Source organism: Melospiza georgiana, chromosome 2 (genome assembly GCF_028018845.1).
Source record: "Melospiza georgiana isolate bMelGeo1 chromosome 2, bMelGeo1.pri, whole genome shotgun sequence".
Taxonomy (NCBI): domain Eukaryota; kingdom Metazoa; phylum Chordata; class Aves; order Passeriformes; family Passerellidae; genus Melospiza; species Melospiza georgiana.
The window spans coordinates 56794530-56866618 of record NC_080431.1 but is presented as its reverse complement, the minus strand read 5'-3'; the positions used below and the strand labels follow the sequence as shown (position 1 = coordinate 56866618).

Here is a 72089-nt window from a genome sequence, read left to right as displayed (position 1 = left end):
AGATGTAGTAATATAGAGAATTTGCTTTTTCTTAATGGCATGTACTTTTTAATAAGGAATTCTTTTGCTTTATAGTTAGGCAAAAAAAAAAGAATGCTCTAGAAAATAGTTAGCAACAAAGATGTTCAAAGGTATAGCACAACAAAGCATGGAAGCCATTTTGCCTGGGGGAAATTAAGCTCCCAATGGAATATGAGGAACAGGCCTCCAGAGCTGTCATGCTGTGCCTATCATTATCTGAGCATTGCCATGAGACACATCCAGCTGCCTCATCTGTCCCTCCTCTTCCCAAGATTGTTCACATATCACACACATTTGGAGCAGTGTAAGTGCCTTTTTCCCACTTGGTTGACCTACTTTGTTCAATATTTTTTTTCCAAGGTGACATGTCAAAAGACTGAAGAGATTGTTAATTGTTAAATTTTTCTTCACCATTATTGCAATCTTTTTCATGCTAAAGAAATAGCACTTTATTAGAAGAAGGCTGCTATAGATTCCCTGAATATGAATTGATTGGAAGTGAGAATGCAGTGTTACTGCTGCACTACAATTCCACTCTCATGCAGACAACGGCAGACTTCAGAATCCCAGAGGAATTCCCAAACAAAGAAAGGAAGTCCAACTAAACAAGCACCTTCCCTGAATTAAGGATAACTCCACCACATCTTCCACAGTTTTTGGTTTGGCAATTTAACCACTCAATTAAATTAATCCTTTCAAGTGGCAAGGGCTAATCCCACTGCCTCTGGGTTGCCTGTTATAACTTCCTTCTCTTCCATATTGCTGTTTCTTCTACCATGTGCCTTTTAAAATCTTTTAAGCACTTCAGGATAGAAACCGATGCTGCTGTGAGACCCTGGGTCTACTTAGCTGACCTACTTAGTACAATCACTGTTAGCAACTAAATGTTGCTCCCATGAAAAATTCAGCACTGAAGATTATCAAAGCAGATTTACTTCTCCTCATATAGTAAACCCACATTTTCCTATAACATGCCTGGTCCCTCACAGATGGTACACATGCCATTTCCAATGTATTTTAAAAGGCTTTTTTTCTGTGCAAGCCTTAGGGTGCAATTAAATAAAACCCATACCACCAAGACTAGTGTATGAAAGCAATGCATTAAGCACTTTCTATCCCAGAGCTGTACTACATATGAATACTTCTTTTCAAAATTCCCATATTTGCCATAAATATAAGTGGTTTTGACAGGAGGTAAATGCTTGAGCCTGTCCTTTTTTTGACCTGAGCATCTCTTGTTGTACAGAATATTCTTGCTGTGCAGAAATAAAGATAACTAATAATGCACAAGAGAAAAGAGAAATTCTAGAAACTGTTCCTTATACAACTCAGAGAGGAAAAAATCTCTTGAAAAATTAAGGCCGAACTACCCATCCCAAAGTTATGAGCTTCTCCTTGAACACAATTATTTTTGCTCTTTTCTTCTGCTTGGGCTTGGGAGATTCTCATGCCATCAACTCAGTAAATGTCCTGTAACTGTCAATGATTTTATTTACCCCAAGATGTTTTAAAGAGCAATGAGTTCTGCAAGAGGAAAAAAAATCCTTTCCATGTTCTTTTCAGCATCCCACTGGTTTGACAGACAAAGTATGAAAGGTATGTATATTAACTAAAAGTTGCAGAATGACAGAATATTTTGAGATAGTAGTGAGAAATGCTGCTGAAAATTAGTAGGGTCTGGAAACAGAAACATTGTGCTTGGAGCTCTTCTCAACAAATTTCTAGTCTAGTGTAACATTATCATCACACAAAAAGTAGCATCTTCCTTATATTCTTTGACTGCTGAGGGTATGCCACCAGAGTAAAAAATCTAACAGTCAGTTAAAATCCAAGACTTGGATTGACGTGGAACTGCTCAAGCTCTAGTGTGACCTACAAGTTACACTGTGCCTGGACATCGTTCCTCTGGCTCTATTCTCCGCCAGTTAACATCGGTGTGCTCTGCAGTGACCATGGGAGACCCCTGGATGTATCACTGTGACCCTCCTCACTCCCACTCACCTGTAGACTCCAGGTAGAACAGGAGCAAGAAAAACCTGGGATGGCCAAGGTTTTCTTCCAGATAGCTATAGAACACACAATAAACATAATTTACCTCTTCAGAGGGTAGGGTGAGAAAGGCACTAAAAGACTACAGGGACTGAGTGTGTTTCCTAGTGTCCTTTCCCTGGAGGAGGCCTATTTGAAGACTGTTTGCCTTAGCAACTAGGATTAAGGATTTCTGAAATCCTTGTCAACGTTTCTCCAGTGTAAAAGACAGATGAAGAGCAAAGCCTAAGTATTGAGCAAAGCCTAAGTAAAAATTAGAGTTGACTGCACAACGCCTATACAAGTGCTAAATTGATTCACTTCAGTAAGGAACAAAATGGTTCCAGCTCAATAGACTGACTCACATTTAAGACTGAAAGTCCATGACTAGTCTAATTAAGCCCCAAATAAATACTTCTCCAGCTGACTTGATTCACTTTAATGAAGGAGAGAAATTCTCTCAGGTGTGAAAGTTGTCCTGTCCTGCTTTGTGTGACTTTGGTGAAAAAAATAGTGTGGCCAGTTCCAGCTGAACCAATTGCATGAGCTAACTTATGGTATTTCATTAGGACACAAAACAAGGGCTGACCTGAGTTTTCCTGAAGTTTTCTCATAAGTCAGTTTTTGTTTTGAAAGTATGAAACACACTATAAATATATAAATTCATCTTCACCCAAAATTTTAAGGAAGAAAAGGAATCCTCTCTAATGTATTCAGCAAAAGAGCAAGCAGTTTCACCCTCGAAACATTTTCACTTGAAGGTAAGGCAGAGACCTTGTCTAGTATAAATCAGAGACTATGCCTTGTAGCTACTAGAAGATCAGATGAGTTATTAGGGCCACATGGCAAAAAAAAAAGTGATCATGAAAGAGATTACTATGGTTTTACTAAGGAAATGTGTAACTTTATGTTATAACCTTCAAAGCAGCAAAGCTGCTCCCAGCCCCTCTTCCTCCGAATTCACCTGCTATTTGTTGTGGAGTAGTTCTGTGTTTTACACTTTGGATTTTCTGGTAGAGAAATAAATCTCCTGTATCGATTCCTCATATAAACCCATTTTCTTTGTGGGAAATTACTCTATTTGCAGAGGAAAAATGAGGATGATTTTTCCTTTCTTGCTTGCTTCTTTTTCTGTTCAATAGTTCATTAATTTTCAGGGAAGATCAAAAGCTTGCTCAGTGTGCTGAAAAAAACCTGATGGGCACTGTCAAAACATCCATGAAATGACTTTTTTTCACATGGGTATAAAAAGAGCTCATCATGCTAAATTATGAAGAAATATGACTCTGCCACTTACTCTAAGGTAAGCATCTTGCAATTGCCTGGTTTTAAAAGCTGAAGGACACAAGATGCTGCTCTATAGATGAAATATTACAAACAACAGAAATGGAAGCAGAGTGTACAAGACTTCTAACACAAAATAAATCTGTTCAGGTCAGGTATGACTTCAGGAATTTTTTAATAACTGCATGAAAAAACTTTTAAAGGAATGAGAAATGAAGGTTACCACATTCATATTCTGGTTTTGTTATACATAATTGAACTTCTTTAATTCTCTTTTTGATTGCCATAATTCTAGAGAACACATCAGATGAACTAGCCTTTACTTTCAGAGACACTTTGTCCCTTTTTAGGTTGTCATAAAGAAAGTCAAGAGGTGACTTAATCACACTTTATCTGGGTGTTATTCACCTCATCCAGTTTTAAATATTGCTAATGTATATGCTTAAAGAAAGCTGTTAAGGTGCTATTCATTTGTGTTGCTCATCTGTGCCCTTCAGCTATGTGCTGTGCCAGCAGCTCTCCCTTTCCAGAGGACTGGCCACTACACAGACAAAAAAAGCAGTAAAAGTAGGATGTGGGCAGCTAGCAAACCTGCCCAAGAGTCTTTGAGAGTAGGCAGGTAAATACTAATTTTCATCATCTGCTTCACAGCCACGGGTAACCATGTGATCACTAAGATTCAGCTACCTGCTAACACCTTAAAACAAACTCTGTGGAGATGCTCTTAAACAGTGTATGTGTTGAAGGGAAAAATATTGTCTTTAATACACTGAGTTATATCAGCAGATAGAATAGTTTTCAGATAAGCAAGGACTTTTCAGGCTTCATACACAAAAAGTCCATGCAAAATGTAAGAGAAAAAACAATTGCTATAATTTGAATTTAATTATGTCCAATTTGCTTTTATATTTTAGCATAAGCATTTGACAGCTTCTGAGGTGATAGGTGAGGGCTGAGGAGGCTGAGAAACAGGTATTGCCTTTACACGTTGGCAGGAGAGCTGAGAAAATTCACAGGCAAAGCAGTCTCAAGGGTCCCAAAGCACGGGTGTGTGATGTAGAACAGCCTCTGGTTACCACACTGTAGCTTGCTTTACATGTCAAACCCTGGTAGACTCAGCTGCCAAGCTCAGCTCACATTACAGGTTTTGAACTCCAAGGGTGCATTTCACCCTGGGTTTGGGTTTTGAGCTGTCAGTAGCAAGTGCATGAAAGCTCCAGACCTCCAGACTAGGCTTGTCATCAATATCTAGTCACCATACATTGCACTTGCCTCCCAGCAAAGGCTGAGTGTACACACTCAGACAGAAAAAAAGGTAGGGATTGCACCTTTAAGAGCAGCAGTGTATTTAAAGAAATTAGATAAGTCAGAACTGTGATCCATTTTCATTTGGCATTTCAATCAGACATGGATAATTTACTCCCCCAAATAAATAAGTACTTTCATGTATCTTACTCTAGAGTGTTTGAAGCATACAGTTCTATCAGTGAAATGTAGTAGTTATTTATTCTGAACTGGTATAACATAAATAGATAATGACTAGTGACCCACTTAAACATATGGGTGAAAAGTAACCAAGAAATAATATTCAGCTCTAAAAAAGCAACACACATGAAAACATACTCCTGCTCTGAAAAATCACTGCTAATTTAAAGTAAAATGTTCTATGACCCATAGAGGTGCTTGCGTACATATTTGTGTTTCATACACTAGGAAATATTTCCTTTGCACAGCAATTCATATGGCAGGCAATTCAGCCTTCTCTGCTGACAACAATAGAAAACCATTCTGGAAATGCATCTATCTGCATGGTGGTCTTTTGTTTATTTAGGAAAAAATTAATTTTATAAAGTTGACATACCACAAATTTAACCTTTGAAAATTAAATGTGTCAAGATGAGAGCTACAACAGGGCACAGTGTCTGTGCTTCAATATATTACCATGTTTGCTTTCAATGAGTCAAGGGAGTCCAGATAATTCTTAGAATTTAATCACTCAACTTTGTAATCATAAATGCACAACTCTACAGCAGAAAGCATTAAAAAGACAAACCATCTTCTGGGTAAGTGTTATGAAATAGTGGAAGAAAACCACAATGTCCCTAATTGATACCAGAATGGAAAAGCTTTTAAGAAATGTAATTACCCCTGTACTGATACAAATCTATCTTGTCATGACAGAATTTCTAAAACATGTTTTTCAAGGCTATTTTTCTTTATAGAAAGACAGTTATCATAATTTGAAATGGATTGCACAGAAAGCTAATAGCTTAGATTTAATACACTAAATCAAAGAAAAGTACTACAACATTGGGATATTTAATGAATATTTGCCACAACTGAGGTTATTGGTAAGCTTAAAAATAGATATCATATATTTGTGGCATATGTAGAGCTATTATTACTGAGAAATAAACCACACCTATGCTTTTTTGGTTGATTTATTTTCAAAGCTTTCAGGTGAAGAAAAGATTTTGACTTGTGGTGTCCAGGAAGGGGATTGCAGCATCTTTTCAAAAGCTTACATAGTCATAGACAGAATCTCATTAATGGAGTAAGGATATTTTTATGGTTTGTCTGAATTTAGGAATTCCTGGAGGAAGCAATATTAGGGAGCCAATAGGGCATATATAAGGCAAAGCAAACATGTAGTATAAAAATGAGAAAAACACTCAAGAAAATAAAATTTCAATGAAACTAAGATCAAGATAACTGCCTCACTGTGTTACATGGATTGGATAAGAAGAATTCATCACACCTGCCTAGAGAGACATACGTAATACAGGTCTTCAGAGCCGAATTACTTTTTTATGTGGAGATATTGGCACCTCTGAGGAATTTGTCTCATCCTAAGGTAAAAATGTAACTAGATCTGAGGAATCCTGTTCTGAAAACTCCTGCTTTTCCCCTCTGGCAATGAGAACGCCTGGTTTGGATGGAGCATCTACACTTAGGCAAGACAGAACACACCGAAGCTGCCCAGCCTCGGAGCACTGACCTGCAGGAGAGCTCTCCCCCGGGTAGGAGGGCAAGCTGCAGCACTTCTGATGAGCATCCATCAGGCTTTTGCTGTGCAGTGTTGAGATCCCACTTTGGTCCAGAAATAAATTATGCTTTTCAAGTATCACTGTCAGGTAAGTGAAAGGTCTACAACTCCCAAAGATTTTGTCCAATTCTCTTTCTTTAAACAGTTAAAGCATGGCTGTAGGCTATTGACATAAGTGATGTGCCTATCCTCTAGACTTCCAAATGTGAGGTATCAACAATCCCCCTGACAGACAAGGGAGAGAAATAAGTTTTTTAATGGCATACCTTATTTCTTTGTAATATGGTCTTCTGAGACAGGCCAGATTTGGCTTAGGAAATTGTTTTAATTGTCCTTTGACAACATTGTCCTCAAACTTGGAGTTTGAGACAGTAGCTCAGATGTTTGTCTCTAGTCTGTAGACTTGATTGGATGAGACAGATGTCAACCCAAGCTTGAGTGAAAAAAAATCACTAAAATCAAAGGAGGAGAGGATTTATAAGGGCACGGATACAGATATGTTGGAGACAATTTGAACCCTTCGTTGTGAGAATCTCCTTTTTCTAATTCATACATATTCCTCCAGATAAAATGTACAGAATGATGTGACTAGTTACTTCAACTGACAATTATGTGAATGTATACAAGGCTAAGAAAAATAAAAGTGAGTATATCAACAAGAGCCAGAAATGTGCAATTACTGAATTGGAGAATTTCTATGTTGTTTATTTATAGTACTGGTTGGAAAAAAAAGGAAGCTGTATCTCTAGTAATCCCCACAGCCAATCCACCAAAATAAGGTTTGGCTCCATATATCAGTTTTACAGCCTCCACCATTATGAACACAATGAACTTCATTAAAAACTCAATAAATGTACTCAGTAAATGCATGACTGAGAACTACTAGAAACTATTTAATCAATATGAAAGACAGAGAAAAACTAACTTCAGATCTTGATATCATGGCAGGTATCATACTATTTTAATATCATTTCCTTGTCTGCATGACCAGGGATGTGACTTCTTAAATCCAAAAAAGGGGTTTAACCCAATAATTTTTTTTTCTAAAATCCTACTTTAATTTCAGACTTCACAAAATTCCAGCAAATATTTTCAGGATGACACAGAATCACAAAGATTTGGATAGATCTCACAAAGTGGCCTCCATTCCAGCCTCGTGGTGTTACAGAGGAAAATAAAAATAAAATACAGGTAATAAATACAATTAAAAATCAAGTACAGATGTAGCAAATGCAGTAAAAGAAAAAGTTGCAGAATTCCTATTTCAGCACCTAGCTGAAGCCTGATGAAATGTGAAAGAAAGGTGAAGATACTTTGAGATGGACCACAGAGGAAAGAGACTAGCAATGTGAAGACAGAAATCTACAGCTTTTTTAAAACTATGCTGTATGTCAAAAGAAGGCTATCTTATTAAGAACAAACATTCTAACTTTGCCTTTTTCACACCAAGAAAGATAAATCTGATTTGGGAGGCATTTCTGCAGGTATGGTCTTAGTGACACTTAAAATCAATTACAAAGGTATGAATAAGACTAACGCTACTGAAAAGGCCGAGAGAAACAAAATGGATTTTACTAAAACCTCACTTTTCTAGCAATTTTTTGGTGGGTTAGCAGTAATATAATTCTCTGACATCACTGACATTATCTAGATGTACCATGTTTGAGGATGTGGCATTTCAATCCACTGATGTTTCTTCAAAGCAGAAAAAACACATCAGTTTGTTTAATGAATGCACTCAGGGGAATGTGTCAACACTTGTTTTGCTTTGGGGCCATGTTCACAGCAATAATGAAGTGCAAAGTAGTCGGCTTGTTTACATTCTTATTATACATCCTCTGAATGAGAACTGCTATTAAGAATGAAAAATTTTTCTTTTTCCACAGAGATAGAAACTTCAAAAACTTTTTTAGTCATTTAAGTATTTGTCACCTAAATTTTATTCAGCACACTTTACTTCTATTTAATTATAAATAGTCAGTTAAACTTCAATACTGGATTTCTTTTTTAGCATGTAAATGGATAAGATTATTTCAAATATTTTTATATTACCATAAGAATATTACAAGGTTTTCAGGGAATTACATTAACTAGACTTCTACACTTCTGTATTTAGTACCATAATTCTACTTGAAATTAATCTGGAATAATCATTGAATGAATGGGAATCCTTCATATGGATTGTAAAGCAGTGTTTATAAAGTTACAAAACTTGTCAAGAGTCAACTCAAGGACATTAAATAAGTAATTATTTACTTAATTACTGATAATTGCAAATTTTTTTCCAGAAAGCTAGCAAGCTGCTTTGCACACTAGCCAATCCTTTTTGGGGCTGCAGTAATTTGCAATTGTTTTAGTAATAGCAAGAGGAAAGTGACTGGATTCAAGGAAGATGCAAAGTCATTGCAGTGAAAATATTCCAAGGAGGCATATGCAGTTTCTGGCATACCATTGAGGACGAGCTTTGAAAACAGCCAGTCCATGCTCTGCTGTATCTCACACCTCAGCTGCCCCAGCTTCAGGCTGTTGCGCACAAGAAAAGTGGGGAAATAAGAGATTGAAACCAGAATTCCTGATAGTTCTTACTTCACTTTTTTTAAGTATCAAACATCTTGAGACAGCTAATGAATGAGCTGGTGCCTCAACATAAAAATCAAACAAAGTTTTCCACCAGTAGAAACAAATTCAGTAACTCTTCACCTCCAGAAATGCAAGCTGGCACATGGCAGTGATTGAAACAGCAGTTCTTTCAGAAGGAAAAATTAACTGATGCTTGAATTCTGTATCACAGCTCAAGGGAGAAGTTTTAGCAGAAAATGGCAAGCATCAGTAATCACCAGCATAAAATTATGAATCCTTCTGCCACCAGTGCTGCTAACTGCCCTTCAGCTGTCAATGTGATGTGCTTGGGTAAGGAAGGAAGATTCTCCAGATCACCAATGCCAGCAGATCAGCAGCTGCACTGTGCACAGACCATCCACTGTCACTGTATGCAGAACCTGTAGGATGCCTGAGCTCATTACTGTTCTTAATTGCTTGTTTGTCCCTCTATCATCTCCTGTCTTCTACACTGTCTGGAAATTTCGTTTCCTACAGTGATAGGGAATTTTGTTTCTGAAAATACAGGAACTTTAAATGTTTTATTTTTTATACAGAAATGTAGGGGAAATTCCAGTAGCAAAGTTGAAAAGTCCTTTCCATCAAGGCCTCAAACACAAAGACACCTCTGTGGCCTTCGGAGAAATTTAGTTGAAAAAGGATTAATTTCAGTGAGAATCAGTTCTAGTGCTGATCAGTCTCAGACCAAAGATCAAGTTCAACAATTCATGACCACTTTCTCCTGGATTAAGAATACTCAGCAATTCAAACAAAATGCTAATTAGCGCTGTTACTTATCATAATGACCCTAGATTTAGAATCTGGTCACCAAAGACATGTTTTGTTGGTTTTTCCTTCCTTCTTATACCTTGTACATATTTCTCCAATTCACATATAACATAGATAGGATATAGATGTCCCCTGATGATGTTGCTCTTCCATTAACCACGGGAAAATAATAATTCTGAGAAATAAAATTAAAAATGCAAATTTCAGGGAATTTCAGGGAACATTTCCTAGCAGATGGAAATAATATGTCTTTGCTATGCACTAGAGAACATTGCTATATACTGCTAGATCATATTTCACCTTTGTTGAAAGGGACAGAGATCCACTGCAGAATAATTGTAAAATTAAATTCCTTGTCTACAGTGTTTTTAGTCTGACAAAAATGCCATTTTCTTTCTTGGTGGGATTTGTCCAGGCCTACAGTTCATTACTGACTGCATAGATTGGTGCCTGTTTTTGCAACTTTTGCCAAAATGTTTCTTTTGCTCAAAGTGTGTTACAAGCACAGAGTTTCTCGGATTTATCGTCCACTCAGTATCTAATTGAGATACAAAAAGTACCATAGTAGCAACTTTTTGGTGGTAGGTCAGCCAATTTTATTTCTTTTACTGTAATGTTAGGAATTTTAGAGTATGTGATGATCTCTAGCACCAGAAGAAACCACTCATTAGCTTAACACTATTAGATATGCAATATCTTGACTAGTTTCTTCTTGGATGGAAACATGGATCAGACTTATTTCTTGGTTTGATTAGGAAGTTCTCTAGCACAGAAACTGCACAAAAACTCACAAATTAAATGAGTTTATAATAACCAGATGCTCACTTTAAAAATTTTTTATCTACTTTAAGGAAACACATTGATACTGATGCTTGTCTTTCATAAAATGTAAGCATGAATAAATAATATTGAATAATGAATAAATAATTTATTCTAAGTTAATTCCTGCACAATTCCAAGGGATTCCATTATGTGAATCAGTTTTTAATTTCATTTCATGATACAAATAACTGTGTCATGCTTAGGTTAGATTTTATTTTGATAACCTGTTCTACAATAGCAGTTTACTCAATTCAGCAAGTGATGGAGCAGCACTTGCTCTGCTGTATTTAAATTGCCATTTACATTACACTCTGGACTAGGAACTTATTCCTTCTTCACTGAGTATGCACATGCATTTGACATTTACCAAGTGTACATTAACTGAATTATATTAATTAAAATACAGACTGATTCTTACGTGCCACCTTGTGGAAAATCAATGAAATTTTCTTACCCAGCAGCTGATGCTAAGAATTCTGAACTTACAAAGAGATGTTGGAAATTATAAAAATAGCTATTACAAAGAAGAATAGAATATTGCTGCAACAAGATATATGTACTGATAATTCATGTGTATAGCATATCTCAGCTATGACAAATAACTGAATCAAAAAAATAGGGCATATTTCTGTGTGAGGCTTCCTACCATCATGTTTTCACCATGGATTTCTCTAAATGTTGACAAAGCATGCTTCAGAGCTGAAAGAGCTGTCATTCTTAAGCAATTACCATAAAGCAAATGGGTTAATTTTGTTAATAAGAGGTCAATTTCAAGCAAAATTAGGCTTCAAATACAGTATTTTAAAGTCATAATTGTAGTACCATTGTTCTAATATCTTTCCAATATCTTACTGTATTTCTATAGCACCTCTGCAATGGCTCAAACATAATGTGCTGGTAAAACATTGAACATCCACAGTTTACATGTTAAACACTCAGTACTAAATTTAGAAAATCCAGTTTCCACAAGAGAAATCAGAATTATTTCCGCAGACATAATCTCACCTATTACATGTAAAATTTAAAGTGTTTCCAATTTTACTTTCTCCACAGATTTCCGGCACCTTTTCCAAGTCAAATGTATGGCCTTCAAAGAGGTATCTGGAAGGGAGTATTTTGCAAAAAAAAAAAAAAAAAAAAAAAATTGTCCTTAGATTAATGCACAGAAATGGAAATAGGGATACTTTAAAGGGTCTTCCTTAAAGGTCTGTGGGATAATGATGACATATTAAGAGGTGTAGGAAAAATGCAAGGAAGATTATTATCCTCTTTTCAGAGGTTTTGATTGGAGACTTTAGAACTCCATATTTCAAAAGCTGTTTAAAAAACTGTTGAGTACAATATGGATGGTATTGTTGGTCACACAGTTAATCCCCATCACCTTTGGTGCCATCCCTGACAGTAGGTAAGAAGATGGTAGCTTAGGTAATCAAATGGGCATCTTGTAGGTCTTTTAAAAAACATTAGGTAAATGTTGTAAAGCATCACAGCAGTGACTCAGGCTGAACCTGGAAAACAATGTACTACCATATAAACAAGAAAGACCAGAAAGTTCTTGTTTTACACTAGAGGTACCTCCAATGAAACTAATGGAATAGTTCTGTGGTAATCAGAAGAATTTACTGGTTCAAACAGTGTATTTTTTAAACTACTTTCTAAACAAAAAATGCATTATTTCTCTCAGCCTATAAGTATTTTTTTCCTAATTACATATATTTAAAAGTCTTTGTGTGCGCCCTATGTACTGACTACTAACTAAGCAGACAAATCATGGAAAATTATGGGGAAAATTTTATATTCTTCACAAAAATCATGCAAATATAGAATGAAACATATCTGATGCTCATGTAATTTCACACTCTTCATGGTATGGTATGAGAAAAGATTCAAATTTCTCTTTGACCGCTGCACTTTCTGGGAAGGGGGAAGTTATGTGGGTTTTTAACTTGTATTTTTCATAACAGTACATTGCCAAAAATATTCCAGTCTCCCTAGGGCTCTAATGAAAGGCTATGAGTAGGTTAATGGATTATAATGAAAATCCAGCATGTTCAAATGTGAAAGAAGGGGGGGGGGTGGTTTTTCTCTTTTATTCCCTCACATCTTTTATTTTCTCTGAACCAAATGGCTCACTAATGCATTTAGAGCTCTCTCCTGTTGGAAAAAGCTGTTGCTCTAGCTGTGAAACAGCCCAACCCACTCAACAGCAGGTCTGCCCCTCTCCCACCTCCTACACCTACCACTCTTTCCTTCCCAGAGAGCCTGCTTCACCCAGCTGGCTGGGCACAGAAGAATGGAAGAGTTTGGGCCTCTTTTTATTGGTCTTCCTGGAAAGAAAGTTTTATCATAATCTTCAGCCCCCCAACCCCTGAAAACACAGAGGAAAAAATCCTCCTTGTTTCATTTTGCTCATATGTCTTAGCAAAGATAAAGAAGAAAGCCAAACAAGACAGGAGGATTTGTGAGGAAACCTAGAAGGGAACAGACAGTATTTAAAAGCCAGGAAAATACAGAGAAAGACACAGAAATCCTCCTTTGGAAGACTAACACACCAGTCCAAATGCAGACAGCCTCTCCACATCCTATTGGAGGTGGTCCAACACATCCTGTTGGACCTATTGCAAAGGGAAATCATTCCTTCCAAAGCAGCTACACATTATTGTGCAAGTGGTTTTAGGCAGGTTCAGCCCCAGTGCTACTGAAGGGTCTTTCCTGAGGCGGCAGCTGAAGATATAAACTACAGGGTACACAGTTTTAAAAGGCAGCCAAAGAAATTTGGAAATCCTTTTTCAGATTTTATCCTTACTACACTTCAAGGTGCCAGTAGGATTTGTTTGGAGGAAAGCAGAAAAATTAACATTTGACAGACACTTTCAGTTTTCATACATACCAATGACAGAAACTGTAAATCTAGGGTAAAATTATCTTTATGTATCTTCAGTAATATGTCCATTAAATAAAATTATTATTTTCTAGGTCATGTGGAAAGTTCAACCCTGTAATTTGAAATATAAGGCACCTATTTATTTCTCATTTTCTGTGGCTTTGTGTCCATGATTTACAGTGTTTACTTCTGAAAACAGAAACTCAATTCCCACAAATGCATTAAACTTCTCACTGGGAAGCTCTTTAAATAGATTGACAAACACTGTCTTTGTCTTCCAAAACATAGCTGAAACTGATAATCACTAAAATGCTTTTCAGTGAGTCACTGCCTTCTTCGGTAAGTTACCCTTCTCAGAGAACCCCCAGTGATGAAACAGCCTGGCCATGCCCTGGACAAGCTGCTTTATAAATGCAGGCTTTCACAGAGAGCTGTTATGTACTGGCAACTTGTGATCAGATCTGAAAAAGGGGAAAAGCACCTTCAGCAGAAAAGCATCTAAAATATAATTCTAACCAGATACTGACCTCTTTCCTGAGCTCTGCCACTTTATTCGCCCTGATGTATTTTCCCCTTGCAGAATCACAGAGCTGGAAGAACTACACTGTATTGATGAAAAAACCCCATTTCATTGTGAAAGGTCTGTAAACAACAAGGCATTAGAGTGGTTTCAATACATTCCCTGACAATCCCAGAATGTGGGAGGTGGGAATTTTCAAAAGACTGTCAGCAGCATCTTTATGAGGTTCAGGAAAGAAAACCCTGGACAGATATGAAATGGTAGATGATATTTTATTCAGCTGCCCTCTCCCCGCCACAATCGCATGCAAAGAAATAAAATGTGGTTGAAAAGTTTTGAACCTTGGTGTCTGTATACAGAGTAGATACTAAACTGACCACTAAAAATAGCTTCCTAAACCACACTCTACTTACACATGATTTAAATGCTGCTATTTGAAATTTCACTATTAACAGCAGCAGGAAATCTGAACAATAAATCACTTATGTAAAGACAGTGTCACATATTCCATACAGGTCTGTAAAAAAGGGGAGGAAAAATGAATAAGCAAAATAATTTTCAAGGCTTGCCCACAGGAAGAATTCTGTATCTCTGACAAAATTCTGTAACTTTGCTTAGTGTGCCATGATGACCTAAATATGTGTGTATGTATGTGTATATATGTATATATATAAAGATGTGATCTTTCTGATTATGATTTGTAGTTCTACAGGCAACCTTGCAGAAATTTTCAATATGCTGAGTTATTACAGAGAAGGCTGTTCAAACTGCAGCTTTCATTTGAACAATAGGGCTACTTTCCCCTCACTGATTATGATTAATCATTCCCTTGCTCTTTCTTTTTACGTGAAATACCTTTGACGTAATGATCTTCAAGTAAACAAAACAAAACCATTTTCCTTATATAAAATGATTACATTTATATGCAAGCTTTATTATATTACAAACAGAGATTTTATAACCACCATTCTAGGTGTTGTTATTCATAAACTGAACTACGTCACAAATTTTCATTTGCACTGGGATAAACTACTCTCATGTCTGTTACTTAAGCAATATTCCCTATAAAATATATTCAGAGTGACTAAGTGCCTGTGCCTTCCCAGGTGTTAGCCACACACAGCAAGACTAACAGGCAAGTGAAGAAATTTGTTGTCCCTTGAAATATGACTTTGGATTTGTTCCCTCAGTTGTTAATAGGTTTACCCATTATACTTTCAGCTGCTTATTTAGGAAGACATCATTTTAGCAAAACACTCTTCTTTTTATTGATTCAGTCATTCACAAACTTTCCTGCCATGGTCTGGCTTTTTAAACAAGTGATTTAAATCTTGTGTCAAGAAAATAGTCACTTAAGTACTCAATATTCACTGCACCTTTGACTCAGTTTAATGTTTTTTTCCTTAAAAATCATGGTTGCTAAATATGTCTGTCTGAAACATACTCACCCAAGCTGCTTTTCCTCTTATCTGTATTCTTTACAGGAATTCCTGGTTTCCAGGAAGCCAGACAGAATCTGAAGAACTCATTTTGCTGCCCAGGCAATTTCACTTTCTTCCTTATTAGCTCAAATTCCCAAATCTTTTATTCCTTTCTGCCTCTCAGATGTACTTCCAGTCTGCAAAATATTTACTATGGTATTTTGATTTAGTATGTGACATTATGAATTTATCACAGTGAATCTCACATTTTGCTATGATCTGCTAGATTGACTTATTTTTAGAAAGGGTTGTCTACAGCTCAGGGACATATATTGTGATATTCACAGAGCAAATACTCCTAATCTATTGTGTTATTATTACCAGTGGCAAATGCAGGCTCCGTGGATCTCTATTAGTATTTCTTTATGTTGACTGGTTCAATTGCAATAAAACAAAACCATTCCAGTCCTGCCTGGAAGTTTGGACCCCATGCAAACTTTCTAAAAGAGTTCAGTTCATTAGATCAAAGGTTTTTTTTTCTGAAATAAAAGAAATAACTCTTGGTTCCTTTGAACAAGAGAAGATTTTAATTTTTTCAGTTTTACTTTATGTGGGATAAATCTAGTGAATCAGGTCAGAGAGCTGGAACACATTAATTCTTGACAGAGATGATGATATAAACAGGCAAATACCTTGGAGATGTTAACAATGGAGACAAGAAACTTGAATTTAAAGCTGGAAAAAAGCCCAAGAGTTATGCATAAATTTTAGGTATCTTCTTTTGACTAGACTGTAAAAGCAAAAAACAACAAGACAAAAAGATGGGGCAGATAACCAGGTAACTAAAACCTTATGGGTTTAGCTTAGCCTTGGATCCACAGAATCACAGAGCAACTGAAGCTGGATGGGATCCTGCAGGTCATCTGCTGCAAAGCTTGCTCAGATCAGCATCAGCAATCACAGGGCTTTGCCTCATTGTGTTCTAAGCATCTCCAACAGTGTAGATTTCTCAGCTTCTCTGGATAATCTGTGCCAACGTCCTATCACCCGCACAGAATTCTTTTTTTTTTTTTTTTTTTTCTAATACCTGGTCAAAGTTTCCTCTGTTGCAACTTGTGGCTATTGCCCTCTGTTCTGCAGCCATGCTCTTTTAAGAAGTCTAGAGCACCTTCCCTATATACAACCAGAGGAAGAAAATAGCTTTGCAGAGAATGAGGTACCACTCAGCCAGAGTGTTCCTTCCAACTATCTATTCTTAAAGCATCTGGGTTAAGATAAGGCAGCAGGACAAATGTTGGGAAAGTCTGTTCTTTGAATACATACATAAGTATCTATTAGTATTAGTAATTCTCCTTTTGTCTTCACATCACAGATTCCCAGTCAAGGGCAGGGTAGCTGGTATCTGGTCTCATACTTTCCTTGTAGCAAGGAAAGTATGAGACCAGATACCAGCTACCCTGGACTAACAAGTTGAATTCAAAGGTGTTTCAATTTTTTCTGCCATTACAAAGAAATATTTCTTAAAAGATCATACAAAACTGCTAATTTCAGCATTTCCAGTCTCCAACTTTTTAAACAAATCTGTCTCAGCTCAGAATAATTTTCTGATTCATAATGAGCATCTATTGTATTTGTGTCAATTTAATTTCTTAGGTAACTTTGCTTAGAATTACTACAGATATAAAGTAGCAAATGCATTTCGGTAAAACTAAGCCCTTCCTGTGGATTTGTTATGCTCCACTGACACATCTTAGTTTCTGTCCTCAATCTTCATTCAGTATTAGTATTCTTCAGCTGAGGGAAATAGAACAAAAAGGATTATTGAATTTTGTTGTACTAAAATGCCATATCTTGCTCTCTGTTTTGACATTTTTCTTGATCAATACCTTGTCAATGCAAAATAGACACAGCTATTTAACTTTCTGTATGCAAAGAATATGGGCTATTACTGGATTTCTCAAAGGCCAATGTGTGGGACATGAAGGAAGCAGCCCATAATGGTGGGGAGACTTAATGAGAGAAAATGGGACAGACAAGGCAGACATAGCACACAATTGTAAATAAAGAAAAAAAATAAGGTTGAGGAAAATATTCTTATCTTCTAAGGGCTTCTATGGATACACAAAATGTTTTTCCCTCCTATAATACAAAATACAGTGAAAGAGGAGGCAGGTCTGGTCATAAAACCACATCAAGTTAAATTTGATGCATTCTTTCTTCTTACCTGGGTCATCCATACACAAATTTCAAAAAACTTGTGACATATGCAAAACCAGCTGCTTATTATCTTCAGTATGTGCACTACAGAGTTATCTGCAATTCAAGGAAACACATAGAAGTGATGCCTGTTACTATCTGTGGTACAAACATCCACTTGGGGTTTTTTGCAGGTAGAAATATCAAGCAAAAGTCACAACCAGAGAACATGATTTTCCCATCTATGTTCAGCCTGCCCTTACTGCTGCAACAAAATGGAATTTTCATCACTGATGCTTCCAGTTGTGTTAACATTACAGGAACCAGTTTCTCTGTGAAGACCACTTCATCACTCTTGACAGAATCAATTAAAGCTGCTGATTTTCAGACAGAAAACATCAAAGCATTTTGCATGTATGCCTTTCAATCCTTCATCATAAATCAGAATTTTAGGTTTGATCTTTAGTGTTTTAGTTACTTTAGATGTCAACAGTAAAATAAACCATGTCTGTGTAGTTCCAACAAAGTGATGTCCCATTCTTTTGCAGTTACAGAAATACTGCATCTCATTCTCACCAAGGTCAGCGAGTCCTTGGAAAGCAGCCTGTGAAACAGGGCCTTTGGACAGGGAGAGACTTTTCCAACTCCATCTAAAGAATAAAAAGGTAACAGCAGAGCTCCTTCATTACATGTTCACCACTGTAGCTTACAACGAAAAGCCTGATTACACTTTTAAAATATTGTTGTGGGGTTTTCCTTATTTTCTTAAAGAATAATTGCACTGCATTATTAACTTCCACTCCCATATGAAATTCTGCATGAGATTTCTCTAAAGCAGATTTATGGCATTCTGCATGATAAGCCTGGGATTTTTCTAATTTTATCTAAACAAGGCAGTGCTTGCATTCATAATTTAAATGAAAAAAGAACATGCAGTTCTTAAGCAGAATTATGCCAAAAACTTCCTATGCTAACTGATTTATATAGTCTGAGTATTTAAAATGCATTGGTTAATCAATCCCTAGCACTAAGATAAACAGAGAAGAACTGGTTTTAGAAATGGGAAAGGAAAATGAAGTAGGCCGAAACACAAATCTGTGTTTTCAGTCTTCTCTCTTACTTGTTTACCATTTCTAATGGAGTAGGATGTGTTTCTTCACACAGTGTTTTCTTCTTCAACTTTCTACTGATGTTCCGATCCTTTGACTACTGGCAAAGCTGCTAAATCAAAATCTGTGAATAAAATTCACATCATAAGTTATATACTTATTTTAATTACTTTTAGACATGCTGAGAGTATCTGCAAGGTGATTAATATAACCTGCTTTAATATAAAATCATGCTAATGGCAAAGAATATCTTTCTTGGGCTTTCTACACAGAGAATATAAGTCCTTATTAATGAAAGAAAAAGCTTTTACATCAGAGTAGGATTACTGAACAAAAACTGCAGCAGATATATATATATATATATATATATATATATATATATATCTCAGAAATCATTTGCACATTAAGAAACTTACAAATTCTGAATATACCTAGAGAATGTAGTTACATCGAAACACTATATATATATAATAAAGAAGAAGAAAAGTGAGGAAATTTACTCCTCACATTCCTCTAGATTATTACAGTGAATTTAATTTTTGAATGCAGGTATATTATAACCAGTTCTCCTGAGCTAGAAATTTATTAAGACTTTAATGTTTGATGTTTGAGCAATGACTTTTCTATTCTTCTTTACTTCTTTTCCAGTCCTTTTTAGCTGGAGGGAAGGGCCAATTTACTGAAACATCCATATTTACTTAATGACTATGCTGCACAATATCAATATTACCCAGGGAAGAATAATACATGCTAAATATGAGAGAAATTGGAAAAGCAATGTAACTAACCATAATTAAGGTGTGATAAGTAATAATAGCAAAGCATCACAAAAATAATTTGAATGCATTTTAATCTATTAAACATTCAGGTAGGTTATGACAGACTCTCACTCATTATTTGGAAGACAAATTATTTGATGTATCATGCGTCTTGTTGACAACAAGATCCAATACTTTCTGTGTCATATCCAATCTGCATTGTTAAGCTGTACAGCTGAGCCACCAAACTCAAATGGGGTGGAATACACAAAAATTAGACACATATATGTGGCATCCCTCAAAAACAACTAACAAGAAACAGGAAATTTAGGGATGCAAAATATCTGAAGGCAAAAATATCAAATAGTGCAGGTGAATCTCACTTGAGAAGAGTCGTCTTTAATGGGAGTCAAGGCAACCAGAGTGGGATTCATTTAGAGGTTATAACCACCAAAATCTAGCTGGTCAAGATGCTTTAATCAGCACAGATGCAGATGGTATCCCTGAGACTAAAGAGCGATTCAGGTGTCCAACTGCTTGATATAGGATTTATATGTGCAATAGTGGAAGTCTGGACCATTTTACCTGCCACTGGTATCCTGGGTTCCATACTGAGGAGCAAGAAGAGTAAAAATCTCTCTGGAGTCTATCATCTTTCCCAACCCCTTGTAGTGGGCTTAGATCAACAGAGTGTTTCAAATGGCACGAGCAAAACTACTTTTAGGTAACTGAATCCTGTCCTACCCAAATGCCACCACCCTGCAATGACCTAATTGCATGAACAGATGAGAACATAGCAAAATCAGATGTTTCAGCGGTTTCCACACTCTTTTTTTCATAGTGGATAAGAAATGTGTCTACTAGACCATTCTGAAGAATTCTTTGAGACTCTGGAAAATCTCTGGAGGCACTTCCATAAAGCACCATTGCTAAGAAATTTGCCTTTCCAAGCAGGATCTTCAGCACAGACTTCAGATCAACTGATTGGACATACTCAAGATCCACAAGAAGGAAGTCCATCTGATGGGCAGGGCATGAAGATGGCACATGCCATGCTAGTCCATGATAAAAGGTGCTTTGTTTCACTCTCCTTGCCAGTTTCACCATGCCAGCTAACAAAACAAGACCTAAGGACCTGCTTCCTAAGGAGAAGTTGATAAGAAAGTCACACCATTGCTATTAGTTCTTATATGGAAGTGCATGGTGAAAAAAATTCTCCAAGCTGATCAGAAAAGCCTCAATACAAGGTAAAATAAGCATTATTTGAACAAGCAAAGCAAATGTTAACACATTGGTTCCAAATATGTTTTGCAGAACTGAAGTTTAAAAAAACACATCTTAACTAAACTGTTGCCAAAAGCAAAAAATAACTCTTCCCTACTAAGCAATTTGCTTATTAAAATATTAAAAGTAGGATGCGTTCTTTTTTGGTTCTTATTTAACAGACTGGATTAAGAGCTCAGTGGCTCAAGCATAATTATTTCTATGTCTTTTCAGCTGAATTTACTATTTTATGTGGATCAAACCTAATCCTTTCCTTTTCTAAGGATTTGTAGATGTATGTCTCACAGTTCAGTAAATGTGACTAGTGGAGTATATATTTAGGAAACATTTTCTTTCTTTTTGTGCTTAGCTGTATCTAGCTTGAGTATTAACCAAAGTTATATGAACAGAGTCACATGAATGGGTTAAAATTAACCCATCATAAAGACCCACTGTCAATAAAAAGTTGAAATTAATTTTTATTAAGGTCACACTCAATTTTTTTAAGAGAATCAGACAAGAGTTTACAGAAGAAAAAAAAAACAACTGTGAGGGCTCCCGTTTTTTTGCCTTTTGTTTTTTTCCAGTTTCAATTACTTTTTCTCTCTAAAACTTTAGAAAAAGATTCAAAGGAATTTCTACACTTAGTTCAAAGGCAGGTTTAGGTTCCAAATTTTACAGTCATAAATATGTGCGAGGGAAATTTTTGATTGATTGAAGCAGATTGCAAAGGTCCCTTCAAAAAGTTCAGAAATAAAAGCTGTGTTCTCTTCTGAAATTTTCTTGAAGATCTATATTTTTCTATCACTAGCTTGGAATTTCTCTACATTAAGCTGTACATTTCTTTCTTTCTTGACATGTATGTTTACAGGGAGGAAGAGAGAAGCAGAATTGCATATGCTAAAGCACAGCATCTAAGATGAAGGGGTTTTTTTGGTAAATAAAATAGTGCTGAGGGAAATGGCCAGTGTCACTGCAAAGCTGCACTACAGGGCCTCCTGTGACAAGCATGGGAGATTCCTGGTGACTGGTAAAACAGAAACACCAGACCCAGGAAGAGAAAGAAGACCTGAACAACTACAAAACAAACATTCTAATGTCTGAGGAGTTTATGGAGCAGATTCTCCTGCATCCTTTATCTGAGGCATATGACGGACTCAAGGTGACTGCGTGCCAATTTAATAAATACCAATTTAAAGAGGGCAAAGTCTGTTTGAGCAATTTAATAGCTTTCTATGATGAGATGGTCAGCTATGCAGCTGATGGGAAAGCACTGGATGTCATTTACCACGTCTTTGCTACAATTTTCAGGGAGAGCTTTCTTGTTTTTTCAACAATAGCTTTCTTGTTCTTTCAACAAGAGCAAAAGCAAGTCCTGTGTCTGGGATGGAATGCCATCAGGTAACAAAACTCATTGAGGAAGATCAGTTTTACAGAAAAGTGAGCAGTGAAGGTCAAGTGCTGGGCTGCATTACAAAGTGAGGTCAGCAAAATGCAGGAAGTGATTCTTCTGTACACAGCACCTGAGACTGCATCTGGAGTATTGTCTTTAGCCAGAAAAATATTCTGATTATTTTGTTCCTCTAGATGTCACACAATTAAATGTTCAACACAATTTTCTTCATATTGTTCCGGGTTGTAAACACTGAGACTAATTCCTGCACCAGTAGGAACCAGCCTGGTCTGGCTGGCTTGAAAGCAGTTTTGCAGAAAATTACTCAGAGAGCTGGTGGACAACAAGCTGACCATGAGTCACACAGGGGCAAAGGACACCAACTGCCTCCTGGGCCTCATTAAGAGCATCATCAGCACATCAAAGGAGGTGATCCTTTTACTCTGAGAGAATTCAAACACTGGCATACGTTGTCCAGATAGGCTGTGTAGTTTTCATCCTTGGAAATATTCTAAATTTAACTGGAAAATGATCTGGGTGACCAGCTTTAGATGATACTGCCTTGAGGAGGAGAAATGAAATAAACCATCTCAGAGGTACCTTACATCCTCAAATACTCTGCAATTTTGAAAAGAATAATGTAGATAACAACATCAAAATCTTCAGCATGCCAAAAAATAGCAAGATTACCTCTTTCCTGTAACATTCATGTTCTGAAAACCATACAAGCAGCTTGAACAGAGTAATTGACTCAAGAAGTCAATAGGGTTTCTTAGAAAATCCGTTTCCACCGTACTGATAAAGCCTTTGATAAAACATGCCTTCATGGGCTTTGAAGCAGAGTTAATATGATTCTCTTTGAAGTGAAAAAGACTAGTTTAGTCTGAAAAAATATCAATAGCAAGCACAACCATTTCACCTGTGGTACTTAGTCATTCAACAAACACGGTCATTCTGCTTCAGAAGATCATTCGTTTCCACAATCATCTTCCTGTCTAGGGAGTCAATAGGAGCTTTACCTGGAACAGATATGTTCTACCTCATGCAGCATGGACTGTACAAGAAAACAGACAAAATGTGCTCTTATCTGTTCTTGGGGGTTTTGGCTAATCTAAATCTCTAAATTAGACCATGGACCTCACTTAATACCTACAAACACTCCTCAAAAACCGAAACTCAACTGATACTTCTCTGACATTCTCCCTTTCAAAATAAACACTTCTAATTAGAAATCAAACTAAACTAAACTAAACTTTTTCTAAGTCCCCTAAACTATCTAAATAATTTCCTATAAAAATGACAACTTGGATGAACTTTTGAGTAGACAGGATTTCCTTCAGCTAACAACAGTTTTCCACAGACACTTTATTAAAGGTGATCAGTTTATTTGTGATATAGGTAGGAAGAATGGGGATTAAAAACTACAATACAAATTTATTAGAAGCAGTAAGTCTAACAAATGAGTTTAAATTATTTCTGAGGATATTTGTCTTTAGCTCTTAATTTATATACTATGATTTTGTAACCTACTAAATTCTGAATGCTCAATTCTGTAAGAATGTGATTCCTGCTACAACTTGATATTAAGACCAATTACTACATCATAATGAATGTCACATTATGATTTTAGTTTTTGAACTTCCTGCCAAAGCAACACGCTTCATTGTGAATCCCCAAAAAAGCAAGGAAAATTGTTAATATGACACATTTTACATTTTATGATAGATGTTAATATGATACACTTTATTAAATAATGTATAGCTTTTCCATGTGGTATTTTTTATTTTTTAGAATAGGTCTTGCACGTTTGAAAATCTGCTGTTTTTACAGTAGCTATAATGTGATGCATTGCAAAGGAAAGACACTAATCCTCTTTTTAGGCAACATTTACATTGGCTTCTCTGTTCAGGTGATTCACTTGGAATACATTGTCTGAACCTGCATCACTGATTACTCTGTACAGAAAAAAAACGAGATCCAGGAGTTTATTATCCACATAGGACAACATATTTAATTGTAACAGATAATGCTATTAATTTAATGCTAGATAGTCTGGCAGCAGCCATTTCTTGGCTTATATTTCAAGGAAAAACAGATGGGAGGTGAGAAATGGTGAAGAACTGGTAATTTGTGCAATACAAACAGCACGGAGGGTGTACACCATGGGGAAGTCAGAGAGGGAAGTGGAAAATTATGCTTGGACTGAAAATAAAGTAGGGATAAGCAAAAGAAAGCAGAAAACAAATAGAAAATATAAGCAATGCTGGAGTTATTCAGGAAAAATAATTAATTTGATATAGAAGAAAAAGAAATATATACAATAGCATATTGGCAGAAGTTTTTTGCTAGACTACAACAAAAAAGTGTCCAAATAGAGATAATACAAACCTAATCAATAATTAAACTATGGGAGAAAAAAAAAATTCAGAGAATTTTTTCCTCTATCACTTTTGGGTAGATTTTGCAAGTTAACAATGTGTTTGATGTTATCTCATACTTGCTAATTTCATTTTCCCATGTTATATAGTTTCAGTGATCTTACTACTTCATTAACAATCTTTGTGGTTTTACCATTTTGGTTCCACTCCTCTGAACAGTAGAGAGGTGATACCCTCATATTTTGTCCATTATCTTCCAATCTAATTTGTAGTTATTTCTCTTCTTCCATCGCTTTCCTGTACAGCTCATTTCCTTTGAATTGGTGTATTGAACCAGAGGCAATGGGCACAAATTGAAACACAGGAGGTTCTTCCTGAACAGTAGGAAACACTTTTTCACTGTGAAGGTGACCGAGCACTGGCGCAGGTGGTCCAGGGAGATAAGAAATCTCCATCCTTGAAGACACTCAGAAGACAAGTACACATGGTCCTCTGCCACCGGCTCTACGTGGCCCTGCTTGAGGAGTAATTGGACCAAATGACCTCCAGAAGTCCCCTTCCACCTCAATCATACTGAAATTCTGTGATATCTTCTTTCCAATGAGTTTATTCAATCTTCCTTTTGCATTTTTTTCCATTTAATTTCTTTTATTAGGTTCTATGCCAGCATTTACTACTCTGTACACTACTCAGCCCTTCTAGCAACCATAAGCCTGATTCAGATTTAGGAGTGTTCCCAAAGCAATTGCTGAAGGAAATAGGTGCAATGAAGCTTCTGGAAAAAAGAAAATTATCTGCTAAAAATGTAATAGCCTAAACCGACTCCATGTGGTGGAACAACTGATCCAGTCTGAAGCAAAGTCTTCAAGACAGAGGACATGAAGGTAAGACACCTATGTGAACATTTAAATCAACATTAAAACACTATTTTCTCTCTTTTCATAGGAGGAAGACTTAAAGAGTTTAATTCTACAGATGAAAGGCATCACACCATCCTCAATTGAAGTTGCCCCTGAAATGTGAAATGCGGTTATTCCTTTGCTTTTGCATGAAAATGGTAGCCAGTACTGTATTTATCCACTGAAATCCTATTTGCACTTTATTCTTCTTCCAGATCTTAATCTGATTTTACTTTCATGCCAAGGACTGATTCTTTAACTGGTATTTTGCTTGGTTTTCTAAAAGATTGATTTTATCTTTTATGCTTTGTCTCCCCATATTCTAATGAAAGAACCATACAAAATTAAGTTGAATTCAACTGGGTATCTGAAGTCACACAAGAGGAACAGTAGAAGAGGGGCCTGAATAATGAGGCTCCAGAACATCTTAGGGGCATGAACAAAGTGTGGGATTGATGTCACCAAACCCTATTTGCACTAAATAGATGTCAATATGAGAGCTAGCCAGTCTAGGCTCTCCCTGTTGTCAGTTTGGGAAGAAATTGGCACTTTGAGGAAACAGCTCATCTTTTCAGTTGTCCACTTCAAAATAATATAAACTTTGCACTAGAAGTACCTTCTTTTCTCTTTGACTATAAAGGGAACACAATGGAACTAGCTTAGATGTAGATATTTACAAAGTTGGCATCAAGACTTTTTCAGCTGAACCCTTCAAATTCTGTTGTAGTGTTGGATTTGCAGTTAAAATTTATTGCAGTCAAAGGATTTAAAGGTGTTAATATATTTCCTAAGCCTTGCTAAACAGTAGCATTTAGGAAATGGCATGAAGATATTTTAACAAGATAATATGCTGCATAAAAACCCTTGCAATGAAAAGCATAAAGTTACTGAAATGAATTAGTACATTCTTCAGAAACTCATTTGACACAAGACGTTGTGACTCTGGTCTTCATTTGCTAGTTAAGCGTCATTTTCTGTTCTCTGCATGTTTCTTGACTATTTCTAAACAGTGTTATTCTTCAGAGCTTAAAAATCCCTTATGCCAATATAATTTTGCACTTACTAGAATTGATTTTGTTTTATGGGTAATGGTCCAGAAAAAAGAAGTTTCTTACCATGCAAGCACTGCAGAAGGAGACATACTTCCTAGGTCAGAACATTCCAGCTAAATCTTCGATCAATTAATAAGTCCACAGGAAGGCGACATGCAGAGAAATACTTGGCTTTGTATCCAAAGAAATTAGAATGCAAATCCTGATAAACAGAGCCACAATTTGAAGTCTGGTGTCCTGAACCACAGCAGGTTAGAAAGGCCTGTTCTAGATGAAGAAAATTAAAGGTTGTGTTTATCTTTTTGTCAAAAAAAAAAAAAAAAAAAAAAAAAAAAAAGCTTTGGCAATTTAAAAGTCCAGCCTTTGCAAATACAACATAAGTTTTCACTTCTCTTTCATTTTCACAGATGCACCACCTCCTGTAAATCTCTCTTCTAATCCCTTCAAACACTAAACTAGTGATCTGTGTAACCTCAGCTGCGCGCCAGTGAAAACCGTCCTCTTGCAATAATACTTGCAGATTATACAAACTCTCTTCTGGGCTTGCCGTCAAAGAGAACAAAATGGAGAGGAAAAATACAAGAGGTATCTTCATAACAGATGACTGAAAAAAGAGAATATATACAAGGTCACTTTGTTTAAAGAACTGTGAGGGATATCACAGTTGAAATCTTGTACTAGGCCTCCTGGAATCACAATTTCCTGGATCCGAAAATAATTTCTTCTTTAGTCTCCTTCTCTTCACCAGTCTTTACATTCAAAAAAGGAAACATCATTTGGCCTAATTTCTTGCTTCACTTCAGCAAGGATTTGTGTAGCTCTTTTTTAGTTAAATGTTAACTGTGAAGTCACTAGAATCACCTGATTTATTAAAGTTTATAAAAAAGTATTCCTTGTTAAAAAATCTAATAGCCGAGGCATATTAGGAATAATTAAATTCCAGTAGGAGCTGAATCAGGACTCTTGCTGCACATAAAGTATGCAATTTTGGACGAAAAACTCTTACTAAATTTTTCATGGTGCTAGTAACAATTTAAATCTGCATGTAAAGCCCAACCTGCATAAGAAATGAAACAGCACAATAAGAAAAACACCCTAGTAGTATTGGAAAAATGCCTTGGTTGGATTGGTATTTATTCTCTACAGAAAAAAAAGGGATACTACAATAAAAATATTCTTAACCTGAATTTATGCTTCAGCACACTCTTACATTTTACTGTTGGAGTCTGCAAAGTTTCAATGTTTGTGTGTATTGTTCAATTCTCTGAATCATATTGAAAGTAAGGTGATTTTATCTCCAGCAGCAAGCCAACCCACTACAACACATAACAGAAGTAAAACTAAATGACAGAACTTCACAGCCTGATGATGGGCACAAGAAAATCAACACACAGAGCAGTTTACTAGAAAAAAGAATCTGCATAACTACATGAAATAAATACTGGGCCATTTCAGACCAGCATGCTCAGATCACAGAATTTACTGCTTGCAGCAGATAGGTGATAAAGGTACATGTATTTTCTGAGACTGCTGACTAGTCTCAGAAAATACATATACCTTCTGCAATCTCCTCACAATTCTCCAAAGCAGAGTAATAAAATATTCTATCATAACTGTCCTCATGGCATAATCAAACAAAAATAATTTTGATAAAGTTAATAATTGCAGTGAAAAGGTTAATATCTAGATCTGGATATGTTTTCTTTATATCTATACCTTCAAAAAAAAAAGTCTTTTTTTCCTCACCAGAAGAATGGGTGACCTCCCCTTAGACTTGAATAATTACAGTTTATTAAACAGGCTCAAAAGAAAAGATGGAATTTCATTTCTTAGTGCCCAATTAAAACACGGATATGACTCTTATGGAAAACATTTTAAAACCATTTCCTGCATATAAAAGCAAAGTATCACAAAAGCATTGGCATGGCTAAAAGCTTCCATAATTGTCATCATGACAAAAGAGTGATGCATCAAAATACTTTTAAGATGACTGGGATGCACAAAAACCTGGAAAATTATTCAGAAAGAAAATTATTTCATACAAATTCTTCAAAATAGGACACACTGTATATATGTAACAGTGTCATGCCCCTACCACATGAATAAAATTCCATTATTTGATTTGATTCCAAATTCCAAAAAATGTCAGATACAAGAAAGAGTACACAATTTTGGTTCTTCCTGACACTTTCACCCTGATAAATGCACATAATAATAGAATAATGGAATTGTTTAGGTTGGAAAAGACTTTTAAGATCATCAAGTCCAACCATAAATGTAACCCTCAAGTCCAGCCATAAACGTAACCCTGGCAAGTCCACCACTAAACCATGTCCCTTGTTGCCTTATCTACACGTCTTTTAAATACCTCTAGGCATGGTGAGCCAACCACTTCCCTAAGCAGCCTGTTCCAGCATTTGACAACCCTTTCAGTGAGAAAATTTTTCCAAATGTCCAATCTAAACCTCCCCTGGCACAACCTGGGGCTATTTCCTATTGTCATATTGCTTGATTCTTGAATAATCATTTTGATTACTGTAAAGATTTCTTAATAATTACTTTTTCAAAGCAATTGAAAAAGAAAAAAAATCTAGTGCTGGTTCTTCGGAAGACTAATCTTTGTTTTGATATGTGGTTATCTGTACTATTTAACCACATACAAGCATAAAATAAAATCTCTGGAGTCTTCCATTATGATTTCTATATGACTAATATGACATTTTTATGTGATCATCTCATTTTGATGAATTATTTTAGTAAAATGTTTGTGACACAAGAGAACTGTGATAGGTTTTAATTATTGTTTTGTTAGAGGAAGAATATGAAGACGTGTCAAATTGTCTGATGATTAACTTTGCATGGCATTTCTAAAGTGTTATAATCTTCCTCTATCTTTGGCTTAACAACATTTTTTTTAAAATCCCTATGTATGCCTATGTTTTACAGAGAAATGCCATCACGCAACAAAGAAAAAAGTCTCATATGGGCTGCAGGCTCATGAAATTCCCTGTTTAAAGAAGGTTAAATTTTTCTTACTGGGGTGTAACAACAGGCTAGTTTAAATAGGCTAAATTTATGTGGTATGTTACACCACTAATTCTGTTTTTAAAAAAATAAAAAAGAAAGAAGAAAAAACATAGATTCTGTAACCATTGAGGAGTAAAAAACAGCAACAAAAACAAGAGATGATGCAGTGCTACTGCTTCCTTTCTGGAGGGCTGAACTTCCTGCAGAAGGATCCTACCAGACCGCTTGAGAAAGGCAGATGACTTCTGCTGACATAGGAGGATCCTGCAGCCAAGCAGGTACCTCTGCACTGGGATGGGTCACAGAGGCTCACATTGATGAGCCTGGAAAATCAGGCCAAGAGAGGCCATCATGCTGAGCCAAATGAGAGTTAAGGGGATGTACCAGCCAAAGGAAGACTCCAGCATCCCAACTATAGGAAATGGTATCCAGAGGAAACCTTATTCCCAAGACCTTTAAGACCATCAAGTCCAAACATGTTAACACTTGACTCGATGATCTTATGGTACCTGCTTGTTGGAAGCCTGCATGCTGAGAATTTTAAACTTTCTGCGCTAAAGGTACAGATCCACAAGAGAACATTGCATTTGACCTGAGGCTGTGAAGAAGGGATTACAGGTGTGTAGTTGTTAGAAGTGTGTAATATCACAGGTTGAAAAACTTAGGGTTTGGGATTTTAGAATATAGAAATAAATATGAAGCAAGATGGAGGTTTTAGGGTAGAGGCAGGTTGTTCTTCTTTACCTTCTTCTTCCTTCTTCTTCATGGGTTCGGGTGATTGGACAGAAAAGTCTGAATTGCAGGCTTCCAGGGATCAGTTATTGGGTTAAAAGGGAAAATAATCTAGGCGTCCTTTCTTAATTGGATAGTTTAGTCTTAAAATACCTAGTAACAAGAGATTGTTAGACATTTTGTGCCTTGCTAACAAAAAAATGCAGAACTCATGGTTGTGAGACCGTTTTACTGATAAGAAATAATAAACACCTGAGTCTGAACATGAACATCTCAAGTGCTTTCAATCCAGACCCAGAGAAACCAATATCTGCTAAAAGGCTAAATTCGGTACTTTTTCACTAAAGATTTCTGGAAATCAAACATTCATTATTCAGTCCAAAACTGACAAGCTAAAAGCAAATTTTGCAGGTGGAAGATGTTTTACTGCATTTCTTAAAACTCCGTACTTGATATTTCCATAGAATACTTACTATAGATGCTTATGTAATAAGCTCTTCCTCCACATGGGCACAAAAACTGGCATTCTTCAAAGGGCACATGCAGTCATGAACGTAGAAATGCAATGAAGGTTAGAAGATTTAAGTCACAGTGTGTGTACTTTTATGGCCAGACTCCAAACTGGTCATGTTGACTTGTTGAAGGAGCAGGAAATTTTGAGTCCCAGTTCTGTATCATGGGGCAGCTCTACTTGAATGCTCAGCAATATATTGTAGCTAGCAGATTACAGCAAGGGAGGAGAGGAAACAAAGTGGAAAGAATAAAAGCAGGCTACATAACAATAAACACAGTTCTCCAGGACTTTCTACTCTGTGCTGTGGCTATTGATCTGCTTATTTTTCTCAACTCAATTGCACTAGGCCCAGCCAGGCAGAATACAGGCATGTGGGATGAACAGCTTCTATTTACTGCAGTTATTTTCTCTTGCAATGCTATCAACAACTAGGTCTTGCTGAAAGAGTTGTCAGAGGTATTCTAGCTCATCTAACTAACATCCACAGCATCCAGGAGACTATATTGTTATTTTCTGGTTGGTAATTTTTTTTTTCATTTTCTTAACCTCAAAGCTTTCAGTTGAACAACTGTGTTTACATATTGCCAGATCCCAACTGTTTTAATTAATTGCTGAAATTGTCATTCCTTTTGTCATTTACACAGCTAGGAAAGTCAAAGTTAGGTGTCATTGCTGTAACACAGCATATTTGAGTCTGGGTAATTAAGAGCTGTAGAAAAAACAAATTTTATGAGGAATTAAATTTTTTTCTCTGGCTTCACTCACAGGGAAAGGAGGGCAGACTTTTTTTTTTTTAATAAAGCAGTTTTTCTGGTGTTGAAGAGGATATTGTTGTATATAGACCCATTAGTGAAATGCAATCCTCTAAACCATCCCTGGCTTGTTTGCAGACAGGACGAGTCCCATTAACTCTCCCAATTAAAAGAGAAAAATCATGCACATTCTCCTCCTCTATTCACTGTAAATTCTCATAAAGGAAAAAAAAATCAACCCTGCCAGCTCTTTGAACAGGTTGAAATAGCACAGGAAAATTCTGAATTTGCAGCACTGAAAAGGTCCTCCTTTCATGAAATCACTTGGATGCCTGCCTGTACATCAGAAGATCCTGACCCTGTGTGCTGGGTTTGCCCGGCAAGGTTTTGGCAGTGGCAGGGGCTACAGGGATGTCTGTGAGACACTGCCAAAAGCTTCCCCATGTCAAACAGAGCCAATGCCAGATGGCTCCAAGATGAACCTGCTGCTGGCCAAAGCTGCGCCCATCAGCAACAGCCCATCAGCATCAATAGCACAACAGACTTAAGGAGAAAAGAAAAACCAAACCCACAGAACAGGACAGAAGGGAGTGAGAATATGTGAAAGAAACCACGCAGCAAGAACCAAGGTCAGTGGAAGAGTGGGAGGAGGTGCTCCAGGTGCCACAGTAGGTTTGCTGGCAGGAGTTGTGGTCCCTGGGAAGGACCCACACTGGAGTAAATTGTGAAAGGGACCTTACAGGGAGAAGAGGTAGAGAACTCTGAGGCAAAGTTCAGTCCAGAAGGGAGGGAGAGGTGGTATTTTTAAGATTTCATTTTACTTCTCATTTCCATACTCTAGTTTGATAAATAATTTCCCCAAGTCAAGTCTGTTTTGCCCATGGCAGTAATCGGTGACTGAACTCTCCCTGTCCTTACCTCAAGCAATGAGCCTTTCTTCATGTTTTCACTCCCCTGCCCAGCTGAGGAGGGGAGTAACAGAGCAGCTTCCCTGGGCAGCTGGCATCCAGCCAGGGTCAGCCCACCACCCCCTGGCATTTCCATGAATCTCCTGATGCCTGCTCAGAATACAGCTCCACAACACCTCAAGCTGACCCGAGGTTCAGTGCAGTATCACTGCCAACTAGCTGTGCTTCCTCATGTCCTTCTTTGTTGGTGGCTTCTGAAGACAATCACTTAAATCACCTAAATTTTTGGGGATTTTGCTAAATCAGTTTCCTGAACAGATCCTTTACCTGGTCACTATTGCTGGCTCCTTTGCTTGACAGAGGACAAGACCACGTGGCCAGAACACAGGACTAGCCAGGCCTGGATTTACAGTTCACAGCACTATAGCACACATATGCTCAAACTGGATTTAACCAAGTAAATCTGGGTACTAAACACAGTCCAGTTCCAACAACAGGAAGATTTGGATCTGCTTATTTCCTGAGAGGGGAAGTACTTGAAGTGAGAGACCAGAAATGAAGTGCTGAAAAGATCAGTCTTTTATTTCACATCTGCATTCAACACCTTGGAAAACAGGAGAGAGCAATGCATTAATGAAAGCTGCAGATAAGAGAGCCACATAAGCCAAAACCATAAAATGCATAAAAAACCAGCTGATTTTGAAAAGGGCAGTGATAAATATAGGATGACATTTAGCTGAAAGTACAAAAAGCAGGGTTAAATATAAATAGATGACTATTAATTAGCTCCAATTTCAGGTGTGATCTCTTAAAAGCAGGGGGATGAAAAAGTCATGACATCATTAATGGATTACAAGATGTGTACAACTCCCAAATCCAATACAGCTATGAAAAAAGACAAAGTAACAAAAATGCAGGAGAGACTGGGAAATATGAATGCCATTGGACAAGCTCATAGTGAAATTCTTGGGTTTTTAATTTTTTTTTTCAGTTTGGTTCATGTTCATGTAAGAACAGCGCAAGAGTGAAAAGCTGGATTTCATACGTGGACAAGAAGCCTTTTTTCCCTTTTCCTTAGGGAAAAAATAATGACTTTAATGTATCACCTGCCTTTTGTACAGCATCTACCTTAATCCAAATGAGATCCCAGTGAAGGTGAACACAACGAATGCTTTGCCATGACAAGTTTGGCAAGCAGTGTGTGACACCAAACACATCATCTGCAGTGAATGCTGTCCTTCCTGCAGACAGCATAAACTGGGGAAACCTGACAAATATCTTCTATAAGGAAAATACTGACATATCAGAGTTGAAAACTCAATCATCACCTGCATTAGGAGATACATGACTATTAAAGACAAAAACTACTTTGCAGTTCCATGGCACCTAATGGAAGAGAAATTGATTTGTCAAGAGTCACAGAGAAACAAAACTGGAACCTGCTGATTTTCTGCCATAAAAGTAACCATCACTATCCAAACAAAACTCCCGTTCTAGTTCCCTCATCACAAGAAAGATATGAACAGTTTTAAATATTAAGGGGGTAGCAATCAGTGTTTGCATCCATTTTTGCCTGCATAACTTTTAACAAGCATCTGCAGACCATTTTGGTTTGAGAGCAAAACAGGATCACAAAATTATTAGGGTTGGAAAGGACCTCTGGAGATCATCTACTCCAAAACTCTGGCAAGGCAGGGTCCCCTAGAACAGATTACACAGGAATGCATCCCGGTGGGGTTTGAATGTCTCCAGAATGGGAGATTCCACGGTGTCGCTGGGCAGGCTGTTCCAGGGCTCTGCCACCCTCAATGTAAAGCAGTTGTTCTCATGTCGAGATGGAACTCCCTGTGCTTCAGTTCCTGCCCATCGCTCCTCACCCCGTCGCTGGGCACCACTGATAATTCTGACACCATTCTCTCGGCACTCGTCTTTGGGGTACTCATAGGCATTAATCGATCCTCTCTCAGTCATTTCTCCAGAGTGAACAGGCCCAGCTCTCCTCTCTCCCTCTCCTAAGATGCTCCAGACCCCTCACCATCTTTGCGCTCTTGCGCCGGACCCTCTCCAAGGGGAGAGGAGTCCAAAACCGGACACAGAACACCAGACGTGGCCTCTGGTTACCAAACTCCCCACTCCTACATACTCCCGGTGTGACCACAGCCCACTGATCCCCCCGATCCCGGCCCCGATCCCGATCCCGATCCCAGGCCCGCTCCCTCCCCGTCCCGCCTGCGTCTCCCTGCAGCCCCCGCGGAAGCGCCGGGTCCCGGTGCCGGGGTCCTACCTCGGCCGCGGAACACCCAGCGCGATTGCCTCATTAAAAATCCTCCCTGCCGTTCTCCGCTGCGCCTCACACACACCTTAGACTCTCTCTTTTCCAGCTGCAGTGAGGCACTGAGGAAGAACACGGCTGCTCCCCGCCTCATAGCGGGTCGGCGGGGCATGTTGTCTTCCCTTTGTGATCAGGCGCACCTTGGGCAGCTCAGCGCCGGGGAAGGCCCCCGTGCTGCGGGCGGCGCTGACGTGTCGGTGGGAGCGGCGGCGGCCCCGGCAGCACCATGTGAGTGAGGGACGGACGCACCGACGGACAGTCCGGGGGTCCCGCTGCCCCCGCGCTCCCTCACCCAGCCCTCACCCTCTGCTCTCTCCACAGGTCCAAGGTCACCTTTAAAGTGACGCTCACCTCGGACCCCCGGCTGCCTTACAAAGTGTGAGTGCCGGCGCCGCGTGGGGCGGCGGGAAGTGAAGACGGGGCACGTCGCGGGTGGGCTCTGAATGGGCATCCTGGCGGGGCATTCCCACAGCGGGAACGGCGTTTGTCTCCCCCCTCCCTCCTTCCGTGTGGAGTGACAGGCGGTGTCCGTGGTTAGCCCTGCTCTCGGGGCTCTCCCGCTTTGCCCCGCTGCCATGTGTGTCGTCCCAGAGTCGTTCAGGTTGGAAAAGACTTCTGAGATCACCGAGTCCAACCTTTGCCCGATCACTGCCTTGTCAGCCAGGCCATGGCACTGCCGGCCGCCTCCAGGCCTCTCTTGAACAGCTCCAGGGACGGTGACTCCACCCTGGGCAGCCCGTTCCAATGCTTGACAGCCCTTTCAGTGAAAAGTTTCTCCTGATGTTCCACCTGAACCAACCCTGCCACAGCTTGAGGCCGAGTTCTCTCCTCCTGGAGGGGACATTGCTATGGAGCTTAATCGCACACCTCCTGAGACTTGCCACATCTGCTGACACTTACAGGTGTTCCTGTTCTCTGCTAAAAAGGCTTTCGCTTGAAGCATCTCACACACCCCCGGGACCTATTTTCCCCCCGAATAGAACTTGCACAGCTTTGGCAAAAGTATCTCCATTGGTAAAAGTGAAGTTCCAGTCAGTAGTGTAACAGCAGATAAAGGTGCTTTTTGGTTTGTTTTGGCAGCCACGCATTTACTTGTGTTATGATTTCAGGTTAAGCGTGCCTGAGAGCACACCTTTCACAGCAGTCCTCAAGTTTGCTGCAGAAGAAGTAAGTAAAGAGTGATGATGTTGGTTTTTAACATTTTGCATGTTCTTGAAAGCTAAAGGTTTTTTAATGGTAAAAATGCAGTGGTTACTTCAGCTGAAGGAACTGCTGTTGGTCAAAGATGGTCACAAGCTTTACTGGTCTCAGTGGGGGCCTGGCAGAACTTGCAGAATCCTAAACTTAGTGATCCTTGCTCAATTTATGCATCAGCAGATGGCATTGAGGTGATAGCTGGTATTGTAATTAACTATTTTATGGCAGTGATTTAAAAATTTGTGACAGTGAAGAGAATTAAGAGGAAATGCTGTTGGTACTTAATACTGAAATTTCTTATGTGGGATATCAGAAAAGTTCTTCAGAACTATCAGTAAACGCTTTCCACATTCAGTTCTAGTAATCTCTGACTTTGGAAGACACAGAGTTTTTGATTGTGGAAGGTATTGAGATCAGCCATATGGAATAGAATAAAAAAAGTCACTTAAGGGAAAATGTGGATAGTGTGTTCTTTGGTTTCTGTGTCTTGATCTTTCACATGGAATCCTGCATCATTAGTTCTTTAAATTGCCCACATAATGTGTTTGAAGAAATGTATCGTGCTGTTTCAGATTGAGCACACAAAGATTGAGAGACATTCACTGGATGTAAACAGTGAAATCAAATGCTCAGAAGCATGATGAGTCCCTTCATCTAACTGGCAGAAAATCAGCTGAGAGTCTGTTCTTGCAATTCTCCCTCTCTTTAGGAAAACTTGGGAAGTTTTGGGTTATTGAAAATTTCTTTTGTTTGAGCATTGCAATTGCAATAAAGTAGTTAAGAAGGATAAGAGACTCCACATCTGGAGTCTCCTTATGTTTTTGCTGTTACACTGTGATGTGACAGAAGTTATTAGGGAAACACAGCTTGTGGGGGGAGGTCGTGGATTGGTTTTGTTGTAAATTTGCTTGGAGAGAACATTATACAGAATATTACTTGCTATTAAAGATATTAGATTATTTAATTGGGGGTTTTTACTATGTTTTCCCCAGTTATTTTTATTCTGTATTAATACAGCTGTGCCAACACAGCCCATAAATAGAGACCTAGACTGAAAGTCTAACAAGCAAGTATGAGGTACCAGAAATGAGTGTGACTGAGTAGTTGGGGATGTTGAAAGGGAGGTGCCATTTCTGGTGGGGATTGCCATTAAAGCTGTTAACTTCACCTGCTCATGGAACCTAATGTTAATTACTGATAGAGTCATCTGAGTAATGGATTTAGAGAATCTTTATTGACTTAAATGTTCACGTTTAGGATGCCATTCTTTCAGCTGGTGTGAGTATTTTGAGTATCTGTGGGAGTTTGACCTCAGGCTGTTCTGGATCAGCACTGAAGCTTTTTGCGTCTCTTTGAGACCAGGCAGAATGAAGTGCTTTGTTAGCAAAAAATTAAAAAAAGATTGTTAAACTCTTCCTCAGTAATGAAGCCCCTTGTGAACTGGCATTGAAATGAATGACAGATAACTTTTGTGTTATATGAATGTTTTTTCATTCTTTGAACTGCATAGCTTATCATTAACTTATGTAGTGGGTTGTGATTCAAGAACCAGTTTCACAGCACCTTAAGTTATACATATATGGAAAAGATCAAAATTTGGGCAAAGTTGTTAGCTGTTCTCCAGGGGAAGTGCATTATCCTCTCTGTGATTAAAACTCTCAGGGCAGAGAAGTGTTTAGGTTCTGGCTATTTGGCCTTAGCCATTTTCTACTGAGACATCTCTCCAAAACTTAAAATTTGCCAACTCATAACCAGACTTGCCCTAGTTAGAAAAAACCTCATTTATAGTGTGTGGTATCTATTGGGTTTTTTCCTTCATATTTTAGAGCTACCTGGTACATGTCTCACATGTACGTTTGCACAACAGTTAGAAAAAAATTCCATTACATTTATGGAATTACTACTAAAATAGTCATCCATTTCCATTACAGTTATTTATATCTATAAATCTCAAGGACCATTTTTCTGATTTTTTTGTATGTGAACCAGCTAAAATTATGAATTTAATATTACCCATATATTTTCTGCTTTAACTATGTCTCTTATGTTGTTTTGTCGTACTCTTACTTCCTTTAGTTCAAAGTTCCTGCAGCAACAAGTGCCATTATAACAAATGGTAAGAATATAGTTTATATATATTTTTAATAGTTTTTGTATTGATGTTTCAGTGAAAGTTTATTGGTAAAATCAATACTGTCTCATGTTTCACAAACTCTACTTACTGCAAATTGAATGTAATAACATTGCAGCATTATTTAAATTTCTTATGCATGGGTTGAAGATACTAAACCACTAAATCAGTTTTGTCCAAATATATAGCTTGGACTTCTCTATGCTGAAGCTTTCTTGTCAGTTCCTATTTTTTGGTTATAGGAAATAGCTGCATGATGACTGATGTAATAGTTGTATCTTGCTGGTATGTTTTTTGAGCTGCAAGTTTAATGTAATAAATTGTATAATACATGTCTGTTACATCTTCTTTTGTCTCTTTTTTCCCTTCTTCCTAGATGGTATAGGAATAAACCCTGCACAGACAGCAGGTAAGTTACTGTGTAGGAATCTCAGTATTTAAAACTTGTTATTTTTCTCTCAGTCTAATGTATTGCACATGAGGTTGTATTACATTTTAGGTTTTGTCTTCTTAAATGGGAGGAGCATTATCCAATAGTTGAAAACTCCAGTCTTTGTAGCATGTGAAAGGTTAAATCCAAAAAACAGTGGGGTTTTTTGTTCAGTGTTTATTTAGTTCTGTAAAAAAGTGGCAAGCTTCTGATCTTAAGAGCTTTGCATTTAAGGTGCAGCCTGAAGGCAATACAGTATTACATGCTGCTGCAGTAATAAGTAACTGCTGCATTTTCCCCCCTGCTCTATCTAATTCAGTAGCACTTGCTGTTCTAGCAGCACTTGTCATTAGATAGGTTAAAAAAAGTAAAGAGTTTTAGAGCAGAAACTCCGGGGGCTTTGGGGAGTGTGTTTTCAGAAGAGTTGGAGTGGAACTAGGTGGTCATAAAGGTCTCTTTCAAATCAAACCATTTTTTGATTCTTGCTGATCACTCTCTTGGTCTCAGCAAGGGGTTCCATGTTAGAAATCCCTGATTTCAGATGTCAAGGCTGGCTATGAGAGAAGAGTTTATCTCTGTCACAGGAAAGTGTGAGGCCCTTTCCCATCACCTCCTGTAATACATGGAAACAGAGTATAGAGGTTGAATTGTACCAGTAATGGCCTGCTGTCCTAAGGCAGATTGTGTGGACTGGTTCTTGAAAAGCTATACTTTTACACTAATTGGGAAATAATTACAGTACTCTAATCTTAAACCATTTGAGAAGAGAGTGGAACACAGTATCTTGATAGAAAGATATGAACATTTCTTACCTAGTAAGTACTAGTAAAAATGGCTGTGCTGCTTATGGAATCCAGTCATCCAGTGAAAACAGAATAATTTTACTCCTACTTGCAAACATGATGAATGCTTGATGGAGACTTGTTGCTGTTTTGGTTTTTGCATGAAATCCATCATCCATCCATCTCTCATTTATGCCCTTTGACTGCCAGTCATTACTGAAGGTACCACAGGAAAAATAACGAGGTATTATCAGCACACCTTGCTGTGTAAACTGGAGAGTATAAAGTGAATCTTTGCATAGCACAGAACAGTATCTGATGGTGAAAAAAGCAGTTGTTTGGGGAATTTTTTTGAGCTGTAAAAGAAACCACTGAAGTATAGAGACCTTTTTCTGAGGTCTGTGATTGCATCAACATTTGAAAATGAAGATCAAATAAGTATTTGGCTTTCTGCTCCACCAGAGACTTCTGTCCTGCCTTAGTACACCTGGATTATAATTTCACAGGTGTACTGCCTCAGGCAGACTTCTCAGCTGATGCTGTCCTTATCATGATTCCCCTGACCAAATGCATTAAAAACAGATAATAAATCTAATAATTTACTTTAGTTACTAGATCATCACCAACACGGAAACCCACATTTTCACATGACCACTGATGAATACTTAGGCAAAATGGTAAAATTTTTTAAGGTATACTTAGGCTGTTTCCCTTCCTCAGCAGTATGCTTTCATTTTGTATTATGTAGCTTAAATTTAGTTGTAGCTTAATCCTTTAAAGTAAGTGTATTTACAGCTCCCTGACTGCTGAGTGAAGGCATCCATACAGTAGTTCATTGTTCTTGCAGCTGTCCATATTGAATTCCTGTCTCCAGTTGATTTGCTTTACCTCTCCTAAGCTCTTATAAATATTGAGGAAATATTCAGTAGTATAAGACAGCAGCACAGGATCAAGAAACAGGTAAATTAAAAGCATCTAGATGCAAACTGTTGTCATTGCTGCCTTATTCTGCTGATGTAAAATTAGGCACATAGGTTATGGTTTTTTTAGCATAGGTGTTCTGACAATGCTGTGTGATGTTGCCCTTAACTGGAACAAAATGAACCAGTCCACAATAAAACAAACCTCCAAAATCAACCCAAATAAAACAACCAGAATACAGCCTACACCAAACCTAGTGCTCAGACCAAAATTCTTCCTCAGTTTACAAGTAAACATACATAATTTAGGTTTCATCTTCTGTTCAGCCTCATTAATTAGTATCTCAAAATCTACTTTTTTTCCCTTCTTCTTTCTATTTTTTTTCATATATCAGAGTTCCTACAGATTTTGCTCTTACTTTACTCTTCAAAAACTTCCAAAATAAGATACATGGGAATAAAATTTTAGTAATCCCTGGGGATTTCAGAGGTTTTGTACTGTTGCACAATTTCCCTTCCTTTCTGAAAAAAGCACTCAAGTATGACTTTCATTTTCCTTACATGATTTCATGGAGCAGGGGAAATGAAAACTGAAAGAGCTAGGCTTACCACTTAATCCTTGTATTGATTTCAATTTTAAATCCTTGCTAGTTCAGGGAGTAGTATGCTATAACTTTAATAAAACCAGTGTAATATTAATGATGAAGACAGACCAAGGTGAGGTGAGCTACTATCTCCATGAGGTGCAGCTGAAGCCTGTTTTAAAGTGTTAAGAATTTTATCATGGCCATTACAAAAGGATGTTTCCAATCTAGAATAGTAAGGTTAGTAGGCAGTTCTTTCTTTTGCTGGTGAGACAGGTTTGCATTCAGTGGATTTTGTAGATCTCTTCAGTACCAGGTCTTGGCAGATCTGTAAGATCAGAATGTCTTCTGATAACATGTTATTTTGAATTGATTTTCTAAGGGTCGTTATGTTGAGTATATACAATGATTTTGATCCTGATCCACTTGCTGGAGTTCAGAAAAGGGTAGCTTTGTTCTAATGTACAGACAATTTAAATGGATGTCAAGTGTCTTAATCTTATTTGTGAGAGCACTCTACATCTCTGGAATGGGGGGCTCAAGAGAGAAATAGAATTACTCTGTTTTAGAAGTTAATTCAAGGTTGAATAAGGAATCAAATATAGTTGATTCTGTGCAGTAGTAGTATGAAGTTAAAAAGTAAATATTCTATATATTAAGTAAATACATCACTTAGTGATGTGGTTTCATTTTCAAATGTTACATTTAATTAAAAAAAGCAACCTGAATATATTTAAAAAAAATCAACACATCTAAATATTAGAAACTTCTGATATTTATTATGTCTTCTTGAAAAGACTATGATAATTAAAGCAATACAGGAATAAATCAGAAGTTGAAAGGGATTTTTATCTTTTTCAACTAAATGAGACTAAAATCAGCTAAAATGAGACTAACTTATGATTGGACATTTGGAGAACCTTTCTAAAAGAAAAATACAATTGAGGTTCTGAAGTTAGAAGTCGATAAGTACTGAACCAAGGAGAGAGCTAAAAATGAATGAATGTATGAATGACCTCAAGAGAACAAAATAATTGTGGAAAAGTAAAACTTTGTTTTCTGTTCTTGAAATTATTATGGCTTATAAGTGAAATGAGGCCTTTGAATGTGGAACTGCAGAGTTTGGAAGGCTGCACTTCGCAAGGCCTAGCATTTTCATTTAAAATAAAGAGCTCTTTGGAAAAAGAGAGGCAAGGTAAAATTATGTGGAAGCATGAAAACTTTATTTATGGCATGTCAGAGGAATTACCATGAAGCTGCTAAACACTGACTTAACACTGTTATACTTTAAATGTGTTTATTGAGGGAACATTGTATTTTCTTGGTTAGTAATACATCCTGTTTTCTATCTTTGTTTAGGAAATGTGTTTCTAAAGCATGGTTCAGATCTACGGCTCATTCCCAGAGATCGTGTTGGGAGCTCATAACATCTCCTGAAAGCTGGGGAATAGGTGACATTGATGTGCAGCAGAGGTCTATTTATTTTGGAACTCCAAAATGCAACTGATGAATTGGACTTTTTTAGAGCAAGCAGAAATGACTTCCCAGTATTTCATTTTTTCTTTGGAAACAGATATAAAGGTTCATTTTCTTCTTAAAATACAATAACTCATGCACTGATTCTTCCCTGACGAGTAGAACAGGCTGATTGCATGTTATGTTGCTGTATGAAAGACAGACTTCTCTACAGGTGTTACTGACACCACGAGAGTAAACACAGCCACCATCAATACTATAATGATACTTAAAATACTGGATATTGTTGAGCCTACTTCATGAAAGGGAAAACTGTGTTGTGACTTTGCTACAAGGAAATCATTCCTACTGTGTGCTAAAAGTTGGGGGTTTTCCTGTATTTTTTTTTTCCTAAAGTTTTTCCCATATTTAGGGGAACAGCTTTCACTTGGCTCAACTATTGATCTCAAGTAGAGGGGAAATTTCAGGAGTTTATTACTCAAATAAGTAAACAGCTGCCAAATGTTCCAAAGTAATTCTAAGATTTAATTGGTGCAAGTATTTGAGATAAAGGAGAATACAGGGATTTCTGTGTTTTAAGACTTCATTTTGACATCCTGTGAAGTTAAATTAAACTCAATTTCAGAGAATTTGTGAGACCTAGTCTCACATGAAGTGCCATCAGCTGGGAAGGATTGAAGTGTAATTTGGGAATGTGTAGACTGGTCAAATATGTCATTCCTTTTTCAGTAAACTAATGCTGGTTCTTTCCAGAAGTCTTGGTTTTGTTGCTGCCTGTTACATAGAAAGCAGGATACAATGCTCTGAAATATTTTTGTTCAGATTAGAAATTGCCATGTGTACACTATCAGTTGTGTATTTTAAGTAGAGAAATTGCTGCTTTTCTTGAACTGGTTGTCTATGCTGTGATTTAATGTATTTGGCAAAATCTTACCATATTGAGGTTTTTTCTGTTCTACTGAGTTGAACAGAAAGAACAATGGGTATTACAGTGCTTGGTTAAATGAGTATTCTCACAAATACAACTGTCCTGTGCAATCATCATGCTTTAGAAAGATGTTCAGATAATGTGTCAGATAATGCAGAAGTACAAAATGCCCTTCTAAATGGGTGCAAGCTGAGGAAATAAAATTCTCCAGAAATCAATATTTGCCTATAAACAGCTTCTAACTTTAAGGTAAACTGTAAAATTCTGTATTTTTCTTTACTTTAATAAACAATTAAATGAAAAAGTGCAAACGTTGTTCCTCTCCTATTCTTAGAATTTGATAATAATTAAAAACTGTTCCTGTTAATTATTCAGCATGCTTTGGGATTAATTTTGAGCCAAAAGATAGTTATTATGCAGAATTCTACAGAACACTGCCCCAAAGGGCAGAGTGCCTTGTTGTTTGTTAGTCTAATGCCACAATATAATTAGTATGAGCAAAATTAATTGCTTGTAATTTTTAGCTGCAAATGTCTTGACTGAATGCTTGAGAAAGCACCTCATATTGGAATACAGCAAACATTTTTTTTTTCCTGTCTAAAGGTGCAGTGTTTTTGAAAGGGAATCATGGTTAACTGCATTTTGGAACTAGGATGCTCTGATGTTTACATAATTGAGGGTTATGTAAAAATTATTTCATGTGGTGGCTAACATTTCTCACACTGTTACTTAGGTTATAACAGAGCATAAAGTATTTGACATACTGCATTGCAGGTAGTTTATGTAACATGCTAAGAATTTCTTCATTTGGAAAAATAACTGGTATTTTTAGTACTCTGTTCATTACACCTTTGTCTCAATATGGCCTCTGAAATCTGACCGTGGCTTTTCTGTTGGGTAAAGAGACCATTTCAGTGCTAAAACATATTTACCAGTCTTAGCACGTTGACTCGACCTTTGCAAGTTCATTTTGTTAAGTCATGTTTGACATGGTTGTGTAAGGAAACTTTAGGTTTCTAGGGCTTGGGAGTTGTTAGAAGATTGTAGAAATGCTGTGCTCCCAGATTTGTACTGGGCTGTCTGTCCATACATTACTGTGGACTTTGGAAATCAACTCTACCTGGCAGTTGTGTTGTTTTCAGCTCTGATTATAACCAGAATGGTATTAAAGATTTTTTTTTGTGTTTATGATTCACTTTGTTGCACCTTTGCTGAAGTTAATTTGAAGAGTCTTTTTTTCTGTTTTCTACATTTATTAAAGGATGGTTGATTTATGCTACAAAGATAGTCTGTGAAAAAAAAAAATGGCAGAAGCATAAATTGTGAAAGGTCCCACCAAAACTTTCAAGTAACTCTAACTGTTCTTTTGGTTTATATGAGTTCACTGAAGTTTTATTTTTATAAAATTTGAAGATATCATGGACATTTTTCAGGGTAAGCACAGTGATCTGATGAAATACAGTAGAACAGGAGAAGTTAGAAAATGGCCCTGATAATAAGTTCTGTCAGAAGTATGTTTTTTTTCCTGTGTTCTCGTCACAAAATCCAGCTTTATTATGTGTTTGAGATGAAAAGGCCATTTTCCTTTCTTGTTGTTACTATGTGAGAATCAAAAATAGTTGACAGTAGCTCTCAAAAGTTGAGAATCCTCGTTCTTTGTGTTTAGCTTGATCACAAAAGCCCAGCTCCCACTGCTGCTCCAGTGATACGAGGAGCAGTTGGAGTGAGAGAAGGAGCTGTGCCAGCCCGGCTGCACAGTGAGCGGATTCTGAAGGTGCTGGGGCGCAGCAGTCCTTTGTATGGCAGCCTCCAACCAAAGGTGGCCTTCAAACAGAGCACTTCAGTGGGGCACTTGGAAAAATTCAATCCTGCAGTCATCCTAGCAGTGCTATGCATCCTGTTCCAGTGATTCCAGCAGGAGTGCTAAGCTCCAGCTGGGTGAACGTCAGTCTATGTGCAATGCAGTGTTCAGAGTTCAATACAGTGTACCCAACAGTGCGTCTCTGTAGTGAGTTTCAGCTGCTGATGGAAGGTAAATAAACACTGGGGAGTGTTCACAAAAGCAAGTGTGATCTTTTCGAGCCTAATCTCTGCAGGCTGCTTCTGAAGTTAAGAAGTTGAAGTCCTCCAGAGAGATTCAGTGTAGCTAAACAAATCTTTAGCTGTGAATGACTCTCTGAGAAGCCTTTATCTCTTGGCTGGCTAGAGAAAGCAATTGAGGCATTAACCTGCAGGGGCAAATGTTAACACTTCTCAATGCCTTCCCCAGTTGATACTTTTCCCCTCCCTTCAATAATATATGTTTTATACCAGTCTTGTTTGGTCTTGATTAGCACATGATGCAGAGTTCCCAGGGACTTGTTCAAAATCACAAGAACCTTTTTGCATTAAATCAAACTACTTTCTAATGTAATATAATTACTTCAGTATAACCTTTTTTCCTTTTGCAGCAGGTTCAGAACCCTTGGTGGTAGTGTGAGGAAGGCTTGTCATTTTTCACAGAAAGTTTTGCCAGGTTAAAATTAGTTCTGTTTACAAATAAAAAAATGTGTGTACTGAAGAAGAAAACAAAAGATTCTATTACTACATTTTTTAAGAGTGTGGATTTGGTCTCCTTTATCTCTCTGAAGTGGTTAAATGTTCCTGGCAAGCAGATTTTGAAGGGTATTCAATGTATACAAATAGCCACTAATAAAAGGACCAGGTGCAGGTGTTCCTGTTTACTACTATGAAGACAATCCTGAGGCTGTGAGTGGGAACCGTCAGTGTCTCTCACTGCTGAGAAATACCAGATGTGGTAACAGCTATAATACCCCTAGAGGCTTTTGATCATTGTAATGGAGAGAATTGCTCTTTGATTTTGGACAATAGATAAATTTGTTTACATACCTTGAAAGTCTTCATCTGGTGAGAGTGAGATCACTGTCCACAATCCCACAATCCCTTCCCCTGCTCATGATATTTGACAATAAGTAAGTCTGGGACAATCTGGCCATTAAATAACTGGACTTCTCCCCATGGAATTCTGTCTCAAAGGTAAAGTGTGAGCTGAGAAGTGCAGCATCTATATCGTCAGAAGACTTGGCTGCGATAAAAATCCATTGCTGTCTGATGAAAAGTTTAAAATTTAATGGGAGTGGAGAATATTCTTTGTCTTACCTATTGAATCATGAGGTCATTTTGCAGTTCGAGGATCACATGTGTGACTTCTCATAGGAGAAGTGACCAGGTTTTAGTAAATGTTTGCTATTAAACATCTTAGAAATTTGACTAAGGAGCTGAGGGCTATTTGTAAGACAGGAAACATGAAGCAAATAGAAGCACGTCCACATCTAGGGAGCCCTTGCTATGGATGATCAGAAATAGCTTGTTTTAATAATGATGCATGCTTTTAATGCTCCAAAAGCATCAGGCATTATTTTGAGCTGCTTTTCAGGTCTGGTCTTTGTGAAGCAGTTTGTAATACTTTTGATTACTTGCTAGCCTTGCCAAAGTGCTGTTAGTTTTTACTGTGAGCCATGATTTTTGTAGAGTTTAGAGACAGAAATGCTGCTTATGCCTCAAGCTGGGTTTATGCAGACCTTGAATATATCTCCATGTGAAAGTGACTGGCATAAGCAGTGCTCAGAACTCCCCTGAGGAGGGGACCTTAAAGATCATCTAGCTTCAATCCCTCTGCCATGGGCAGGGATGCTTTCCATTAGGCCAGGCTGCTCTCAGCCATTCTGTAAATTAAATTTTTTTATGTGTAAATTGAAAACAAAAAGGCAATGCTGGATGTAGCTAATCAGCTGATGTTTATTGCGGTAGCTTTTTAAACCGTGGGAGGGGGAAGGAGTCAGTAACATTGCTGTAATAAAGTGCTGTCAGACCATTCATGTTGCTTGAAAAATTAACATCTTTAAATTCATTTTTGCATTGACATTTCCAGTTAGTCGAGACCCATTAATTTGTGACAGGGTTCTGTGCTATTGCTATGGGCTCTTGAATAGTATACAAATAATAGTGGCTAACAATAAGAACAGGCAGGCATCCTTACCAGCAGCACGAAGGGTGCAGGTTTGTACAAGCACTCAATGTCAGTAAAGCTCCACCCATGCAGAGCTGCTTATTAGTACATGAGCAAGAGCACAGTACATCTTGCCAGCTGTTCTGTAGCTGACATATCCATTATAGGTGACAGTGGTAATCAAATGGTCTTATTATTTATGTCAGGTTCATTTAATTCCCACTTCTTGGCTAAATGCTGTTCCAGATTAATATGTGTGTGTAGCACAGCGTGTCCACAGTGACCTCAGGTACTCATCATTCTTATTTCATGACTGTTTTGGACAGCTCCAGCTCTGTCCAAGAGAGGTCTGTTCCACAGTGTGATTGCAGGACAGTCAGTTCTATGGGGCCTCACATCTCAGAATATGTTGTTTAAAACCTGAAGTTTATGCATTTCATTTTTATTTCTCATCCTCTGGCCATTGAAAATTTAAGGTGGAGAGCTTCCACTGATTTTCAGCCTTTATGGTCAGGAATTGCTGAAGTTTAAAGTGCCATATCTAAATGTCTATAAATAACAGGAAAGCAGTTTTAGCCATGTGATTTTGTAAATTAGGCTTAAATGTCTTCTGCCCTACTGAGATGCCAGAGGAATTTGAAAATGTCAGAAAAATTTGCAGCCATGAAAAATATTAAGGGAAAATTTAAAAAAATAAAGAGGATCTAAAAATAAGAGCACATGGGTGCTACAGGGCCTGATGAAACCTGACATCCCATTTCAGTTTTGCAGTTCTCAGAATTTTCGTTGTTGACCACTGCCCTGTTATCATTCCATTACCCTGATTCCAGACACTTCCAGTTACGAACTGAAGAGGTGACTTGTCTCTAAACAACTCTGAAGAAACATCCTGCTTTCAATTCTGATCATTCAGGGCTGTCATCTGTCTGATATCAATTATACTTCACTTGCAGACGTCATGTCTTTTGTCATTGCAGTAGTGTAGACTAATTTATCTCTAAATGATTCAAGTAATGAAGTTTACACTGGGAAAGTGCTTGCACCTAAGGAAGCATAGCAAATATATAAATTGTCCTATATTTTAAGTTAAAGTTATCAGGTATTTTTAGTTCTCTAAAATGAAATTGAAAGAAAACCTGTAACTTTACCACATCATCCTGAAAGTGGCAGCTATCAAAGTTAAAGTATGCATTCTTCTTCATATTATGCCTTGATTGTGAATTTTACTTTTAGTTTGAACAGTAAGATCACCTGGAAAATGAAGCCTGTTAAATTACTGCTGTGGTATGCCTGCATTGATTGATGACCTCAAATTAGAATGGCAGGGAAAGGCTGTAACAGCCTCTCGTGTTCATCACAAAATTAGGGTAGATATTTGTAAAGATGTTTTAACTCAAGGTTTGGCTGGTTAGGCAAAATTATTTTAATAAAATCCTGCACAGGTTTTTTCTGAACATTTGACAGTTGATGATGCTTAATGCAAAACAAATTCCTGCTTATTAGTGCTCAAATATTAGTTTTAGTAATGCTTCTCTGGTATGAGTGAGGCATGTCACTGTACCCCAAGTCTTGTGCACTGTACTGCAGTTCATGTTCCAGTGTAAAAGCTAAAGGAAGACAAATAATTATTTCCATTATTTAGTGATGGTGGACTGGAACGTCAGTTCTGTTCAAAAAAGAAAAAGAATGAATCCTGAACTGTGAGGCAGCAAATAAACAGTTATTATATCAATAAAATGCATTATCATCTACTTGAGCTCATGCAAAATTTTTAGTATTAAAAAATGTAATAACCTTATGAGTGGGGAAGATCTGCAACCAAAATGCACTGATGGTGCTCCATTTTGGTTTGCCAGAAGAATCCTCAGCACCGTTCCATGTGATTTAATGCAGAAGACAATTTCTTTAATTCTTCAACTATTTTTGTTGAATTGTGTGAATTATTTACTTTTTACATATGCAGAATTTCCAAAGGGATCTAAAACTGTTCTGGAAATTTGTTAGGGGTCCAAAGTTGAAAAAGGCAGAATAAATGTGATCTGGCATAACTACTGGTCTTGCAGTATTTAAAGAATAAGGCAAGAATAAGTCTAACTGCACTAGGAAGTGTTTCTGCAAGCATGGTTCTCTAAAATTTACTGCCAGGCTCTGGAAATTTTGTAGACCAGTGTTCTACACTTATATTTAGAAAGTTTTAAACAAGCTCCATTTTAATTTGTGAAAATTAAGCCTGCTTCTTCTTCCTCCTTTCCCAGCACATATCTGGAACAGCCAATGGGACCAATGCCTGCAGGTGCCTATTTCTACAGACCACAGGAGAAGCCTGGTCAGTAAGTTCATGCTAAGTGACCTGCTAGCTCAGGTAAGATGGATCCCAGTCAGGGAGGCTTTTACAGAAAACAAGCATGAACAAGCACAGATGGGGAAGATGATGCTTCCTGTTTGCTGCAGATCATTGGTTTTATGAGTTTCTTTAGCTAACCACAGTACTGCTGGTCATAAACATAAGCAGCTTAAGAATCTGTTTGAAACCAAGCTAAAAAAATCTCTGTAGGTGAGTTTTTAATTAAATTCCTATCAGAGGTATTCAGGCAATAAATTAATTTAAGATCTTATAAATAACTCTGTCAATTCAATTAATATCTTGTGTCATACTTGTAAAGATGTTAATTTTTCTTCTCCAAGGTAATTTTTTCACTTAGCTTATGCTGCCATTTTCACACTTTATCACAGGATATGCTGAGTTGGTAGGGATCCACAAGGATCATCAAGTCCAATTCTCAGCCCTGCACAGGGCAGCCCCAAGAGTCACACCATGTGCCTGAAATCATTGTCTGAACACTTCTTGAACTCTGTCAGGCTTGGTGCTATGAGCAGCTCCTTGGAGAGCCTGAGTGCCCAATGTTGGGGTTATGTTTTCCCTTAGATTTCTCTTCCCATCTACTTTTTCATAATTTTCTTCTTCCTTTGTTTTAATCCAATTCAGATTGTCTGTCATTACCTTGTTCCATCACAGCTCTTTGAATTCCATTTTTCCCCTCTTTTCCTGAGACCTTTCCACAGTCCTGATTTCTGTTAATTAATATGGGGAAATTAAAGAAGTCTGTTTGGCTATCTTATTATGGATTGCTGAACAACCCTCTTGGCTGTTTTGCTTTCTTAATCTCCAGTCTAGCTGATAACCTGACTATGTTTTTGCTCTTCCTTGCCCCGGGGCTAATTTGGTGTGTGAGGATGTGCTAGAATATTAATATAGGTAGCTGAAAAAAGTCTCCTCTACACCAAATATAGTTTCACCAATAACAACAACAAAAAAAATAGATCTGGCATGCAGAACACAGGCTCCAGTATTCTGGAAACATATTATATCAGTCTGGACACCTCATACTTAAACTTAGTTTTGTCTTCTTCTTCATATTCTCCAGATTGCTTCAGTAGAACTAAGTCTGTGTTACTCAAAAGATTGAAAGCTGGAAGGCTGTTGTGTGAGCTAGGAAACCTAATGCTGTTGTGCCTCATTTTCCTCTGTAGCTTTCTCCTTTTTTTGTTTAGCTTTTTGGTCTGTTTATTTTCACTTATTTTCACTATTCCTTTTTTAGCTTTTTTTTTTCCTTCTGGAATAATTCTTAAAGCATACTTTAATCCCATTATCCTACAAATCCACCATACATTATTTCCTTGCTAACTACAGCAGCTGATGAGTACAGCCAGCTCATGCAGAGCAGTGAGAAAGGCAATAAACAGAGCATAAGAAAGTGTTTCAGCATTTTGAAATAATCCTAACTGCAGCAAGAGACTGTAAAAGTTATGGTTTACTCAATTAAGGATTTTTGTGTTAATGGAGGCATGAAAAAACACTTCTCAAGCAGTGAGGGCCTGCTCTTGGGCAGATGCACAGAACTGTCCTGTTCTGAGGAGGGAGGGAACCTCTTGGGAATGTTTTTGATTGTGAGAGATGAGCTGGGAGAAATGACCTGATCTAGGAAAAAAAAAGGAGGTGAAGTTGCAGCGAGGGCCTCAGCATCCAAGAGTCAGCATATCTTGAAATAGGACATCTCTAAACTTGTGTGTGAGTTCCTGACATATTGGTGCTGTGCCCCCACCCCCAGGAACTGCCTTTTCTCCTGCTAAATAGCATCTCCATCTACTCATTGCTGAGCAAAGGTCAGCTTATCTTGAATAAGGGGAGTAGAATCTGACAGATTGGCACCATCCCACCCCAAACTCAGTGCAAATCTGCCTTCCCTTCAGAAATATAGAGTTTGTGTTGGAGGGTACAGCTCATGCGTTTCATCCAGCGTGTGCCTTGCAGGGGTGCACAAATTGGTGGATTCTTTTTGTGTTTGATCTTGCCACTTTGCAGCACACTTATGCTATTGTTAAAGAAAACACTTTTCAAAGCTCTGTGGTTTGCTGAATAGCAGCCTTCCTGTTATTAGTGGATTGTGGAAAGCAACCTGTATTAACTTGCAGCTTTGTGGCTTACTAGCTCAAACTGTGGGTGACTGATTTGTTGCAAAAAACTCTATAGCAATTCAGCTGTCTGCCACTAAGAAATGCCAACTTAACATTTTAATCCAATTTACAGGCAAGAGAATTGATACACAAGCCTTCTCTTTAGTTATGGCTGCTTTCCATCTCCTGCACTTGGAATACCTACCCTTGTCTCATGCACAATCCAGTGTGGATGTGGAGAGAAGAAAGGCATTGGTCCTATTCCAACTCTGTTCCTTTCATTTCTAGTATTCCCAAGGGAGGTCCCTTCTGCCCATCACAGAGGAAGGACTGTAAACTGAAAAACTTCCTCCCCACCCCTAAGAGAACGTGTGTTTCCCCAGAAAAGAGGGTGAATGTAATATAAGGTCTCCCTGACACCAGAGGTAGGATAACACTGGAAGAGCTTTGCTTTTCTTTCCTGGCCTGTTTCCTTCAAGGGCTGTACTGAGCTACAGACAGACACTCTTGTTCTAGCAATGAAAGCTAGATTATCTTGGAAAAATGTTTATTGCCAGTAGTGGAAACCCCAGAATGTTTTGTCTCACGAGATACAGTTCCAAGCAAGTAGGTAATAACGTGAAGCAGGAGAGCCAGCAATACTGGGGCCATCAATGTAGGTTATATACAGGTGAGAAACCAAGCAGAACTGTGTGTGTATGAACCCAATATAAATTGCTTTTCTGGTGCAGGATGTACATCAGTCAACAAGACAACAGGAATTTCAGTTTCTAATTCCTCTGTGAGCACTTCCTGTTGGCTCATATATTTTTGGGGTAAGATTTGAGACCAGTCTTGGTTTTGATCACAGGGGTTTTTGATCAGAAAAACCACAAAATTGATGGAATGGGAAAACTTTTTTTTTTTTAATCTCAGGGGTGTGTGAGATGGGATAAAATCACCCCAGAGAATGAAAAGCCTCAAGTGACAAAAAGTGGTGTGGCTGCACTCCTGTGTGTATGGAAGGCACAAAGTCATTGCAAGACGAAAAGTAGTTGAGTAAGAACTTATTTTATTCCTCTGAAAATATTAGGATTTATTTTTATGGATCTATGACTCCAGAAGGGGATAAAAGTGCATTTGCTATGTTCTTAAGAGAAAGCAAGGCAAAAATAATTTAATTAATCAAATTTTATTGCTTTATCAAGGCTGCTTTTTGAGTTCAGTTTTTTGTGTAGCAGAGGGCAGGTGAGAGTTTAAATGAATGCCTCACGATGTGGCTTTCTGTGAAGGAAAATACCTTAAATGGCTACAAACTCAGTACACATCTGCTTCATCTCTTAAAAACATAAATTCTACATTTTGACACTATGTAAAATAACACTTCTAAGCTAGACTGCCATAGCAAGAACAGAAAAAAAAATTGGCCAATTTAAGGATGAGGAAAAACTTTCTGATACAGTTTTATTATGTAGAGCTGCCTGAGAAATTTGATTTCTATCTAAAAATCCAGAATAAATTCCTGATTACAAAGCTTAATAGCTGAAGTTGTTAAAAGCGCAGAGTTTGGTACAGACTCTTGCTAGCAGCAACATTAAACATTGAATTTTCTTAAAACTGTGGGGGGAACTCTGCATCCCTGGCAACAGGGTGGCATCATTGTTTGACCTCATCTTGTGTGTCTGCTTTGTGAGATTTAGGGGAATGTGAAACACACCCTTTTTGACTAAAGTATATGTTATTATTTTTTTTAATATTGAAAACTTAAGGGCACTAAGTAAACTAATGAAAAAGGAAACAAGCTTTGTCCGTTACTGTCTTGCTCATCTGCTCTACCTGGTGGAGCAGGTTTTTCTTTACAGACAGGTCAATGGTGTTCTGTATTGGAAACTTCTCTGCTCCATTCCTCTGGTCTCAGGGAAGCTTTTTACCTCTTTAGGCATCTTCCTCTTCCTCACTGCAGTTTCCCAGCTCTTGCTTCTCCCACCCTGGAGCAGCTCCATTGATCCAAGCATTGGGTCTCCTGGGAAGGTGCAAGCTTCCACTCCTAGGTTACAGTTTTCCAGGCAGTGTTTAAAGGCACAACATATTCATGTGGAAAGACACACTGTGAAGAAATCATCAACTATAACACTGAAAGAAGTGACAACAAGGCATCTTTGTAGTTTAGAACCCGAGCATGTATGGTGTGGAAAATTTAAAGATGGCTGTCTGTGAAAGTGGGCATGCTGATGCTGGAGGTCTCTGTCCACTGCAGTTCAGAATGTGGCAGCAAGAAGGGAAGCTGATTCTTTCCCACATTTCCTGAATAGGTGCTCAAACCAACACAATTGTTGAAGATGTAGAAGGTACCTACCTGCTGTACTCAGACCTGACCCTTATATTCAGTTGCAGTAAATGTTTGGCTTATGAATTACATGTTTTCCTGTAACTGGGCCAGAGTATGTTTCTGTCTGAATTCCCATTCATTTTAAAGATGACTCAATGATCTGAATCCCTTGCACATGCAGTAAATGAAATAGACATATGTGAGAGAGATGATGTCTATATTCAAAACTATCTCCTGCAAGCAGAAATTGGTTACATAAGCAGTCCTAGTTCTGGCACTCCCTACTTTGACTTTGCTATGTTAATCTCAACTATATATGTACCTATATATATATTTTGACTATATATGTACCTATATATATATATATATACATATATTTTGACTAACTTTCTGTGGATGAAATGTCCTGTGTGAATGCAGCTTGAATCTTCCTGACAGAAAATAATTCTTTGAAAACAAACTCACGGAGATGAAATCTTAAAACCTTCTTCCAGTCCTTAAAGTTTCGTAAATTTGGTTGAGGCTCAGTTTTTGCCAGCACAGTTTTGTCTGTCCTGTGTTTCTGTGCAGTCTGATGCACATCAGCTCTTGTCCATCCTTAAAGAAGCTGTTTTTTGCTTGTGACATGCATGGAAGGGTGTACCTTGCCTGTTCTTGGGGAGCTGCTCTTTCTGGACTGTTGCTTTCAAGTCCAGTCCCTGCCCAATAAACTTTTATGCTTTACTCAGACCATCAATCCTTTCACAAAATGGAATTTCATTTCTGATTTAGGGTTGCATTAATCATACAGTTTATTGGGTGCTGAGGCACTGCCAGCCCTGACCACAGCCCACGACCCCCTGTCAGTCCCTGCCCTGTGATGCTGCAGCAGGGCTGGTCTCCAGCCCCCCACAGCCTTGCCCAGCCGTGGCCACCACTGCTCTCCAACAAAACCTGCACAGGATTGAGTCTCCTCCACAAACTGACACTTCTGTAAAACATTATTGATTAAAAATTCATACTTTAGTTAGTTTACACTGATACAGCTTTCAATTGACTTGACATAATTCTTAGGTCTTGCTGGAGATTTGTAATTTAACTTAGTAACAGATTTCAATTAACACACCTTTCCAACTTCTACTATAGCACTACAGTAATTCCAAATGCTACACAGTGTTTATTTCTTTTTAAATATGAGTTTAATTAATTTCATTACAGATTTTCAGTCGGTGCAGAAAGTACCACAATTAATTATGAATCCACATTCAAGTAAATTTTTTATGCTGGGCCTAGTTTTTTTAATTAGTGTTTTAATCATTTACAAATCTTTATTTCAAAATGATCAGCATTTGACATGTGTTCTTTTTAGCTATTTTTAGTTTTTCAGTGTCTCTAATTTTTTTTAAGTATATCCAAAAGAGTAAGGAGGGTGAAGAGCAAAAGAAAACTTCCATTTAATTTTAGGGTCTGTTAAGTCCTGACAACATTCCACAAGGCAGTGACTGGATTGTAGATGAGGAAAGACCAGTGGATATTGTCTAACTCTATTTCAGTAAGGCTTTCTATATTGTTGTGTGTGAGACCCTAATAGGGGAGCTGGTGATGTGTGGGCTGGATGAGCCCATGGGTTGAAAACCAGCTGAATGGCCAGGTCCAGGGGTGGAGACCAGTGATCCTTGCTGTGCCCCAGGGATCAGTACTGGGCCCAGTCCTGTTTATTGCCTTCATTAATGATCTCTCTGACAGGATCAGCCTCAGCTGTGTTGCAGACACAAAACTGGGAGGAGTGGCTGATAGACCAGAGAGTCATGCTGCCAGCCAGAAAGTCCTCAGCAGGCAGGGGACATGGGTTGATAGGAACCTCATGAAATTCAGCAATGAGAAGTGCAAAGGCTTTTTTGAAAGAAAAGCACAGACAATTTCACCCACACTCCAGAACAGCAGCAGACCTGTCCCAAACCAGCTACTCCACTTTACACCTGGCTGACACAAGGGCTGTAATGTCCAGAACACAGAGCTCATTCTGCACAGCACTACGTATTTCCTGTAGTGACCTAAGTGTATTATTAGGAGGAAAATAAATCATTCTCATGTTTTAGTTTTTCTATTATTCATGTTACAGCCTGGAACAAGGAAATCATTACTAGTTTGTGCCTGTGTAGGAGTCACACAAGTGGGAGCAGAGCCTCCTGCTTTCTGCCATCTCTTATGATGCACTGCTTCTAAGATGGAGGATGTATCTTGAGCATCATAGTTTGATATGATTCACCACACAATTGGGTTTTATACTGTACACAGACTGCTTGGCAATAAACTAGAAAAATAACATCATACTGGTTTAATTTTCTTGGGGAAGAAAGTCTATTTAATCACAGCACAGTTCAGCCACATGGCTACATTTCTTTTTGTACTGTAATATTTGTAGGAACAGCACTCTGACCGCCTGATATATTTCTACACTCAAGAAAAAAAGGAATGCAAATCTTGTTAGAGGGAAATGTTGGTCAGAGGTCAAAACATTCAGAGAAAGTTTCTTTGCTTTCTTTTAGTAGCTCTAAAGCTTCATATCAACAACTGCAATTCCCAACCATATGCTCCTCAAGCAATTTCTTGCCCTCTGCTACAGTCCAAGGTCTTGGGAAATGTCATGGTTTTACTTCTATGTCACCCATGTAAGTTTTTATTCTTTTGGGCTACATGTGTGTCTCCACAAATTGCTTTTACCCATTGCTGTGCCTGAACTGGACAATCTTCAATGTAACAACCAAGACATGCACTATATGAAAATATTTACCTGAAATTTTACTACCTAATTGGGTTTTGGTCCCTCAAATGACTCATGTCAGTAGTGTCCATTTTCTTTTCTCTTTTTGTTTGTTATGACTTTTGTTCCTAGAATGAATACAGTAATTGAGAACAGGAATATCATCACACCTTCCTGTTTATGGTTACTATCTCTTACCTCCTTGCAAGTGATCTCAAAAGGGAAAAAATCAAATTTATGATTTTCCATGCAATATTCCAAATACCAGTTCTGATCCTATGGTGCCATGATATCTAGCACTCTATGTTTGGATTTTATCAATCTGCATAATGACATATGTGAAAGCTGTTCAGGTAAGGACTCAGTTATACTGGAGTCAAAAATTCCATCTAGTCTTTGCTAGTCCTTGCTGCTCTTTGGACAGTGCCCTTCTTGGCTCCCTCAGAAAAGAAAGAAAAACCACAGGTTTTTGGCAGAAGATTGAGCGTTTATCACAACTGTTCTGTGACACTTTTTCTTCCTGCTTTCCTTACTCTTGCTACCTGTTTTCTTCTTGCTTGCAATAATTATTTTTAGCTGTTCTTCTCCCTTCTTTTCCTAGTCTCAAGTTTCCTTATTTTTGATGCAGGCTTCACCCAGACTCTCTCCATTCCTTCTTTGAGGTGACAGGAATCTCAAGGGTTGGGACCATGTTCAGAAGCATATCCTGCTGCTTGCTTCTTATTTATTTTTCCTCCTCCCTAGCAGTGTTCAGCCTCTTTGGGGATGTCCCCACCTTTGTGTGGATTGCCAAAGAGCAGCAGATTCTCAGGGATCCACTCCAAGTTGCTAAAACCTGTCCTCTTTTACCAGCTCACATTTTTAGTAAAACACTTGGAAAGTGCAAACCAGCTGTTTGAAGATGTTTCTGAGAAGTGTTTGTGTATAGGATTGAAAGGCTATGCAAAATATTATGGTCTTCTTGGATTTTGCTTTTTTGAGGGACTCTATATTTTTTTTATATATTGAGAGAGAAGTGATTGGTGATTGAATGAAAGAGAACCATTTTGCACTATTATTGAAAGAATATCATCAAAAGAATATAAATTCTGTGTTACTGGAAAAGAGCTGTTGGGAGGATTGACACACAGGCAGTTTATATTCCCATATAATATTAGAAAATCACTAAAATAATAAAAATGTTACTGCTAGGCTTTACCACAGAAATTAAAAACAAGATAGATCAGCTGAATCTCCCAGAAGGAGGCTAAAAGAATAGGAAAAAATTCCTTGAAGAGAACAATTCATATTGCAGTTATTGAAGAACAGATGAAGAAAGGAGCTAGTTACTTGGTTGGCTGATGCTGTAAAATCATTCACAGCTGTTCATAGCTCCTCTGTCATCAGCTCTTCTTCCTCCTCTTTCTGTGTTGGCCCTGATCCTGCATCCCATGCCCTCCCTAACCCACCCTGCCCATTCTGCCCCCCTTGCTTTGCCAGGTAGAGGGATGGAACAGCTGTGAGAGCTGCACTTGGAGAAGTCTAAGGTTGAGGGGTTTTTTCCTGCATCTTCAGTGAATGTGGGGTCCCTCTGGATCATATCCTGTGAATTGAACTATAAAATAAAACCCATAAGGTGTTGCTAGCTGAGTAGGCTCTGTGATGTAAGTGTGATGAGGACAGGAAAATTGATACTCTAGAGACATCTGGGGAAATTGCTGCATCCTCTGCAATGGCCTCCTTGGAGCATCTTTGCAGTGATGTATGTTAATATGAGTATTTCAAAAATATCTGGAAGTTGAAACATATCTGTGCCCATAAAAAAAAAAAAAGTAAATGTTCCTTAACTACGAATCAGAGGAAATATAGAGATCAAAAAGGGGAAAATACTTGCTTAAAGAAGAGAAATTATGTTAAATGCAACAGAAGAAATTAGTGGGTATTTTAAAACATAGTAGGAAAAGTGCTTTGAGATCAATAGGTAATAACTGGGTACGTAACCACTATCTTGTATTCAGCCATAAAACGCACCTTTTGGAACAAGCTGTCAGAGCTGCTGTCGTGTCACCAATAATTGTTCTTGCATTACTTACTCCTGACAGGATAAAACAGTCAGAGTTTAATTCCCTGTAATATATTTGTCATAAACCTTACAATAAAAAGTCAGAGTCTGTTTATGACACCACTTATGATTCAGAATGAAGACTGAGGTTCAAGCAGTTACAAATGAGAACTGCAAAATGCTTTAGATATTGAAGGAAAACATGATTATCAACACAGCTTGCTTTAAAACGATCAGCCATAAGTAAAACAAAAGTAATATATAAGTGAATGGAATATAATCCATGCACTAAAATAAGTACTCAACATTGAAGGTCAGTGAAGGGTGAGACCTAGGATCACATTTGCTTGTCCAGGGGACTTGTCTTGCATAGACTTGATAAACACCAGTTTCATTCTTCTGCAAGTGTTGGATTGCTTTTTACAGGACTTTGTGTTTTCACCTAACCTGATATAAGCTATCCCAAGAGAGAAGACTTAATTTATCTGTTTCAGGAATTTTCCATAAACATATAAACTTTTTATAAATAAATATTATTTTGACTTCTTTTTTACAGTCACTTCTAGTGATACAGAATTACTTGGCTTCTGCATTAGTTTACGTAATTCAAGACTCCCTATTTTATAATTTTGATTCAGTAGAAACACCATGAATATGATCAATACAGAAGAAGTCTGATTACAGCTGGCCCACCAGTGATATGTCTGAAGTTTGATAAGAGTACCATACAATTACAGGGAGCACAGAACACAGCACAGAGGATAAAAACTTGTGGTTTACAATGAGCAATGGATACAGACCTGCTCAGCTGGGCTTAGATGTGGCTTTTTTCAAAGCTTGTCTCAGATCAAGCGGCTGTGAAGTATTTTCATATTACGGCTAAGATGACGGAACAATGTGTCCCTGATTTTGTGCCAAATTAATTTCTGTTTCTTCTGGACACTCTGGGCTTGGCAGTACTAAGGTGAGTAAGTGCTTACTTGTATTAGAATATCAGAAATTAGATTGAAAGACTCCTGTACTGTAGGCAAAAGGCCCATAATAACTGTGATCTTGGTTACTGTCATGACACCCCTCTATCCCTAAATGAGAACCATAAGTAAGTTCTGTAAGACCTATTGTCATCACTACTTTTCTTCAATTATTTTTTCTCTTTTTTTTCTTGTCGCACTGATCTCTAAGGTTCAGATTTCAGACACAGACAGCTAGATCTCCCTTAACTAGAGAATGATGTTATTGAAGAATTACAACCAAACTAATTTCATTTTTTATAATTTTGTCTCATTCTCCAAAGCATTTCCAGTCCCACATTCTACCACCTACCTTTTGTTCTATGTGAACACATGCAAAATGGAATTTTAAAACTAATTTTCTTTATTTAAATTATGGAATAAAACAGCAGTTACTTGGGGGAAAAATGAATTCTTCATTGCTATTGGTTCAAAAATGCAAAGAAGTTAGTAAAACTTTTCTCTTCATACATTCATCTTAATATATCAAATGCAGTTATCTTACAAGATTTTTTCCTTGTAGCTAATAAAATATTTATGTCAATGCTTTAGCTTGCTGCATCTTATGATTTATCATTTTATTGATAAGCAGAGGACTGTGGGTTTTTTGGAGGGATCTGCAAGCTGAAAACCTTTCCTCCATTCAAAGATCCTGACTCTGACAGCAGGAATGGTATGGGTAGCAGTGTCTGGCTGCCAAAGCAGGTGCTTGGGCTCATTCATCTGTCCTGACTCCAATCACAAGCCACTACACTGCACATTACACCCAGCCCTAGGTGTGCCATGTGCTGAGTTCACTTAGATACCAAGGACAAATTGCTAGGATGAGAGCCTGGAATTTAGCTTTACAAAGCCTGGAATGAGGCGTCAGAGCTGAGTGTCTATGGCAGTGAGTCATACCAGTGGAGGATGGTGCACCTCACCCTCCTCTCACCCAGACCTGCCTTAGCCTCCTGACAAGTGTTTGGGCTTGTAGTAGCCTGTGGATTGTGTCCACTGACTAACTCTAAGCCACTTTAAGATGAGTTTTGCCACTTTCTGGGTTGTATTGATTATACAAGTTCTGTATCTAGGAGGGAACTTTCCCAGCTGTAAACTAGATTAAATACCTGATGACACCCCAAATGATGCCAGCTGCCTATGCTTCAGCAATAAAATTCTGCCCCAGATCTCCACTGATAAAGGTAGGTGCTCACACACAGACATTACTTCTAATCTGTGGGTATCCATACTTAGTTACCCCAATGCACCAAAAAGGCACGAAGGAAGATAGTACATGAAAAGCCAATGTATCTGTAGTCAGAGCTCAGGGTTGTACGAACATAGATCCTATTTTTAAAAAGATTCTGTCAGTATTCAGTACATTCGAATACAAACAACCAGCAATCAGGCATATTTTGAGATCAGAGATAAATGAAGACAACATCACTGATTTCTAGGCTGTATTTGTGTCAAAATCCAGATAGATGCCATTTGCAAGATTATGTATCTGTAGGCATCATCAATATAATGAAATGCTATTATCTCTTTTATTTATAATAAAAAAGTTAAATTATTATTTATTCTCTAAAAACACATTTCACAAGTTCAGGTTTGAAATACTCAATAAATTCCACCATTTTATTTTCTCTATATATGTGTAGGAAAACAACTGAAAGATGTGCACTCATTAAATCTACAGCTGCCTTTTAATGGTGTTCTTCCTCACCTCAGATAACCTTACTAACTGAATAAATTATTTCCTGTGTGTTTCAGAAAATTGGAATAAAAATATTTTTTCAGACATGAATGACTTATTACAGTGTCTCATCACTGAGGGCAGGATTCCTCTTCCCTAACTTTAGACATCTGCAACATAGAACACCTGATTTATTTTCCCTGCTTCACCTTTGTCAGAGGAGAAAAGATCAACATTTAAGGTGGTGCATTTCCATTTTCCTTAATTATAGAAGGATTTTGCAATGGCTAGTTCAGACAGGGTCTTCTACATGATAAACATCTAAGATCTTTGTTGCCAGCAAAGCACATTCTCACCAGGACTAGGGCGAGATGCGTTTAAGGAAATCTCATCAAGCTGGAAGACAATATGGTCTGTCAGCAATTCAGTCAACCTACACACAATTTCCTGTTGTTGTTTCAGGACCAAGGTGCTTTTCTGTCAATCCAAAAGGTCATTTCTTCTATTAGCTGTGATATATAGCAGGTGCTCTTGAGTTACCATCAGTCTGTAGATGAAACTTGCACACTGGGAAGTTCTGCGTCACTGGCTGGTGAAGGAGCTGTGGGAACATGGCAGGGAAGAGACTGAGCTTTGCTATATTTATTGACTTGGTGGTAACTTACATTTACTTTTGCCTCAAGTACAGTTTTCCATCCTGATGGCTAACCCAAATTAGCTGTTTTAAAAGCAGTGTGTTTTTGTCTACCAGTGACATATATTAAATATAAGGTAAAAGCTCTTATGGACTCAGGCAAGTTGTATGCATTAATAATTTGCTTACCATTACCAGATAGCACATGCAGTCTCTCAGGCCTGCATGAGTGGTCTGACTGCACTAATAGCTGTTTTGTTGTGACAAAAAAACCTCATGATTTTTAAATTATTGAATATTTTTCAGTAAAATGACTTCTAGGGTTAATGAGCTTCTGATGTTGGCATCCATTATTTTCTGGCAACACATGAATGAAACCACGGAGGAAGATCCCAGTTCTCCTTTTACTTTCATATATGTCAACATGAAAGGGCTGCAACAGTGTAAAATGGGAACAACATAAGGAGGCCTGAAGTGTCCAGCTCAATACAAACTTGCTTTCTATGTCTCTTACATGTACTATGCCATGAAGGAATTAGTAAATGCAACATATTCGTTAGTTACTTGGGAAAAAAACCAACTTTTTTTTCCTTTGTGTAACAAAGAGCATTGTTTTAAATGTTACTTTCAATATTACAAGTTTAATGGGAAAGGAGCCACCCCTCTTTTAAGAAAAAAATCAGTAAATTAAGACAATATTTACTGTTGGGTAAAGGTTTGTCTCTGTATGTCATATATATAATGTGTTGCACAAGCTCATGAGCTCCGAAAAATGAGCTCATAACTACTTCCAAATTATCATTCAAAATTAGTGAAAACACTCCATCTCATCCTAGTTCCAGAGCCATGAATGTGAGGTTAACATCACCTTCTACTGCTCTGAAGTTTCAAAATGTATTGTATTAGGGCATGGAGCTATCTATACAACAATAAGGAGAAAATAAGTGTAACTACTCATCAATTTGAAAATAGTAACTATTCAATGTTGTGCAGGAAACAAAGGATGGTGACCTTTCAATTATATGTAGTCATATACTTACAGACAAAATTGCTAAAAAGACAATTCTGGCTGTCTTCATTCTGCCACTTCCCTGCTTTTGAATACCCAGCTTTGTGATTCTAATCTTATTCTTTTGAAGTGGGGGTTGGGTTTTTTTTGTTCTGCAGTTTCAGCTGCTAAGACAATAGGCTGTACTTTGTATGAAGCTTCTGTTTTCCTGTGATGACATGCCGGAGTTTTAGGTCCTCTTAGGACACAGTTTTAGTAAGAGACAAAGAGAGAAGAAGGGGTCCTTAATTTAACAGCCAGACTGGTTCACCTCTTCTTTATTGTCCAAATAAGTGGCCAGTTCTTTGGGGGAATATGGTTCTGACCCTGCCGGCCTCACCTCATGGAATTTCAAGAACACTGCTGTTTATATTGGTTTTGTTTGTTTGATTGGTTTCTATTTGCTTTCTTCTCTTAGTTCAAGCACATGTACAAACTTGTAAGCATGGAACTTATCACTCATTCTCTGATTTAATAATGTGGTTGTATAATTTATTACATTGTATATAATTTATATGTATAATGTGATAATTAAAACAAAATTCAGTGCATTTCTCTCCCAGGCGAATGCTCAACTCAATCTACCTTTCATTTATTTTGAAATTCAAAAGAACCATTTTGAATTTATGAAGCAAATTATGATTCCAGTTCATGTCGCCCAGTGCTTGTGTCAGGACTGTCATATAAATTATGAGGTTTATATCTTCCATCAGTCTTAACAGAAATGAGAATCCATTGTCATTTTCTCTGCAGACTTTGATTCTGCCCATTCATGCAGCCTTTGGAAAGCATTTGGTGGATACAACATTACAAAACCAAAGGTTTGCTTTGAAAATGAATTAGGGCTGAGTTGCTAAGATAAGACAGTTCAGAACAGACTTGCAGCCTCATGGGGACATTGAAGCAGAGCACAGATGCCTCTAGCATTCAGCTGTGACACATTTAAGATACACATAAGGTATTAGTTGGGCCTGAGTATTTAAATTCATCTCCAAGTGTTCATTGTCTACCTGTTTTGTGTTGATTGTCCTCTCTTCTGTGCCAAGAATTCACAGTGTTGCAGGTAGATAAAATTTCCCAGACTGTACATCAAGTTGGCTGGAGACAACCGTGAGATCTTCAAGCAACTTTGCTGACTCTGTTGGCTCCACTAATGCAGGCAAATTGAAGAGTGCACTGTGAATCAGGACTGTTTGGAGAGTGGACTGTAAATCCAGGAGCCACGGGTGCTTGTCACAGCCTGAATTCAAATCATGATACCTTTGTGTTAACACAAAGAAATAATTCTTGTTGGTTGGCCTTATCTAGCCTAAGTCACTGAAGTTTACAAGGGAAGGTATACAGCTCTCTAAGTCCAGAAGTGCAGTAATTTAGGCTACCTACTTTAAAAAGTACTTCACTGCTTTACAGTGATCTTTAGAAAACAGCTCACATTAGCAAGATAGGTTTAACTTGTGATGGTAATGGTTTTGGCCCACCCTTTGTACATGTCATGAAAAATGCTACACTTGCAGACTGGATTTAGAAGAGTCCAGTGTAGCTACCTGGAATCAGTGTGTATACCCACACAAATTATTAACTGAATTTTGTTCAGGAGAGCAAGTACTTTCAATCAGAAACCATTCTGAAGTACAATTCAGGATGTACTGGTATCCTAGATACAAAAGGGGCTTAATGATGCCAATCACAGTTCGTATTGAATCCTTCCACATAAAACCCACACAAATAAGAAATAAAAATCCTATATTTTTCAGGCCCATTTCTGACAGAAAATAGTGATATAATCGCACTCTGATGACATGTTCCAGAAAAAACAGCCAAAGGCATAATTTTTCAAATTAGTGGCATTCAACTTTGTTCCTTGCAGGGAGCTTTAGACTTTACTCTTAGATAAGTCATTGTACTAAAATTTCAGGTCATTGAGAAACCATTGCTTTTAGATCTGTTAGCTGCAATCCCACACATGAACCCCATCAGTCTTGGTTTTTTGTTAGGTATAATTAATTTTGAAAATGTACCGTGCTGAATAAATCATATGACGCATTACACACTTCACAGTTATTTGTATCCATCTTCCATTTACATTTTTTTTTAATAGCAACATGTTAATCCATTCTGAGGAAAGAAGAAAAGGTCAAAAAAAACCCCATGAGTGACTGCAAAATAAAATCACTTTGTTAAAATATAAGTGAGCCACAAGCTTCTGGCAGTAATCTGAGATATTTGACAGTGGAGCCAGAAAGGCAGAGGTCCAGGCATTTGGGAAGAGGCCAGGGAGCAGAGAAGGAGTGAAAAAAGGGATTCTTGAAGCAAGATATTACTTATTATATGCTGAGAGAGGTTCCCCTTAAGAACTCGGTATCCTGCATTAGAGATAGGATGAACTTGCCGAACAGTCCCTTTTTAATTTTAAAATAACAATTTTAATTATTTTTAAGCTTATGACCTTAAAAGCCTTTGACAAATTTGTGTCATGTAATTGACCCAAATGGCATCAAATCCAGATCCTCACAAAAATCGAAACGTGCACAGAGTTAACATTCCAACTCACATTCAGATCAAATTTGCCTTCAACCAATAAAAATAGCTTTTGGGCATTTTTCTCAAATGAACAGCATATGAAAAGCTGCACTTCCATATGATTCTGGGTCAAGAAGCAAATTATTTGCAATAACCCACACTGGTTTGCCAGGTCAGCTAGCTATGAAAAACATGTGACAGATCCATAATGATCCAGCTGCTCTGCCATTACATGACCAGACCCTGCAGCGAGTGGTGTTAACAGGGGTGAGGGAAATAAAACCCCTTTATATCCCAAAGATAATTGAACCTGACCTTACAAGCGTAGTGGTTGTGATACTTTTACCTGGCCTTGACAGATCCCCCCCCTCCATAAAGTCACACAAAACTGTCTCTTCTTCTAAAAGGAGCTTCAAAAATTTTGTGACTCGTAGAAATTATCTATTTTACAGTCTTCTCACAAAGCTGCAATTTAAAAAAGGCTCAAGATTCCAGATTTATGTGGATCTTTATGCACCACTCCATTTCACTGAAACGGAAATTAAATGCTGTGTCCATAGTTAAGCACATGGACAAAGTCTTTGCTATGTCAAAATCTTATTTTTCAAAATACTCTTTTTAAAGAAGTATGAGGTGGAGATTTAAACTGGGGTTTTAAATTGGTTTGTAAGACTCGTTCATGATGCTGTTTTACTTTTTGAAGTAATTTTTGAAATTTTGAAGGTTGTAAGGTTCCTGTATACTTATCTACAGAGTTGAAAATGAAAGGAAGTTTTCTTTTAAATCTATCCTGTGCATAGAAGCTGAAAAGCTTTTTGGATGAGGTCTCTATTCCCTATTTTAAGTAGGGTAAAGTTGATCCTTTCACTATTTGTCTATAGAAGGATTAAAGAAGCGATATCTATTTGTGGTATCTATTTAGATGGGGACAAGGATGATAGACACTATAGGAGACACCTGTAAGAGAACTCTTCAAACCTCCCATAATCATATGGAGCTTACAAAGCATTCTGGAGACACAGACTTGATGAGGAGGAAAGGCATTTTGGAGAGAAAATCCCAGGCCATGGATGAGAGAGACTGCTATCATTTCTAGATTACATAAATAAAGGTTCTCTGACCTTCTGTCAGGCTTCACATTCTTCCGTAAAATGTCATATCCTCATAGGCAAAGGTGTCTAGCTGGCCTACAAATCAATTACAGAGCTTGATGTTGAGCTTCTAGGCAGCAATCACTGCAGCAGAATTCTGTAGAATTAGTAGAATTATTAGAATTAGTAGATTTAGCTCTGTGCAGAGTTGCTTGTAGCCTGACTGTTCACCGTTGGGCTGGTCAGGACTGGAGTTGGTTCTCGCACTCCCTTTACCCCACATTTCTCAGTGCAGAGCTCCAGGCATACCCAAGCAGCCAGTGCCTACCAGTTACACTCCTTTCCCCAGGTCCTCCTGAGCTTCCTGCCACGCTGGTCTCCCTCTGCTTGCGCTGGATGAGAATTCCTGCAAACAGGAGAGCTTTGAAGTGGGGAACCACTGCTCTACCAGAACATTACAGGCTCTTTACTGTCTGGGCCTTTTCCCCTTCTGTGAATTTGTTTTCTTACAGTGTTTGGTATGCATTTGCACAAAGTTAACTCCTATTTGTTTCTTCACAATGAGCGATATTTATTTATTTTTTCATATCTAAACTCTCTGCTTCTGTAGAGGGCAGAGAACTGTTAATACTAAAAAACCTTCCTGTACTTGGAAAGTACACAGTAAAAATGTCTGGATGCAAATAGAAAAATTTGAAGCTTAATTGATTAATGTAGAATTGGTGTGGATAGACCTATGTAGGGCACTACCACTGGCGAAGCAGAATCAGGAAGAAGCAGGAATGAGGGTCAAAGACTGCCCTGGGACATTTGGCAGCTGAGGTTTAATAGGATGTGACTTAGAAGCTATACTGACCCCCCTCCACAGTGGCACTTTGCTGCAAGTCGAAATGTGGCTTATGTTCCGAGGCCTCTACTCTGACATGTTCCAATATCTGTGTGGTTTTTTTCCATTTGTTTCCTTCTTTTAAATCTCAAAGTTATTTGATTTTCTTTCTAGGGAAAGAGATGAATGACTGAAAAAAACCAGGCAAGAACACTGAACTAACTTTCCTTTATGATAATATTTTAAAACGTCCAAAAAGTTCTACTCCAGAAAAGGGATAACTTTCCTCATACAAATGTTGGAATCATTTAATACGTTTTCAGGATCATGATGCACTTTGGTTATGTCCCTATTGAATGTGAGAATATCTGCAAAGCAAGCTATACATAAGAACTGACCATAAGGTATCTAAAGTGCATTTGAAAATAATAAAATTATTTAATTTGCTGCTACTAGAATTATAGCTGCTAGTTTGGGCAGTGGTTTGGGGGGTGATTCTATTCTCAGGACTAACAATTTAAAATATCTCATGAAAGTTTTATGTTCCCACATAAGGATATGACATTAAAGGCAGAGAAAGAAGAATGGGCAGCATCTTCAATGCATATTCTGGATGCAAGAGTTACAGAGAAGAAATGAAATGTTTTGGGGAGATTTCTGTTAGTAAAATGCTGCACAGATAATAAAATTCAAAAATTTGACAGCTGTGTTGAGGCATTATCCCTGTTTGTACAGAAGTTTTCTCAAGGAAAAAAAGAAAAGCATTTGCTCATCTTATTAATCTGAATTAAATTCTTGTGTTTAGAGGGAAATATGCAGGCTCTTCAGCCACTGCTGGTGTGAGTCAGTCACTGTCTCTAGAGATTCCTTCTGCCGCATAATCCCACTGCAGCCCTGCTCAGGAAGAGAGATCTTTTCAGAAGAGCTGCAGCACAGATATTCTTGTATACTTTTTGATGACTTCTGGAAAAAAAATGAAATGTGGCCTTTTTAGTTCCTATATGATGCATCCTATTTTATAATGATACAAAATCATATCTGATTTCCTTACATTTAAGGGGACTTTTTCTCAGAACTAGGTTTGGATACCTGACCTGAGATGGAATTCTGGACTGATCCATTACTTTACTTCTGGTGTTCTTAACAAGAAGGTAAATGCATTTATATGAAATAAGTGGATAGATTTTAAGAAACAAAAATTCAAAAATTCTCTTAAAGAGAGAAGTATTGCATCCTTTTCTTGACAGCCTAGAAAAATCATGGAAGTTACAAAAATCTGAGCTTAAAGATAGTTTATTCCTTTGTGTTATAGATGATTTTTTAATTTTGATCCTCTAAACATGACTTCTCTGTAAGGAGCCCATGTCCCCTAATTTTTTGTTTGTTTTCGTTATTCATACCAAGAGCTCTTGGGCATTTTCATATACCCTCCATTCAGCACTCTTTATTCAACTGCAGCTTATGCTGGACAATTAACTGATCTGTCCCTGTCACATCTTCTACTGACCAGGAAATCAAATTTCCATAAATGTTACCAGCCTTAATTCTTTGGACTCTACACAGAGTCCTCCATTAGCTCTCCTATCCTCATCCCCCAAAGTATGTTCCATTCATCTGATTGCCTCATTTGTCCCTCAACTCTGAACCTGTTCATCTGTCTTTCTTCTCTTGTCACCAACGTCTAGGTCCCAGACTCATACTTCATCAGATTCTGGACAAGGATTCATCATTCAGACACTGAATTCTGAAGTGTTGTGGGTGTCTGCAGAACAAAAGGCAGTTCAGCATTGCTGAGGGCACTCACGATCTCCAAGCACGTTTGTTGCTTTATTGGTCTCAGTGAAAGCACACAGTAGCCAAGTGCAGTGCCGAATCAGAGCCACAGATAGTGAGTCAACTAAATGAAAACTTAAACGATTTATATGATTTATAACAAAGTATTTCATTTCCATATTGCCCAAGAGATGTACGTCTTTGTCAGTCCACACTTTCTTCTCACTATTTGCCTTCTGTCCTATTTAAAGTTCACTATCTTATCAGCTGGAGCTAGGGAAAGTATCAGGAAAACCTAACTCAAACAGTAGCCATAACCTGTCCTATTTCTCAATAGCTGTTTGTAATATGCTATATGAAACTGTAATCCTAATTGTGGTATTGATTTTGAACTAATTCAGGTTTCTATTGCTCTTTTCCTGGAAAGAAAAATGGTATGGAGAGACTGAATGAGCTATACGTCCTTGAAAGACTCAGATTAAGAGTACTTCTGAGGTTTGAAAAAAGGAAGTTATTCTGAACATTTGATTATTTTTCCCCAGGAAAATAAATGTCTTGAGGGTTTGATTGGTTGAAAAGACTTTTTATCAAGAACAGAAAATTCACTAGTCCTCTCCATATTCATAAATCATAAGAATTCCATCAGCTAAAGATTAAGAGAGACCATGCATTTTCTCAGTCTTTCTCAGAACTTTTACTTCCTTCAAACAACCCATACTCAGTACTATTGTGCGTAATCCTTCTTCTTTCAGTTCACCCTTAGCTCTGACATATCTGCTTGTCACTCTGCATCTTTGATTCCTTGAGGAGTGCTGGAGTGGATGAAGGGGCCCATTGCAGTGCCCAGGGCTGGAGTTCCCATGGACCTTGCAAAGAGCAAACAGCAAAGTAAGAGGTGATGGAGGTCTGAATAAGGGGTTCCATGAGAATTAACAACAGTAGAAGCACTTCTTCCCATTGATTTAAAACAAATCTATGGGAGAACTGATGTTTGAGAATGGAGTAAGAGCTGGAAGGAATAAATTGGAAAGGGGATATGAGAGAAGGAAGGATAGGAAGCGGCTGAGCTGGCAGCTGAGCTGGTGCTTGGAGGTTGGAGTCACACATCTTTTTATTCAGCTGCAAATCCAAATATTGATCCAAAGTCAAATGTCCATATCCACAGTCTTTATCAATGTGTAAAGGCGTTAGACACTATATCAACAGGCTTACAAGAAATCCTTAGCAGAGAATCATATATGGGCTGGCTCAGTTCTGCTCTCAATTTTGCACATGACTGGCCAAGTATCCAGAGAGAAAATGTGATACCCATTTTGACATTATCTCTTCCCATGAAGTACATAACATGCACTTAAGCACCAGGACAAAATACTCCAAAATATAGAAGCTATAGATACATGAAAAAAAGGCTGGATTGCACTGTAGTTTAATTTAAAATGATCATGTTTTTATTGGATATATATGGAGTACTCAAAAATGAAGTATCCCAAACCAGTGATATATAACTTTATTTCTTGATTGCTATCTTCTCCCCACTAATTAAAAAATCATTCAAAAAGAGTTTTTTTTTTTTAAATGTCAAATTTAAATGTGAAGGACGAATTTATGTGTACAGTACATGAAATCTATTTGGGAATTCAGCTGAAATGCTCTTACAGTGCCATCTGCTGAAAAGCAACTAAGGCTAAAAAGTATTCGACAATTAATTCTTGCTAGGGTACATGTAAATTCTTGGTCACTCCTGGGATTTTTTCATTTGTTTATGCTACACAATCTGTGTAGCACAATTTGTGTCATAGCACAAAATCTGTAGACCTGATGCAGGGGAAACTAAAAACAGTGCATTTGCTCATATTGGTAGGTGTATGGTGACACTGGCAGGTAAAACCCAACTGTCTCAAACAAGAGGATGCAAGCATGCTTAGGGTTTAAATTGGTTTATGCACATACACAGCTTAAGGCCTGGATGTCTGCACCAATTTTTTTAACCTCTGTCAGACTGCCTCTCATAAAGCAGCCTAAATTTAATAAACTCTAACATGTTCAAGAAAAAAAAATTTTAAACTGACTTCAATTCTCATCTATAAATGCTTTTCAAGCATGAGACGAATTCTTTTACCATGAAGAAGACAGACTGCATGGATTAAGGTAAATTCTTAAAACAGCCTGAACTTGGGCCATGTGACAGTAGCCCACTTGTCTGAAGTTAAAGATATTATTTATTTCTTTTTTTAATCAGCAACTGATCTGAGTTTCAAATTGCTTCTTAATTACAGCTGAATATTTTTGTCCAGCTTGCTGTGTTAAGCATACTCATTCTTCATTATTTTCATATCACTTTATGAATTCTTCTGGCTTCTCAGTCCAGAGTGAATCAAATATTCAGCAGATCTCATGTAAGATCTGGTCAACAGGCTCAAAGCTGCATACATGCATCTCCACAGCAAATGCGGGGAATTTTTGGTGTACATACAGATGTAAGGCATCATGTCAGTGAAAATCAGATTATTTCTTCCCTCTCACAGACTAAAATAAAGTTTGAAAATGCAGTTATCTGGCATTACCCCCCTGCTTGAAAAGTTTGCTATGGTCATTTCAAGAAGTAACAAAATGTATTCCAGCAATTAATCACAAGCTGCACACTGCCAGAGTGGCCATTCCATAAATAACCTAGAGGCTGCAGCTCTTTTTCATATGTTCTGTCATGAATAATTTAGACTTGTAAAAGCAAAGTCAATCAGTAACTCACTGAAAGAGAAAAATACTGAATTTCAATTAA

The 72089-nt window shown here is 37.8% G+C and overlaps 1 protein-coding gene and 1 long non-coding RNA gene across 2 annotated transcripts; one reads left to right on the top strand and one right to left on the bottom strand.

Moving 5' to 3' along the window:
* Window positions 1–16999: 16999 nt before the first annotated feature.
* Window positions 17000–26698, bottom strand: LOC131080487 (uncharacterized). The gene is made up of 5 exons (XR_009114168.1): window positions 26525–26698; window positions 18738–18842; window positions 18186–18259; window positions 17638–17726; window positions 17000–17207 (listed from the first exon to the last, which is right to left on the bottom strand). It is a non-coding gene; the product is annotated as an uncharacterized LOC131080487 (long non-coding RNA).
* An 8206-nt stretch (window positions 26699–34904) lies between these two features.
* UFM1 (ubiquitin fold modifier 1) lies at window positions 34905–43485 on the top strand. The gene is made up of 6 exons (XM_058045365.1): window positions 34905–34954; window positions 35048–35104; window positions 35836–35893; window positions 38000–38039; window positions 38431–38463; window positions 42130–43485. Coding segments are annotated over exons 1-6 (258 nt in total). The 5' UTR covers window positions 34905–34952; the 3' UTR covers window positions 42198–43485.
* The last annotated feature ends 28604 nt before the right edge of the window (window positions 43486–72089 follow it).

Excerpts from the sequence above, each read along its gene's own strand:
- UFM1 (XM_058045365.1), top strand. Across the intron at positions 38,040-38,430 it reads AAGTGCCATTATAACAAATG|ATGGTATAGGAATAAACCCT; the intron begins GTAAGAATATAG and ends CCTTCTTCCTAG. Across the intron at positions 38,464-42,129 it reads AAACCCTGCACAGACAGCAG|GAAATGTGTTTCTAAAGCAT; the intron begins GTAAGTTACTGT and ends ATCTTTGTTTAG.